General features: G+C 49.5%; 1 protein-coding gene across 1 annotated transcript; it reads right to left on the bottom strand.

The window, feature by feature from the left end:
* Nucleotides 1-10,931: 10,931 nt before the first annotated feature.
* On the bottom strand, nucleotides 10,932-54,713 carry gars1 (glycyl-tRNA synthetase 1). Its single transcript, XM_078231165.1, has 17 exons — nucleotides 54,462-54,713; nucleotides 43,151-43,252; nucleotides 39,381-39,483; nucleotides 37,724-37,865; nucleotides 35,090-35,178; nucleotides 33,706-33,782; nucleotides 32,554-32,699; nucleotides 31,748-31,897; nucleotides 31,402-31,564; nucleotides 30,576-30,740; nucleotides 29,317-29,429; nucleotides 26,101-26,241; nucleotides 21,694-21,779; nucleotides 20,343-20,452; nucleotides 17,005-17,098; nucleotides 15,600-15,790; nucleotides 10,932-11,251 (listed from the first exon to the last, which is right to left on the bottom strand). Exons 1-17 carry the CDS (start codon nucleotides 54,681-54,683, stop codon nucleotides 11,135-11,137), a joined length of 2,211 nt encoding a protein of 736 aa, XP_078087291.1. The 5' UTR covers nucleotides 54,684-54,713; the 3' UTR covers nucleotides 10,932-11,134.
* Between the last annotated feature and the right edge of the window lie 12,930 nt (nucleotides 54,714-67,643).

Here is a 67,643-nt window from a genome sequence, read left to right as displayed (position 1 = left end):
CATTAAATACCTGTCAATATTCTTACATTCCCAGACTCTCTGACAAGAGAACTTTACTTCATCTCAATCTGGTTCAACTAAGAGTTGTGGGTAGAATAGTTCACACTGGGGTCAGAGGTTCCTAGTAATATACAAGTTGGGTGGTTGGAGGGAGTTTAAATTCTGGAAGAATCTGTTCTTGATAATGCAGTGATATGTTGATAATAGTTATCTCTAACTTTGATTGAGGAGGAATCTTTAATACCCGCAAGATGTGAAGAGCTTGATTCAATTTCTTCACCGTGTCAATGTCCTGTCTGGGGTGAAGCGAGTTCTTGTTCACCTCCGTCACTGGCCCTGTAACTGATTGTGTGATTAGCAGATTCCTCTGCTCCAGATATTTTTACTGATGGTTTCGCCAAGTAATCTCTGTATTATGTTCTGAAATGTTCTGTAGTAGACTTCTGACATCAAGATTTTCTTTAGTAAATAAACTGAGTAATTAAATGCACCAGGACTCTGTGTCTGTACTCATTGTAAAACAGAGATCACGAAAGAGCTTATTCAGTGTTTCAGCAGATAGCATTGCTGCCTCACAGCACCAGGGACCCGGATTTGATTCCTAGCTTGGGTCACTGCCTGTGTGGAGTTTGCACGTTCTCCCCGTGTCTGTGTGGGTTTCCTCCGGGTGCTCTGGTTTCCTCAGAGTCCAAAAGACATGCTGGTTAGGTGCATTGGCCGTGCTAAATTCTCCCGCATGTATCCAAACAAGCGTCAAGTGTGTGGCAACTAGGGGATTTTCACAATAACTTCATTGCAGTGTTATTGTAAGCCTACTTGTGACACTAATAAAAACCTTATGCAGGTGACTGTGTAGATTTTGCACGTCTCCCCATAACTGTGTGAGTTTCCTCCAGGTGCTCCAGTTTCCTCCCAGTCCAAAGATGCACAGGTTAGGTGGATTGGCCATGCTAAATGTGCAGAGTTACGGGGATAGGGCGGAGGGGAGGGCCTGAGTAAGATGCATTTCAGTGCAGACTCAATGGGCCAAATGGCCTCTTTCAACTCTGTAGGGATTCTGTGATTAACAGGTGTGAGGGGCTGAATGGCTGCCTCCATAGGAACATGGAATGTGGAAGAGTTTGACACTTCTACCAGTTTTTATGTGAAGCAGTTCCCAACTTCCAAGTAATACAAGAGAGGTTTATGCAATCTATGGTGCATCAGGTTTCTCCCAATCATGAGGCAAAGTTTGAGTGTCCCAGTGTTCCACTTGGAGACTTTCAATCTTCAGGAACAGACAAAAAACGTTCAAGCTATCCAGGGAGAATAAATTACCCAATCTCAGATTTGTCATGGCACAGAAGGAGGCCATTCAGCCCGTCATATCTACACTGGCTCTCAAAATAAGCAAGTCACCTGCTACCACTCCCCTACCTTCACCCCACAACCCTGCACATTCTCCGCTTTCAGATAACCAGTCCAATTCCTTTTTCAATGAACCTGCCTCCACCACACCCTTAGGCAGAGTGTTCCAGACCATAACCACTCAGTGTGAAAAATCTTTTTCTCATGTCCCTGCTGCTTTTGCTGCCAAATACTTTAATCTGTGCCCTCTGGTTCTCAATCCTTTCATGTCTGGGAACAGATTCTCCCAATCTGCTGTTTACACCCCTCATGATTTTGAACACTATCTCATCTATCCTCTGCCTTCTTTACTCCAAGGAAAACAGTCTTAACTTCTCCAATCCAACTTCATAAGAGTCATAGAGTTTTACAGCATGGAAACAGGCCCTGCGGCCCAACTTGTCCATGCTGCCCTGTTTTTACCACTAAGCTTGTCCCAATTCCCCGCATTTGGCCCATATCCCTCTATACCCATGTATCTGTCTAATGCTTTTTAAAAGACAAAATTGTACCCGCCTCTACTACTACCTCTGGCAGCTCGTTCCAGACCCTCATCACCTTCTGTGCGAAAAAATTGCCCCTCTGGACCCTTTTGTACCTCTCCCCTTAACTAGTTTTAGACTCCCCTACCTTTGGGAAAATATGTTGACTATCTACCTTATCTGTGCCCCTCATTATTTTATAGATTTCTATAAGATCACCCCTAAGCCTCCTGCACTCCAGGGAAAAAAGTCCCAGTCTATCCAGCCTCTCCTTATAACTCAATCCATCAAGTCCCGGTAGCATCCTAGTAAATCTTTTCTGCGCTCTTTCTAGTTTAACAATATCCTTTCTATAATAGGGTGACCAGATCGGTACACAGTATTCCAAGTGTGGCCTTACCGATGTCTAGTACAATTTCCACAAGACGTCCCAACTCCTGTATTCAATGTTCTGACCGATGAAACCAAGCATGCCGAATGCCTTCTTCACCACTCTGTCCACCTGTGACTCCACTTTCGAGGCTATGAACATGTACCCCTAGATCTCTTTGTTCTGTAACTCTCCCCAACGCCTTACCACCTTACTATTGAGTAAGTCTTGCCCTGGTTCGATCTACCAAAATGCATCACCTTGCATTTATCAAAATTAAACTCCAATGACTGAAGTTCCTCATACCCCATCATTCTTGTGAACCTTTTCTGCGCTCTTTCCAACGCCTTCCCATCCTTCCTAAAGTGCGGCACCCAGAATGAGACCCACGGTGATCAGCACTGCTGCCTCACAGCGCCAAGGTCCCGGGTTCAATTCCTGGCTTGGGTCACTGTCTGTGCGGAGTTTGCACGTTCTCCCCGTGTCCGTGTGAGTTTCCTCCGGGTGCTCTGGTTTCCTCCCGCAGTCTGAAAGACGTGCTGGATAGGGTGCATTGGCCATGCTAAATTCTCCCTCAGTGTAACCCGAACAGATGCCGGAGTGTGGCGACTGGGGAATTTTCACAGTAACTTCATTGCAGTGTTAATGTAAGCCTACTTGTGACTATAAATAACCTAACTTAAACATAAAAAAATACTGACCTATACAAAGTCAATAGAATCATAGAAACCCTACAGTGCAGAAAGAGGCCATTTGGCCCATCGAGTCTGCACCGACCACAATCCCACCCAGGCCCTACTCCCTTATCCCTACATATTTACCCGCTAATCCCTCTAAACTACGCATCTCAGGACACCAAGTGGCAATTTTAGCATGGTCAATCAACCTAACCTGCACATCTTTGGACTGTGGGAGGAAACCGGAGCACCCGGAGGAAACCCACGCAGACACGGGGAGAACGTGCAGACTGCGCACAGACAGTGCCCAAGCCGGGAATCGAACCCAGGACCCTGGAGCTGTGAAGCAGCAGTGCTAACCACTGTGCTACCGTGCCGCCCCAAATATTGCCTCTTTGCTCTTGTGCTCGATAAAGCCTAGGGAATTCCTCTCGACAACTCCCAAAGATTAATCAAAATGATTAATTGTGAGACATACATAGAACATAGAACATCACAGCGCAGAACAGGCCCTTCGGCCCACGATGTTGCACCGACCAGTTAAAAAAAAAACTGTGACCCTCCAACCTAAACCAATTTCTTTTCGTCCATGAACCTATCTACGGATCTCTTAAACGCCCCCAAACTAGGCGCATTTACTACTGATGCTGGCAGGGCATTCCAATCCCTCACCACCCTCTGGGTAAAGAACCTACCCCTGACATCGGTTCTATAACTACCCCCCCTCAATTTAAAGCCATGCCCCCTCGTGCTGGATTTCTCCATCAGAGGAAAAAGGCTATCACTATCCACCCTATCTAAACCTCTAATCATCTTATATGTTTCAATAAGATCCCCTCTTAGCCGCCGCCTTTCCAGCGAAAACAATCCCAAATCCCTCAGCCTCTCCTCATAGGATCTCCCCTCCATACCAGGCAACATCCTGGTAAACCTCCTCTGCACCCTCTCCAAAGCCTCCACATCCTTCCTGTAATGTGGGGACCAGAACTGCACACAGTACTCCAAGTGCGGCCGCACCAGAGTTGTGTACAGTTGCAACATAACGCTACGACTCCTAAATTCAATCCCCCTACCAATAAACGCCAAGACACCATATGCCTTCTTAACAACCTTATCTACTTGATTCCCAACTTTCAGGGATCTATGCACACATACACCTAGATCCCTCTGCTCCTCCACACTATTCAAAGTCCTCCCGTTAGCCCTATACTCAACACATCTGTTATTCCTACCAAAGTGAATTACCTCACACTTCTCCGCATTAAACTCCATCCGCCACCTCTCGGCCCAACTTTGCAACCTGTCTAAGTCTTCCTGCAAACTACGACACCCTTCCTCACTGTCTACCACACCACCGACTTTGGTGTCATCAGCAAATTTGCTAATCCACCCAACTATACCCTCATCCAGATCATTAATAAATATTACAAACAGCAGTGGCCCCAAAACAGATCCCTGAGGTACACCACTTGTAACCGCACTCCATGATGAATATTTACTATCAACCACCACCCTCTGTTTCCTATCCGCTAGCCAATTCCTGATCCAATTTCCTAGATCACCCCCAATCCCATACATCTGCATTTTCTGCAGAAGCCTACCATGGTGAACCTTATCAAACGCCTTACTAAAATCCATATATACCACGTCCACTGCCTTGCCCCCATCCACCTCCTTGGTCACTTTCTCAAAAAACTCAATAAGGTTAGTAAGGCACGACCTACCTGCCACAAAACCATGCTGACTATCACCTATCAATTCATTACTCTCCAAATAACTATAAATCCTATCCCTTATAATTTTTTCCAACATCTTGCCGACAACAGAAGTGAGACTCACCGGTCTATAATTCCCGGGGAAGTCTCTGTTCCCCTTCTTAAACAATGGGACAACATTCGCTAACCTCCAATCTTCTGGTACTATACCAGAGGCCAATGACGACCTGAAGATCAGAGCCAGAGGCTCTGCAATCACTTCTCTTGCCTCCCAGAGAATCCTTGGATAAATCCCATCCGGACCAGGGGATTTATCTATTTTCAGACCCTCCAGAATATCCTGCACATCCTCCTTATCAACTGTAATACTGTCTATTCTACTCCCTTGCAACCCAGTGTCCTCCTCAGCTATATTCATGTCCCCTTGCGTGAACACCGAAGAGAAATATTGGTTCAATGCTTCACCAATCTCCTCCGGTTCCACACATAACTTCCCTCTGCCATCTATAACTGGCCCTAAACTTGCCCTAACCAACCTTCTGTTCTTGACATACCTATAGAACGCCTTAGGATTCTCTTTAACCCTATCCGCCAAAGTCTTCTCATGTCCCCTTTTAGCCCTTCTAAGCTCGCTCTTCAACTCCCTCTTAGCCAATCTAAAGCTTTCTAGTGCACTACCCGAGTGCTCACGTCTCATCCGAACAAAAGCCTCCTTTTTCTTTTTAACCAACAAAGAAACTTTTTTGGTGCACCACGGTTCCCTAGCCCTACCAATTCCTCCTTGCCTGACAGGGACATACCTATCACAGACTCGCAGTAGCTGCTCCTTGAAAAAACTCCACATGTCGGACGTTCCCAGTCCCTGTAATCTCCTAGTCCGACCTATGTTTCCTAATTCTCTCCTAATAGCCTCATAATTACCCTTCCCCCAGCTAAAACCACTGGCCCGAGGTTCATGCCTATCCCTTTCCATCACTAAGGTGAACGTAACCGAATTGTGGTCACTATCACCAAAATGCACACCAACTTCCAAGTCTAGCACCTGGTCTGGCTCATTTCCCAGCACCAGATCCAATATAGCCTCACCTCTAGTTGGCCTGTCTACATACTGAGTCAAAAAACCTTCCTGCACGCTTTGAACAAAAACTGACCCCTCTAACGAGCTAGAGCTATAACAATTCCAGTCAATATTAGTCAAGTTAAAATCCCCCATAACAATTGCCCTATTACTTTCACTCCTAAGCAGGATTGACTCCGCAATCCTTTCCTCAACCTCTCTAGAACTTTTAGGAGGTCTATAAAAGACTCCCAACAGGGTGACCTCTCCTCTCCTATTTCTAATCTCCGCCCATACTACCTCAACAGATAAGTCCTCATCAAACCTCCTCTCTGACACTGTGATACAATCTCTGACCAATAATGCTACCCCTCCCCCTCTTCTACCTCCTTCCCTACTTCGACTAAAACATTTGAACCCCGGGACCTGCAGCATCCATTCCTGCCCCTGCTCTATCCATGTCTCTGAAATAGCCACAACATCGAAGTCCCAGGTACTGATCCACGCTGCAAGTTCACCCACTTTATTGCGAATACTCCTGGCATTGAAGTATACACATTTCAAACCCTGCTCCACCCCACCTCTGCAATGCCGTGCATTGCAGTCCCCATCCATGCATCCCTCACTTTCAGCCCCACTACTCAGGATCCCTCCCCCCCCCCCCGAATCAGTTTAAACCTCCCTGCATGGCCTTAGCAAATTTACCCCCCAGGATATTGGTCCCCTTCTGATTAAGGTGTAGACCATCCTTCTCATAGAGGTCACACCTTCCCCAGTACGAGCCCCAATTGCTTAAGTACCTGAACCCCTCCCTCCTGCACCATCCCCTCAGCCATGAATTCAAACCTTCCCTCTCCCTATTCCTCTCTAAACTATCCCGTGGTACAGGCAAGAGTCCAGAGATAACCACTCTGTCAGTCTTGGCCTTTAGTTTCCACCCCAACTCCATAAATCCCTGCCTAATATCCCCTTCCCCTATCCTCCCTATGTCGTGTGTCCCCACATGTACAATAACTTGTGGTTTATCTCCCTCCCCCCTAAGAGTCCTGAATACCCTGTCAGACACATCCCGGACCCCAGCCCCTGGTAGGCAACACACCAACCCTGAGTCCCTACCTTTAGTTCCGACCCTCCTATCTGTCCCCTTAATTGTGGAGTCCCCAATCACAAGGCCCAGTCTTTTACAGCCCCTAACCACCTGAGCTTTCTCACTCGGCTCACCCCCAGAGATCTGCTCTCTATGCTCAGTTGATTCCTCCTCAACTGTAGCCTCCAGCACCGAAAACCTATTATGGAGGGGAACCGCCCCAGGGGATTGTCTTCCCGATTGCTTCTTACCCCTCCTCCTGGCATTAACCCAAGCCTCATTTCTAGGAGTTACTATTTCTCTATAACTCCTATCAACTTCCACCTCCGCCTCCCGAATTATGCGGAGTTCCTCTACCTCCCCCTCCAGCTCCTTTACACGCTCCTCCAGAAGCTGCAATCTAATGCACTTCTTACAACTAAAATCTCCTGAAACACTACTGGATTTCCTCACCACATACATCCCACAGGAGATGCAGCATACTGCCTGAACATGGACCCAATGTCCCAGCTACCTTCCCTACATTGTGGTATCAGCATCAGCAAGAAGCTTCTACAACTCCTGCACTGTTTCAATGAAATCCAAACTCGCCACAAGAACCAGGAACGCTTCCCACCAACAACAACCTGCTGCTCAAAAACACCTCCTGAAACCCGACCTGGTCCTAAGCTTATACACAAGGCCCAACCTGTGGAGTTAAAACAGTCTGTCCAGACAGAAACAATCTCAACCCTTCAACTGAATCTCCCTGAAGTTTACACTTGTCTAAAGCAAGCTCCCCAAACCTATAATTGACGTAGTGGACTCTCCAATGAAGTCATTCCAGGGCCTCTCTCACCCAGCACGAGGGGGCATCAAAGTTATTCAATTGCATGGCAAACAGATCAAAAAGCCAATCTCTTCACCTGAGCCTGGTGGTCATTCTTCGTGGTCTTCTTTTTACTATCCCCTGCGCTTGCTTCTAGACCACCAGAACAGAACACAGTGCGAATGACCTTTGAACACTTCTGACTCTTGATTTGCATTCCATTCATTCTATTGATTTTACTAATTGCTGCTCTGCCGTGGCTGGACATCTTTGAACATTGGATCTAAGACTCCCAGGTGTCTCAGCATCATCTTTGGACTTTCAGAAAGCTTTGTGATAAAGTCAAAGAGTCGTACAATGCAAAAAAGGCTCTTCAGCCCATCAAAGTCCCACATAACAGGTTGGCGCGGAAAATTAAAGCATATGGGATTGGGGTTAGCAGACAGGAGACAAAGAGTAGGGATAAGTGGGTTTTTTTCAAAGTGGCAAGTGGTGACAAGTGGGGTTCCACAGATATCCGTGCTTGGGCTCCCAATGATTTGGATGAGGGATCCAAATGTAATAATCCCATGTTTGCTGATGACACAGAACTTTGTGGGAATGAGAGTGGTGAGGAGGATGTTAAGTTACTTCAACGTGATTTAGACAAGTTGAATGGGTGGGCAAATACATGGCAGATGCAGTATAATGTGGATAAATGTGAAGTTATCCTCTTTGGAAAGAGAAACAGAATGGCAGAGTATTGTGTAACTGTAACTCACTCCCGGTATCCTTTATAAAGACCAAAGAACAAAGAAAATTACAGCACAGGAACAGGTCCTTCGGCCCTCCAAGCCTGCACCGACCATGCTGCCTGACTTAACTAAAACTCCCTATGCTTCCGGGGACCATATCCCTCTATTCCCATCTCATTCATGTACTTGTCAAGACGCCCCTTAAAAGTCACCATCGTATCCGCTTCCACTATCTCCCCGGCAACGAGTTCCAGGCACCCACCACTCTCTGTGTAAAAAATCTGCCGCGTACATCTCTTTTAAAACTTGCCCATCGCACCTTAAACCTATGCTCCCTAGTAATTGACTCTTCCACCCTGGGAAAAAGCTTCTGACTATCCACTCTGTCCATGCCTCTCATAATCTTGTAGACTTCTATCAGGTCTCCCCTCAACCTCCATCGCTCCAGTGAGAATAAACCAAGTTTCTCCAACCTCTCCTCATAGCTAATGCCCTCCATACCAGGCAACATCCTGGTAAATCTTTTCTGTACCCTCTCCAAAGCCTCCACATCCTTCTGGTAGTGTGGCGACCAGAATTGAACACTATATTCCAAGTGCGGCCTCACTAAGGTTCTATAAAGCATCAACATGACTTGCCAATTTTTAAACTCAATACCCCGGCCGATGAAGGCAAGCATGCCGTATGCCTTCTTGACTACCTTCTCCACCTGCATTGCCACTTTCAGTGACCTGTGTACCTGTACACCAAGATCCTTTTGCCTATCAATACTCTTATGGGTTCTGCCATTTACTGTATATTTCCCATCTGTAATAGACCTTCCAAAATGCATTACCTCACATTTGTCTGGATTAAACTCCATCTGCCATCTCTCCGCCCAAGTCTCCAACTGATCTATATCCTGTTGTATCCTGCTGTGTCCTCATTGCTATCCGCAAATCCACCAACCTTTGTGTCGTCCGCAAACTTACTACTCAATCCAGTTACATTTTCCTCCAAATCATTCATATATATTACAAACAGCAAAGGTCCCAACACTGATCCCTGAGGAACGCCACTTGTCACAGCCCTCCATTCAGAAACACACCCTTCCACTGCTACCCTCTGTCTTCTTTGACCGAGCCAGTTTTGTATCCACCTTGCCAGCTCACCTCTGATCCCATGCGACTTCACCTTCTGCACCAGTCTGCCATGAGGGACCTTGTCAAAGGCCTTACTGAAGTCCATGTAGACAACATCCACTGCCCTACCCTCATCAATCATCTTCGTCACTTTCTCGAAAAACTCGATCAAGTTCGGGAGACACGACCTCCCCTTCACAAAACCATGTTGCCTCTCACTAATACGTCCACTTATTTCCAAGTGAGAATAAATCCTGTCTCGAAGAATCCTCTCCAATAATTTCCCTACCACTGATGGCATGGGTGGTTTATACTACATATAAACCACCAATACCCTCGATTAGATTCCAGTCTGTAACTCACTCCCGGGTATCTGGTATTCTATATATAAACCACGCAAACCCCTCGATTAGATTCCAGTCTGTAACTCACTCCCGGGTATCCATTATTCTACATATAAACCACCCAAACCCCTCGATTAGATTCCAGTCTGCAACTCACTCCCGGGTATCTGGTATTCTATATATAAACCACGCAAACCCCTCGATTAGATTCCAGTCTGTAACTCACTCCCGGGTATCTGGTATTCTATATATAAACCACCCCGAACCCCTCGATTAGATTCCAGTCTGTAACTCACTCCCGGGTATCCATTATTCTACATATAAATCACCCAAACCCGTCGATTAGATTCCAGTCTGCAACTCACTCCCGGGTATTCATTATTCTACATATAAACCACTCAAATCCCTCGATTAGATTCCAGTCTGTAACTCACTCCCGGGTATCCATTATTCTATATATAAACCACTCAAATCCCTCGATTAGATTCCAGTCTGTAACTCACTCCCGGGTATCCATTATTCTATATATAAATCACCAAACCCCTCGATTAGATTCCAGTCTGTAACTCACTCCCGGGTATCCATTATTCTATATATAAACCACCCTAACTCCTCGATTAGATTCCAGTCTGTAACTCACTCCCAGGTATCCATTATTCTATATATAAACCACTCAAATCCCTCGATTAGATTCCAGTCTGTAATTCACTCCCGGGTATCCATTATTCTATATATAAACCACTCAAATCCCTCGATTAGATTCCAGTCTGTAACTCACTCCCAGGTATCCATTATTCTATATATAAACCATCCCGAACCCCTCGATTATTCATCTTCTCTCATTCTATACTCATAAGTATCAGTTTTAAATTATTAGTTCCATTTAGGAAGGGTTATTGCTGTGATATAATGTGGAGTTCAGGTTGAATGGGAGAATTTTTCCTCAGTCGACTGGTGACCTTGTCTCCAATTCTATGGAAACTTCCTCCCCGGTCATTTACGAAAGAGACAGTAAATTGCTGAGTGCCTGTTAGCAGAGTAATTAACCTGGTCAGTGTTCCTACAGAGTGCACCATCACATTATAATCGAGATGTTCAGTTGTAAAAGCAATTGGAGTCGAGGGTTAGCAGAGCAGAAAAACCACAATCAGCCATTTCACCATCCGGATTTACTGAACAGAATCTGATTAAATTCTTGCATGATCCTGCAGTGAGGGGCTGGCTTTCCACGGGAGGGACAGTCACTGGTTTGTGAACGTGCTTTCAATCAGACCTGTATGACCGATATTCACAGCACGGCTCACAGTGCCCGGCTGTACAGAGGACGGGAGAAGGAGATACAGAGAGGAAACATCAATTTTCTTTCTTGCTTGTTTCCTGCCCTTCGAACAGAGGATACTTGGCCTCGATATCAGCCCAGGTGAGGGAACCGTTGGCTAGATCTCGCACAACCTGCGGCAGTTCCGAAACCTGCAAAGAAAACGTTAAACAATGAATACCTTTAGAAAATGTCTAAACACTAATGTCCTTTAGGGAAGGAAATCTTACACCTTTAGACGGTATGTTTTGTCTGTATAGCGCGCAAGAAACAATACTTTTCACTGTATGCTAATACATGTGACAATAATAAATCAAATCAAATCAAAGTTAAAGATAAAGGAAACGGAGAAAAATATCGAATGAGGGCTAAAGTTCGAGGTGAGAGCTGGTGTGATAGAGACATGTGTTGGAATGTTACCGCCTCCCCAGCTCTGATTCCGGGGAGGGGGAGGCTCGCAGAACGGAAATCTGTTGGCCTCGGGCGGGATTTTACGATCTCACCCGAGCAAGGCCGTAAATTCCCGCCCATGGACTCAAACTCCCGTTCAGAGTCAGAGCCCCAGTGCCAGACTCTGATCAGACTGAAATACTCACTTTTGTAGGGCTTGGGGGGGTTACGTTCAGTGTCTGACAGCCCAGGTCCTGGGAAGCTTAAGCCATAATGACAGATGTGGAAGGTGCTGAGTGGGTCTGAAACCACCAGAGCTCTTGCTGCTAATCACCAAGCTGCTTAGACAGAGGATCAGACCCACAAACATCCTGGTCTGAAGTGGTTCAGCCACTCACTGGGTAAAGGCAGCTCCTACCCTAGTTACAGGATCAGCAGAATACGTTCCTCTCTCAGCAATCCGGAGATTGGGGAGCGAGTGGGTGTGAGGGGGCGGGTGAGAAAATCTGGCATAGAAGCCTCCCCCATCCTCCCTCCCCACCAAAACCCAAACCGTCCAGCAGCCAAAGAAACTGGACAATGGCAGGAAAGCAACAGGACGATGAGAAACAGAGCAGGAAAGATTTCACAGATACCAGGATGGCTACATTAGCTCAGGGGATCTCAGACACCAACAACCCAACTCATCTCCAGGAATGTCGGTGGTACAGTGGTTAGCACAGCTGTCTCACAGCGCCAGGGACCTGGGTACAATTCCGGCCTCGGGTCACTGTCTGTGTGGAGTTTGCACTTTCTCCCCGTGTCTACACCAGCTGCAGTGGGACTGAGTGGCTGAGAATGATTGTGTGAATGGGAGGTTGATCGAGATGACGGGGTTTCCCACACCGTCATGCAAGGAGTCAGCGGGGAAGGCATTCCCGCCGGTACTGGCTGCCCGGCAGCTATCTCACTCTCCACGGAGCACAAACTGATTGTAGACGGGGCTCCTCCCCTCACTCAGGAAGAAGCCCTGCCTCAGAGTCCCGGCTGTCCCAGCAGCGCAGTCACCAGGTTCAAAGTCCCAGAATCCAGGACCAGGTAAGAACCTGGTTTCCTCCAGGTGCTCGGTTTCTTCTCACAGTCCGAAGATGTGCGTGTTAGGTTGATTGGCTGTGCCAAATGTGCCGGGTTATGGAATAGGGTGGAGGGGAGGCCCTGAGTAAGATACTCTTTTGGAGAGTAGGAGGGGAGGGGGCGCGAGGGGAGGGGGCGCGAGGGGAGGGGGCGCGAGGGGAGGGGGCGCGAGGGGAGGGGGCGCGAGGGGAGGGGGCGCGAGGGGAGGGGGCGCGAGGGGAGGGGGCGCGAGGGGAGGGGGCGCGAGGGGAGGGGGCGCGAGGGGAGGGGCCGCGAGGGGAGGGGCCGCGAGGGGAGGGGCCGCGAGGGGAGGGGCCGCGAGGGGAGGGGGGCGGGAGGGGAGGGGGCGGAACGGAGTGAGGAAAGGAATGGGTTCTTGATGGAGAGACTGAACAGGGTGTCTCTTCAGGCCTCCCACCAGCTCCGGAAATGGAGGTTGGGCAAGAAACGGCCTTTTACTGGTCATTAAATACCCACTTCAGGGTCTCAAATGGGGCACGGGCAAGTGGGTTGTTCGGTGCCTCCTCCGCCACATTATAACTCTGCGGATCGACAGGAGTTTTACAGACACCCACCCCCCTCCACAAAGCCACCTGCAGCAGAGTGTAAAACTCAGCCCCATGATCTTGTGTTGCTGTATGAGGCTGAGGGAGAGGTGGGGCAGCGGGAGGAGTCGATATAAAGATTGATTTAGAAAGTAGCAGCAGAGTAAAGGTGACCAGGTCACCCGCTCACCATGGGGAAATATCCAGCTTACGTACTTGCTACTCTGTGTATTACACTTTTATCACCATTAAAGCTGCTGATTCTGACAATATTGATTGCCATGATGTGGAGGTGCCGGCGTTGGACTGGGGTAAACACAGTAAGAAGTCTCACAACACCAGGTTAAAGTCCAACAGGTTTATTTGGTAGCAAAAGCCACTCGCAAAATCCTCAGGTTTCTCTCACCCGATGGAAGGGGCAGCGCTCCGAAAGCTCGTGATTCCAAATAAACCCGTTGGACTTTAACCTTATGTTGTGAGACTTCTTACTGTGCAGAGGATCACAATGTTTTACCGCACAGAAAGAGGCCCTTCAGCCCATCCTGCCTACGGCGGCCATCAAACACCTATCTATCCACTCCTATTTTTCAGCACTTGGTCCGTAGCTTTGTATGCTGTGGCATTTCCAATGCTCATCTAAATGCTTCTTAAATGTTGCGAGGGTGGACGTATTAGTGAGAGGCAACATGGTTTTGTGAAGGGGAGGTCATGTCTCACGAACTTGATCGAGTTTTTCGAGGAAGTGAAGAAGATGATTGATGAGGGTAGGGCAGTGGATGTTGTCTACATGGACTTCAGTAAGGCCTTTGACAAGGTCCCTCATGGCAGACTGGTGCAGAAGGTGAAGTCGCTTGGGATCAGAGGTGAGCTGGCAAGGTGGATACAAAACTGGCTCGGTCAAAGAAGACAGAGGGTAGCAGTGGAAGGATGCGTTTCTGAATGGAGGGCTGTGACAAGTGGTGTTCCTCAGGGATCAGTGCTGGGACCGTTGCTGTTTGTAATATATATAAATGATTTGGAGGAAAATGTAACTGGATTGAGTAGTAAGTTTGCAGACGACACAAAGGTTGGTGGATTTGTGGATAGCGATGAGGACCATCAGAGGATACAGCAGGATGTAGATCAGTTGGAGACTTGGGCGGAGAGATGGCAGATGGAGTTTAATCCGGACAAATGTGACGTAATGCATTTTGGAAGGTCTAATACAGATAGGAAATATACAGTCAATAGCAGAACCCTTAAGTGTATTGATAGGCAAAGGGATCTGGGTGAACAGGTACACAGGTCACTGAAAGTGGCAATGCAGGTGGAGAAGGTAGTCAAGAAGGCATACGGCATGCTTGCCTTCATTGGTCGGGGTTTAAAAATTGGCAAATCATGTTGCAGCTTTATAGAACCTTACTGAGGCCCCACTTTGGAATATAGTGTTCAATTCTGGTCGCCACACTACCAGAAGGATGTGGAGGTTTTGGAGAGGGTACAGAAAAGATTTACCAGGATGTTGCCTGGCATTCGCTATGAGGAGAGGTTGGAGAAACTTGGTTTGTTCTCACTGGAACGACAGAGGTTGAGGGGCGATAGAAGTCTACAAGATTATGAGAGGCATGGACAGAGTGGATAGTCAGAAGCTTTTTCCCAGGGTGGAAGAGTCAATTACTAGGTGGCATAGGTTTAAGGTGCGAGGGGCAAGGTTTAAAAGAGATGTACGAGGCAGATTTTTTACACAGAGTGGTGGGTGCCTGGAACACGTTGCCGGGGGAGGTAGTGGAAGCGGATACGGTAGTGACTTGTAAGGGGGGTCTGGACAAATACATGAATAGGATGGGAATAGAGGGATACGGTCCCCGGAAGGGTAGGGGGTTTTAGTTAAGTCGGGCAGCATGGTCAGTGCAGACTTGGAGGGTCGAAGGGCCTGTTCCTGTGCTGTAATTTTCTTTGTTCTTTGCTCCCGTCTCTACCACCCTTTCAGGCAGCGAGTTCCAGATTCCCACCAGCCTCTGAGTGAAGAACCTTTTCCTCAAATCCCTTCTAAATCTCCTGCCCCTTCCCCCATATCTATTCCCCCTGGTTATTGACCCCTCTACTAAGGGGAAAGTTTCTTCCTATCCACCCTATCTGTGACCCTCATTATTCTGCAGAGCTTGTGTAGTCACCAGCAATGAGCGAACAGTCTCCTCCTCAGCAAAGCTGCTTCCCAGGCTCTGCAGTCAAAGTTTCCCGATATCTGGACACCCTGGCTGTTTTATTAAAGTAGGTGTACGCCCAGCGACGGCGGGAGGGGAATGTGATAAAGAACAAAGTACAAAGAACAATACAGCACAGGAACAGGCCCTTCGTCCCTCCAAGCCCGCACCGCTCCCTGGTCCAAACTAGACCATTCTTTTGTATCCCACCATTCCCACTCCATTCATGTGGCTATCATGTGATCAGAGAACCTGCTCCTTGCACCTACCTCAGCACGGATCTGCCTCATCGAGTCGCGGTCCCTCAGTGTGGCTGTGTGAGGCACCTTGTTCACCGTGTCAAAGTCGATGGTTATGCCAAAAGCCACACCGATCTCATCTGTCCGGGCGTACCGTCTACCAATGGAGCCAGAGGAGTCGTCCACTTTGTGGGAAACCCCGTGCTTAGTGAGGGCTTCAGCTGCAGGGAGGACAGGCAGTGTCATCAGGGAGGGTAACAGACAGCCAGCAAACACAACAGATCCCCGCGACCTCCCTCTCGGCAAAGATCCCTAAAATCTCCCCCTTGGGAAAGATCCCCGCGACCTCCCCCTCGGCAAAGATCCCCAAGATCTCCCCCTTGGGAAAGATCCCCGTGATCTCCCCCTCGGGAAAGATCTCCGTGATCTCCCCCTCGGGAAAGATCCCCGTGATCTCCCCCTCGGGAAAGATCCCCGTGATCTCCCCCTCGGGAAAGATCCCTGTGATCTCCCCCTCGGGAAAGATCCCTGTGATCTCCCCCTCGGGAAAGATCCCCGTGATCTCCCCCTCGGGAAAGATCCCCGTGATCTCCCCCTCGGGAAAGATCCCCGTGATCTCCCCCTCGGGAAAGATCCCCGTGATCTCTCCCCCCTCGGCAACTGATAGTTGCCAGCACCCTTTTTTAAAGGGATATGGTTCGTATGTATCGTAGTAACAGCAGAAATTCTGGGATGCAGAGTGGGGTCTACCATCACATAAGAAATTGGAGCATGGCCCCCCTCAAGCCCACTCCACCACTCAATAAGATCATTGCTGATCTGATGGTGACCTCAACTCCACTCTCCTGTCTGTCTCTCCCATAACCCTCGGCTCCCTGGTCATTCAAAACTCTGTCTGACTCAGCCTTCAATATACTCAGTGTCCCAACCCCCACTGCTGTCTGGGGAAGAGAATTCCAAACACTGACCACCCAGAGAGACAAGGAACTCCTCCTCATCAAACAGAAGACCCCTTATTTTGAAATTGTGCCCCCCCCCAGTTCTAGATTCTCCAATCAGCTTCCATCCTGTCGACTCTCTACAGAATCTTGGATGTCTCAATAAGATCCCCTCTCATTCTTCTAAACTCCAGAGAGCAAAGGCTCAACCTCTCCTCAGAAGACAATCCCTTCCATCCCAGGAATCAGCCCAGTGAACCTTCTCTGAACTGTTTCCAGTGCAGGCAGATCCTCGTTAAATGAGACGACCAAAGGAGTACACAGAGAGCAGGGATTGGTCGACTAACGTCTGTTCCCATCACTGAACAGGTCCAATGTTTACAATGACTTCAGTCAACATGACAGACACAAAAAAAGATCAGCCAGTGATCAAATTGATTCAAATTGAGTCACTCACTAGTTTATCTCAATGAGCTTTTGAATCATCGACTACTCACCGAGCTCTTTCACAAACGGAGCAAACTCCTGGTTCTGACTGAGGGGCAGGACTGAACATTTATAGGGAGCCACTGTCGCCGGGAAGCTGAAGTACTGTTAGGGAGAAACAGAAAGCAGGGTATGAAGACGTGATATCGTACAGACAGGAATGGGGCCGGAATTCAGTGGCGTTCTGATACTTCAGCAACCCCACATTGCCACCCCATTTCTCCGTCAGATTCCCCTCCCAATCCCTCTATTTTCTGGTTAGAATTCTACGTACGTGAGATGTCAGAGTTAATATTTACACACTGTAGTATGGATATCAAAGCACAGAATCATGCAGCTTAGAAGGAAACCATTTTGTCCATCGTATCTCTGCTAGCTCTTTGAAACAACTATCCAGTTAAGCCCACTCCCAGCTCTGTCCTTGCAGTTTATTCATTTCAACTGGTCATATTTCCTTTTGAAAGTTAATGTTGAATCTGTCTCCACCGTCCTTTCTAGCACTGCATCTTAATGCCACACTGTGTAAGAATATTTCATCAGCTCGATTCTTCTACCGGTTACATTAAGCTGTTCATTTTGAGTTGCTCCTATCTTCCCAATCTCTCTTTTACACCTACCACATTCGACTCTATTTCATTCTCAGACTCTGTCCTTGCTGGATCCTTTGTTTCCTCATCTCACCTCCCCCCCCCTTCGAATCATCTAAGCAGTTTCAAAGGGGACACTATGCATCGGACCCAGGCAGCAAACAATCACTGAGGATCTATGAAAGAGCAGTCTGGGTTCTCTGAGTAAATGGCACCACCAGTGAACCCATCCAAACAAAAACAAAACCTGGATGTGAACTTGTGAAAGAAGTACTTGGAAGGGGATGAAAAGTGTGGGACGGATTGGATAGCTCTTTCAAAGAGCCAGCATTGGCACAATGGGCTGAATGGCCTCCTGTGTCACATGATTCTGAGCTCTCCACACCCAACACTGACACTAGATTTTGCAATTTTGTATTTTTGCATGTTATTTCTGCTTTGCTTTGAGTTTAAGCCTTTGGTGAATATTTAAGGATTTTGTATTAAATCTAACAGGGGTCACAGTCTGAGGATTCAGGGTAGACCATTTAGGACGGAGGTGAGGAGACATTTCTTCACCCAAAGAGTGGTGAGTCTGTGGAATTCATTACCACAGGAAGTAGTTGATGCCAAAACATTGAATGTATTCAAGAGGCGGCTGGGTATAGCACTTGGGGTGAATGGGATCAAAGGTTATGGGGGGGAAAGCAGGATTAGGCTATTGAGTTGGATGATCAGCCATGATCGTGATGAATGGTGGAGCAGGCTCGAATGGCCAAATGGCCTCCTCCTGTTCCTATGTTTCTACAGTCCTGTAAGAAGGCTTGAGAAGGAATGGCTTGCTTTGGGAAAGGACTGTACCAGGACTGGGGAGGCTAGAATGGAGCCAGAAACTTGGCTTAAAAGGACTGTGCTTTGAGGACTCGCTGCTACAGCCAGAATGGAATAGTCACTGCTCTATACAGCAGAAGGGCCAAGAACAGAGTGACCTCCCGCAAGGTTACTTAGCGACTTGGTAACATATGTACCAATCTGGGACTGTCATGTGACAGTCCAATTTGGCACTATTGTGCTTTAGAAAAATCTGTCTTTTCTTCTTCTAAGTTATCTTTCTTTTTACTTACTTATCTCTTTTTAGATTATCATAATCATTATTCAATATTCGATAAAACTCTTGTGTTAACACATTACTTGTTACAGTCACTCATTTCTGTTGCAGGCAGTGTATGGTTCCGAGTGAGTCTCCCCACACCTTACAACAGGATAACAGACTGCAATCAGCAAGCAGCAATCAGTAACCTACAGCGAGAGCTGAGAACAGCTTTGTTTCTGGATACTAAACAGCTAAACATTGGATCCCTCACAACAATGCAGCGCTGCACCGTGGATTATGTGGCAGGACAGAAACAGGGGGATTTCCTTAGCCTGGAGAGGAGGTTATCCAGAATGCCTTAACCAATCCACGTCCCTCACTCCCACAGCCAACAGTAAACCAATAGCAATCACTCAATATCCTTATCTCACACATTCATCTGTTCCAACACTCTCTTGGACAGCTTCCTGTTATTCTCATCCTATCCCGGTGGCTGCTGTTCACCAATCGCCCCCTCCTCATTACCCATCACAGCCTCCTATTCCCCCCTACCTGCAACTATTTAAAATTCTCACCCTTGCTCACTCACTCATCTCTCTTTCCTCCGCCCGCCTCTCATCACTCAACTCCGCCCGCCTCTCCCGCTCCACCCGCCTCTCCCGCTCCGCCTGCCTCCCCCGCTGCACCCGCCTCTCCTGCTCCGCCCGCCTCACCCGCCTCTCTTGCTGCACCCGCCTTTCACGCTCCGCCTGCCTCCCCCGCTGCGCCCACCTCTCCCGCTCCACCCGCCTCTCTTGCTGCACCCGCCTCTCCCGCTCCGCCCGCCTCCCCCGCTGCGCCCGCCTCTCTTGCTGCACCCGCCTCTCCCGCTCCGCCCGCCTCCCCCGCTCCACCCGCCTCTCTTGCTGCACCCGCCTCTCCCGCTCCGCCCGCCTCTCTTGCTGCACCCGCCTCTCCCGCTCCACCCGCCTCTCTTGCTGCACCCGCCTCTCCCGCTCCGCCCGCCTCCCCCGCTCCGCCCGCCTCCCCCGCTGCGCCCGCCTCTCCCGCTCCACCCGCCTCTCTTGCTGCACCCGCCTTTCCCGCTCCGCCCGCCGCCCCCGCTGCGCCCGCCTCTCCCGCTCCGCCCGCCGCCCCCGCTGCGCCCGCCTCTCCCGCTCCGCCCGCCTCCCCCGCTCCGCCCGCCTCTCTTGCTGCACCCGCCTCTCCCGCTCCGCCCGCCTCTCCCGCTCCGCCCGCCTCCCCCGCCTCCCCCGCTGCGCCCGCCTCTCCCGCTCCGCCCGCCTCCCCCGCTCCACCCGCCTCTCCCGCTCCGCCCGCCTCTCTTGCTGCACCCGCCTCCCCCACTCCGCCCGCCTCCCCCGCTCCGCCCGCCTCTCTTGCTGCACCCGCCTCTCCCGCTCCGCCCGCCTCCCCCGCCTCCCCCGCTGCGCCCGCCTCTCCCGCTCCGCCCGCCTCTCTTGCTGCACCCGCCTCTCCCGCTCCACCCGCCTCTCCCGCTCCGCCCGCCTCCCCCGCCTCCCCCGCTCCGCCCGCCTCTCCCGCTCCGCCCGCCTCCCCCGCTGCGCCCGCCTCTCCCGCTCCGCCCGCCTCTCTTGCTGCACCCGCCTCCCCCACTCCGCCCGCCTCTGTCCCTTGCTCTCTGACCCTGGCAGACTCAAGATTGTGCAGGGAGAATGTGTGGACTTACTGTTCTCTGCTCGTCCCCTTCCCGGATGTGAAAGGTGTGCTCAAAAACCGAGTACATGATCCTTCCGATGCCAAAGGACGGCTCAATCACACTGGGAGTAATTTCCTCCACTGAAACACCAGGAACAAAAAATAAGATTCATTAGTGAGAGAAGATAGGAAGCCGAGAGAGCTCAAAGAGACCGGGTAAAACCTGCTTCCCACAGACTCCCTCTTAAAATATTCCCCAATGTCCCAGAGCCTCACCAGTCATTTTAGATTCAGCTTCAGAGAAAGTCCCACTCGTGATGCTGTCTCTGAACACAGTCCATTCATCACATTCCCAGCACGGTAGCACAGTGTCTCGCACTGCTGTCTCACAGCGCCAGGGACCCGGGTTCGATTCCCGGCTTGGGTCACTGTCTGTGTGGAGTCTGCACATTCTCCCCATGTCTGTATGGGTTTCCTCCGGGTGCTCCGGTTTCCTCCCACAGTCCAAAGATGTGCGGATTAGATGGATTGGCCATGCTAAATTGCCTTTTAGTGTCAGGGTGACTAGCTAGGGTAAATGCATGGGGATAGGGCCTGGGTGGGATTGTGGATGGTGCAAACTCGATGGGCTGAATGGCTTCCCTCTGTACTGTAAGATTCTATGATATTTGTGGAATCTTGCTCTGCACATAATGACTTGTTACATTTGTCTGAGTGAGCCTCTACACTTTCAAACTAATTGTGCACAAAGTTCCTAACAGAAGTGTGTCTCTCAATCTGCCAGCCCTACGTATGAGGTTTTTACAAATATATGAAAGCTAAGTGACAACACAACAATGAATCATTTTATATGTGTCATTTATCAAGAACAAAGTCATCACTGATCATAATGCTGGGGAGCAGCATCTTGTCATCTTCCCATCTATATATAAGAGTGGGGGTGTACATACATAAATAGGACAAGCTGATAAGGTAGACAGTGACTATAAATGACTATAAATATATCTATGGTAAGACAATCCAGAGTAAAAATCCTTCCATCAAGCTTCTGTGTTCCAGAGTATTTGTAAATGACGGCCTTATTACCGACATTAACATGGTGTTATATCCGGAGCCGACAGTCCAAGGCTGACATCTACTGGAACGTTATTCTGTACTTAGGGTATAACTGATGGGTTTGTGAAGCAGAGAATGGTTTCAGATATTTACAGAGCTACTAAGAGGACGATGAATGATGTGATGCTGTGTTCACGGACACTATTTACAATCAAAGGAATTTACACTATTGCCCGTGAAGGCAGAGATGGTGAGGGTGAAGTGTAGAACAGCGCGAGGGCTAATTCAGAAACAGCAACACAACAGTTCAAGACAAAGCCACTGACCGTGTAAAGTCTTCTGAAACCTTTTCACTCCAACCATGTTCTTGTTCAAAGTGAAACTTTTCCCTTCCGACTCAAAGGTGAACTCCCTGGAAAGAGGGATGAAGGGGGAAAAACCAACATCAGTCTCACACACTCGCAAATAACTTTAACAAACTATCCATTGCAGGATGAGGAATAATGCCCACTGCTATGACTATTTTAAGTTTAGTTTAGTTATTAGTGTCACAAGTAGGCTTACATTAACACTGCAATGAAGTTAGTGTGAAAATCCCCTAGTCGCCACACTCCGGCGCCTGTTCGGGTTACACTGAGGGAGAATTTAGTAGTGTGAACTGTGTTGAATTTGGACTTCAAGCGCCAGAGATACGGGAGCTGAACACTTTCCCTGCTCCATGCTGGGCACAGATATAGAGCTTTTTTTGGGGTAAGTTATCGCAGAGAGAGTGGCAGATGTCTGGAATGCACAGTCTGATTACAATGGCCATTTTCAGAGAAGATCTGGGGCAGGTAAGTGTTTATTTGTTTAATTCATTCCTGGGACGTGGGTGGCGCTGGCAAGACCAGCATTTATTGTCCACCCCTAACACAGGGATCCGTGCTGGGCCCCCTAGTGTTCGTCATTTATATAAATGTGATAGATGACTATGTGGGGGGTAGGATCAGTAAGTTTGCAGATGACACGAAGATTGGCTGGGTGGTTACCAGTGAGGCGGAGTGTCTTGGGCTACAGGAAGATATAGATGAGATGGTCAAATGGGCAGATGGAATTTAACGCTGAAAAGTGCAAGGTGATGCACTTTGGAAGGAGTAATTTGACAAGGAAGTATACTGTGAAAGGTCTGACACTGGGAAGTTGTGAAGAACAAAGGGACCTTGGCATGTTTGTCCCGAGATCTCTGAAGGCGGAAAGGCAGGTGAATAGGATGATGAAAAAGGCACATGGCACACTCGCCTTTATCAATCAGGGTATAGATTACAAGACAGAGAGGTCAAGATGGAGTTGTATAGAATCTATATCAATGATCTGGATGATAATGTGGTAAATTGGATCAGCAAGTTTGCTGATGATACAAAGATTGGAGGTGTAGTGGACAGTGAGGAAGGTTTTCAAAGCTTGCAGAGGGATTTGGACCAACTAGAAAAATGGGCTGAAAAATGGCAAATGGAATTTAACGCAGACAAGTGTGAGATATTGCACTTTGGAAGGACAAACCAAAGAAGAACGTACAGGGTAAATGGTAGGACTCTGAAGAGTGCAGTTGAACAGAGGGATCTGGGAATACAGGTACAGAATTCCCTAAAAGTGACGTCACAGGTGGATAGGGTCGTAAAGAGTGCCTTTGGTACATTGGCCTTTATAAATCGGAGTATCGAGTATAAAAGTTGGAGTGTTATGGTAAGGTTATATAAGGCATTGGTGAGGCCGAATTTGGAGTATTGTGTACAGTTTTGGTCACCTAGTTACAGGAAGGATGTAAATAAGATTGAAAGAGTGCAGAGAAGGTTCACAAGGATGTTGCCGGGACTTGAGAAGCTGAGTTACAGAGAGAGATTGAATAGGTTGGGACTTTATTCCCTGGAGCGTAGAAGATTGAGGGGAGATTTGATAGAGGTGTATAAGATTTTGATGGGTATAGATAGAGTGAATGCAAGCAGGCTTTTTCCGCTGAGGCTAGGGGAGAAAAAAACCAGAGGGCATGGGTTAAGGGTGAAAGGAGAAAAGTTTAAAGGGAATATTAGGGGGGGCTTCTTCACGCAGAGAGTGGTGGGAGTGTGGAATGAGCTGCCGGATAAAGTGGTAAATGCGGGGTCACTTTTAACATTTAAGAAAAACTTGGACGGGTTCATGGATGAGAGGGGTGTGGAGGGATATGGTCCAAGTGCAGGTCAGTGGGACTAGGCATAAAATGATTCGGCACAGACAAGAAGGGCCAAAAGGCCTGTTTCTGAGCTGTAATTTTCTATGGTTCTAACTTTGGTGAGGCCCATGCCGGGCGGCACGGTAGCACAGTGGTTAGCACTGCTGCTTCACAGCTCCAGGGACCTGGGTTCAATTCCCGGCTTGGGTCACTGTCTGTGTGGAGTTTGCACATTCTCCTCGTGTCTGCGTGGGTTTCCTCCGGGTGCTCCGGTTTCTTCCCACAGTCCAAAGATGTGCGAGTTAGGTTGATTGGCCATGCTAAAATTGCCCCTTAGTGTCCTGGGATGCGCAGATTAAAGGGATTAGTGGGTAAATATGTAGGGATATGGGGGTAGGGATTAGGTGGGATTGTGGTCGGTGCAGACTCGATGGGCCGAATGGCCTCTTTCTGTACTGTAGGGTTTCTATGATTCTTCTATGATTCACAGCTGGAGCACTGTGTGCAGTTCTGGTTGCTACATTATAGGAAGGATGTGATTGCACTGGAGGGGGTGCAGAGGAGATTCACCAGGATGTTGCCTGGGATGGAACATTTAAATTAAAAAGGGAGGTTGGATAGGCTTGGGTTGTTTTCTCTGGAGCAGAGAAGACTGAGGGGCAACCTGATTGAGGTGTTCGAGATTATGAGGGGCATGGACAGAGTGGATAGGGAGCAGTCCAAAGATGTGCGGGTTAGGTTGATTGGCCAGGTTAAAAATTGCCCCTTAGAATCCTGGGATGCATAGGTTAGAGGGATTAGCGGGTAAATATGTGGGGGTAGGGCCTGGGTGGGATTGTGGTCGGTGCAGACTCGATGGGCCGAATAGCCTCCTTCTGCACTGTAGGGCTTCTATGATCTATGAGCTGTTCCCCTTAGTTGAAGGGTCAGTTACGAGGGGACACAAGTTAAAAGTGAGGGGCGTGAGGTTTAGTGGGGGATTTGAGGAAAAATATTTTTACTCAGAGGGTAGTGATGGTCTGGAATGCACTGCTTGGGAGGGTGGTGGAGGTGGGATGCCTCTCTGGATGAGCACTTTGCATGTCATAACATTCAGGGCTATGGGCCTGGCAAGTGGGAGTTTGGTCAGGACCTTTCCTGTGTCCTGTGACTCAATGGGCTCTTCTGCACTGTAGGATTCTGTGACTGAGTGGCTTGTTTAACCATTTCAGTAACAACTTGTATTTATGTAGCACCTTTAACATAATAAAACCTCTCCATGCCCTCCACCATGGTGTTACAAAGCAAAATTTGACACAGTATTTAAAGGGATATTAGGACAGATGGCCAAAGGTTGGTTTAGGAAAAAAACTTCTTAAAGGAGGGCAGAGAGAGATGAGAGGTGCAGCAAGGGAATTCCAGAGCTTGGGAAGCTGCAGCTAGACACCAATACCACAGCCATTATAATCAAAGGTGCTCAAGGAGTCAGACTTCGAGAACAGATATCTCAGCGTTGTGGGGCTGAAGGAGATTCCAGAGTTAGGGACGGACAAAGCCCTAGAGGATGTTAAAATCGAGACACTGCTTAAATATGAACCAATGTAAACAGCGAACACGGATTGATGGACAAAAAGGACTTGGTGTGAGAAGAGTCGGCCGCATTGCTGTGGGTCTGGAGTCACATGGACCGAGTAAGAACAGCGGTAAAACCTTCCCTAAAGGCATCAAGGACCCAGATGGGTATTTGTAACAATCTGGTAGTTTAGTGGCCATCATTACGGAGGCTAGCTTCTTATTGCAAATTTATTTAATTAACTGAATTTAAATCCTCGAGCTGCCAAGGGTTGGATTTGAATTCTTGCCTTTAGCTCAGCAGTTGGGTTCCTGATTATCATAGAAACCCTACAGTACAGAAAGAGGCCATTCGGCCCATCGAGTCTGCACCGACCGCAATCCCACCCAGATATCTCTACATATTTTACCCACTAATCCCTCTAACCTATGCATCCCAGGACACTAAGGGGCAATTTTCGCATGGCCAATCAACCTAACCCGCACATCTTTGGACTGTGGGAGGAAACCGGAGCACCTGGGGGAAACCCACGCAGACACGAGGAGAATGTACAAACTCCACACAGACAGTGACCCAAGCCGGGAATCGAACCCAGGTCCCTGGAGGTGTGAAGCAGCAGTGCTAACCACTGTGCCACCGTGCCCCCCTAGTCCTGTCACATTAACAGCTACTTGGGGAGGCAGTGGCAGTTTTCTCTTTTCAACCTTTGTGATGCCAAGACTAAAATCATTCAGCATGGAACTGCAATGAAAGAACGGGATGGTGTTCTACCGAGTGGCCTGGGATGAGACCCTCAGCTCTTCAACTCCTTTCCCTTCTCTTTCTTCCTTATAAACTCTGGGGGGCGAGCGAGAGGATTACAGGTTTCCCACATCCACTCATTCCACGGAGAACCCAAATCTGCCAAGAAACTCCTGGGTGTATTCCGGGTGATACGTCCCCAAACTAACCAAGTCCTGGCCATGCCAGTTCACCGGATGGATCTGGGAAACTTACCCCTTTTCACTCAGCTCCTTCTCCATATCCATGATGTAACATTCGTCACAGACATTCAAGTACTCCATCACAATCTTGGCCTCCTTCTTGAACTCCTTGCCAATGGCCCCCTTGTTGGGTTCAAACTGAACAATGTTGACAGTTTTGTGTACTGAAGTTAAGGATGAGGCAGCGAGAATTCTGAAAGTCTGTCCAATTTGATGAAATATTTAGCCGGTTCCTTCACCTTTCGTCAAAGCTCACTTTTGGTTTTGAGAGAGCTTTTTAAAACAATGAACATCGAGAGGAATTCTGTGCTGGAGAGCTGACTCGTTTCCAACTCGGGTATCGAGATGCAGTTTCATCAGCTACAGAATGAAGATTCCCTCTACACTGCTCCAGTCCAACCACTATTCAAAAAGGGAGGTAGAGAGAAAACAGGGAACTATAGACCAGTGAGCCTAACGTCAGTACTGGGGAAGTTGCTAGAGTCCATTATCAAGGGTTTCATAACAGCTTTTGGAAGGCAGTGGCATAATCAGACAGAGTCAACATGGATTTACAAAAGGGAAATAATGCTTCACAAATCTACTGGAATTCTTTGAGGATGTAATGAGTAGAGTTGACCAGGGAGAACCAGTGGATGTGGTTTATTTAAACTTTCAGAAGGCTTTTGACAAGGTCTTACATAGCAGAATACTATGTAAAGTCAAGCACATGGGGTTGCAGTATTGTCAGGAGATGGATAGAAAGCTGGTTAGCAGATAGGAAGCAAAGAGTTGGAATAAATAGGTCTTCTTCTGATTGACAGGCAGTGACGAATGGGGTTCCCCAGGGATCTGTACTAGGACCCCAATTGTTCACATGATATAATTAGATATAGCTCTTGATGCTAAAGGGATCAAGGGATATGGGGGAAAGATGGTATCAGGATATTGAATTTGATGATCAGTCAACAATCAAAATGAATGGCGGAGCAGGCTTGAAGAGCTAAATGGCCGACTCCTGCTTCTAGTTTCTATGTATGTTCTATGTAAACATTTAGGAGCACCCCCTACGCACAGTATATCACACAATTTCCCCAAATTCAGCCACATGGTTCCTCCGAGTGAGACTGCTGATTTAATCCCAACCCAGAGACAGTTTACAGTGGGCAATGCCCACTAGGAGCTGGACGGACACACCGATTCAATGAAAGGACCTCGCCGCCGACAACCACTGCCAGATTGGCACAGCAGGAGGGTAAATCAACGAATGAGCATCTGACCAATCACATGCATGCACACTCACAGACTGCAGCTCAGAGCGGCAGCATCAAGCACTGGGGAGCAGATGTTCATCCGGCCAGAATACAGGACACCTCAATGATGTTCACTGCTGACTCTGATGCGGAAAGTAATGACCATTTGGGATGAGGGATTGGGAGGGAGGTTGGAAGATGGCTAATTCAGGTGGTGAGGAGGATTATAGACGCGTGCACCTACCTGCACTTTCACCTTTCGTGTACGTTTTGGCTGACACTGAATACTTGGAGGAGAGTGTAAAGTTCAGCTGTTCCTCACAGGGTCAGCAGGGGTTGGGCGGCAGCACCGTCTCCTCGGGTGTTAGAAGATTGTTGGCTCTCATCCCACCCTAGAGACTTGAGTACCAAGTCCAGGCTGACTGTCCTGTCCTGAGGGAATGCTGCACTGGCAGAGGTGCCAACTTTCAGATGATGCAATAAACTACATCTCGAGCGATGTGAAACTCCACTATTTGAGAGGAATTCTCCTCAGTTTCCTGAATAATATTTATTCCTCAAAGAACTGCTCGGAATTAGCCGTTCATTTATTTCATTGCTATTATTGGAAACTTGCTGTATGCAGATTAGCTGCTGAATTTCCTGTAGTGACGATTCTTCAAAAATTACTTCATTGATAGTAAAGCATTTTGGGACAACTTGTGGATGTAGAATCATAGAATCCCTACAGTGCAGAAGGAAACCATTCGGCCCATCGAATCCCACAATCCCCACCCTATCCCCATGTATTTACCCTGCTAATCCCCCTGACACTAGGGTCAATTTAGCATGGACAATCAACCTAACCAGCACATCTTTGGAGTGTGGGAGGAAAGCGGAGCACCCGGAGGAAACCCACGCAGACACGGGAAGACATGCAAACTCCACACAGTCGCCCAAGGCCGGGAATTGAACCCAGCTCCCTGGCACTGTGAGGCAGCAGTGCTAACCACTGTGTCGCCCACTATGTGGATATGAAAGACATTAAAGCTATGCCAGTACTCCAGGGTGCAGGGAAGGCTGGAATCGTACACCAGAACATCCAAATGAGCATTTCCCCATCACACGACCTGAGCCTTTCAGCTTTTACCCACCATCCTACTGTCAGTCACTGCATTGTTCAAATATCATTGGTGAGTGAGGAACAAGGGGAGAGACTGTGATACCCTCCCACAGTCAAAACACGCACCCACACAGTAAGGGAGAGACTCAGAATCTGTATAGTACACAAGGCGGCCACTCGGCCCATTGAATCTGCAACGACTCAATATCTTACCCAGGCCCAGCCCCACCCTATCCCCATTACCCCATGCATTTACCTCGCTAATCCCCTTAACACATTGGGACACTAAGGGGCAGTTTATCATGGCCAATCAAACTAACCTGCACACCTTTAGAGTGTGGGAGGAAATCGGAGCACCCGGAGGAAACCCACACAGACACGGGGAGAACGTGCAAACTCTACACATCCGAGGCTGGAATTGAACCTGGGTCCTTGGTGTTGTGAGGCAGCAGTGCTAACCACTGTGCCGCCCAATCACTGCGATTTCTCTCGCACACACACACACACACACACACGCGCGCAGGCACACGCACACAGGCACACGGGCACACACACGGGCACACACACGGGCACACACACGGGCACACACACGGGCACACACACGGGCACACACACAGGCACACACACAGGCACACACACAGGCACACACACAGGCACACACACAGGCACACACACAGGCACACACACAGGCACACACACAGGCACACACACAGGCACACACACAGGCACACACACAGGCACACACACAGGCACACACACAGGCACACACACAGGCACACACACAGGCACACACACAGGCACACACACAGGCACACACACTGTAATGAGGAGAGGGGCACAGTCACTGCAATCTAACTCCACTGAATCCTCGGTCTGGGAGCACTGCTGTGTAAAGGATATGGGCTCCTTCAAAGCCTTTTCAGCCACTAGAGGTACTTTGGTTGCTCTGGAATGACAGGCGAGGTCATAGCACGATCGATCAGCACAGCCAACTATCTCGATCCAGCCCTGCAGAGAGACAGTGGGGAGAGAGAGAGGCAGAGCGTGAGTGTGTGAATGACAGCACTGTGGGTGTACCTACACAGTAAGAAGTTTAACAACACCAGGTTAAAGTCCAACAGGTTTATTTGGTAGCAAAAGCCACACAAGCTTTCGGAGCTCCAAGCCCCTTCTTCAGGTGAGTGGGAATTCTGTTCACAAACAGAGCATATAAAGACACAAACTCAATTTACATGAATAATGGTTGGAATGCGAATACTTACAACTAATCAAGTCTTTAAGAAACAAAACAATGTGAGTGGAGAGAGCATCAAGACAGGGTAAAAAGATGTGTATTGTCTCCAGACAAGACAGCCAGTGAAACTCTGCAGGTCAAGGCAACTGTGGGGGTTACAAATAGTGTGACATGAACCCAATATCCCGGTTGAGGCCGTCCTCGTGTGTGCGGAACTTGGCTATCAGCACACCACAGGGACTGCAGCGGTTCAAGAAGATGGCTCACTATCATCTCCTCAAAGACAAATAGGGAACAGCAACAGCTTGCTGAACAAAATGCACTGACAGTCATTGAGGGGAAGGGAAGGCTGTTCAGCCCCTCGAGTCTATCCCTTGATTCACTCAGGATAAATGGGGATAAGATGCAGATCTGTCATCTACTGTGTTCTCCAGCCCTCGACAGATTCACCCAAAGAGAAATCTATCGCTCTCAGTCTGGAAACTCAGTCTGAACGACATCCCCGATTGCAGGATTCCAGCCCGGACTGGGGAATGCGGCAGTTAGTCATGGTTACTGTGGTAACGCTACACACTCTGGGAGAGCTCAGGGCACAGGATGGAGGGGGCAAGTGTAATAAAAAGGGTTCTTCAAATTTTTCCACGCATTTCCTTTCAACACTTCAATATTGACAATTGGGGGAAACAGACCGATTGGGGACAGTTGATGCCCAGCAATCAACAAAGGGTTAAACCTTCAGGAGAAGAAGGTGGTGAGGTTAAAAAAACAACAAATGGAACTGTTTAGTTTGTGGAAAGTGAGATGGTTACGGGGCAGTCGTTTAAAGAGACGTCGACACAAATCAAAACCCTCCGCGCTGCCCACCCTCCAGCCTCTCCCTCGAAGGCCCAGCTTTGCTGCACTAACAGGAATGTGCTTACATAGGAGGTTTTGGCCTCAGCGTCCCAGCAGTCGCAGGCGTAGTGCGCCATCTCGTTTTCCATGTGCTGCCGAAAGCGCAGCTTCCCAGGTGACACGCCCACCTTCACCAGGAAGAGGTAAATCCTTCCGATGAAATATCCCAGCACAGAGTTATTGATGATTCCCTGCAGCAGGGGAGACATGGAGCCACCTTTGGTTAGCATGAGAGTGTGAAGGAATCCAACGGGATCATTTCAAAACAAATCCCACTCCTTCCCGAACCCTGTACAATCCTCCCAGAACATTACCCCCTGCGCCACGACATTCCCAGCCCACTCCAGGACATCTTCTGAAGGCCTTCCTGCTCCTCGAGCCTATTCTGCCATTCAGTTAGTTTGTGGCGGATCTGTACCAGATTCCCCATCCTTCTTATCCTACTTGTGAATGAACTAAACCATAGCTTTCCGCACATTCCCATGTCCCTGGGATCCAGGACTGCTGACAGCCGCAACATTTGGATTGGGATTCAGTTCACCGCTCCTCTTAAGAATCTCAGGTCTTTTCTCCCTCAACATTGTGCGGTTGAAGGAAGGAGAATTCATCACTTTTCAATCTATTCCCATCCGATTCGTGTATTTGTCCAGACGCCCCTTAAAAGTCACTACCGTATCCGCTTCCACTACCTCCCCGGCAGCGAGTTCCAGGCACCCACCACCCTCTGTGTAAAAAACTTGCCTCGTACATCTCCTTTAAACCATGCCCCTCGCACCTCAAACCTGTGCCCCCTAATAATTGACTCTTCCACCCAGACCTGAACGCACATGTATGTACAGGCACAAACACTACCTGTGCCACAGCATCACCAAGTCGCTGCTTTCGTGCTGACTGCCCGCTGGTCTGGGCTTGGCCGGAGTACAGCATTATCTGCACATCAGCTACACTGCTGAACCTGGGATGAACCTTCTCATTGGGATCCACAAAATGCTCGATTTCCGCCATCGTGAATTCCCTAAAAAGCAAGGAGGATATTTAGTCACTATTCAGAAAGCGGGGGAGGGGAGGGTGAGGGAGGGAGGGGAGGGCGAGGGAGGGAGGGGAGGGCGATAGAGGAGGTGGGGCGAGGAGGTGGGGGGACTGAGAGATGAAAGTGGGGGTGAAAAGCAACAACCGATGATGAGAAGGAGCCCCTTACCGGACACGGATGAGTCCTGACCGTGGGGAGATTTCATTCCGAAATGAATTTCCTATCTGAGCAGCAGCAAAGGGAAGCTTTCCCTGATTGAATTCCAGCAACCGCTTAAAGTTGAGGAAAATTCCCTGAGCTGTTTCCGGTCTGAGGTATCTGGGAAAATAAAGTGGGTGATTTTAAAATCAGTCTCCACACGGCATCGCTACCAAAAGTAACTCATTGTGTTGGAGGCAGCTGGACCGACATTAACACGCCACCAGTTTCTGATCCAGCTTTCCAAGCTTTGCCTGCAAATATATTCAATACAACATTCAGTCATCTGCAAGAGGCTCGGTGAATGTACAATCCTTACACTGTGGGTATACTGGAGTGTACAGTCCATACACTGTACACAGTGTATACTGGAATGAACAATCCTTAAACTGTACACAGCAGGTATACTGGAATGTACAATCCTTACACTGTACACAGCGAGTATATTGGAATGTACAGTCCTTACACTGTGCACAGCGGGTATATTGGAATGTACAGTCCTTACACTGTACACAGTGGGTATACTGTAATGTACAGTCCTTACACTGTATACAGTGGGTATATTGCATGTACAGTCCTTAGTGTACCGTGAGTATTATATATAAAATACTATATACAGCACAGAGACAGGCCATTCAGCCCAACCAATGCTGGCATTATGCTCCAGTCGAGTCTCCTCCAAATCTATCCACCCAATTCCGCCACAATTCCTTATCCCAAATGTGTTTGATTAGCCTTCCCTTAACTAGATCAGTACTACTGCCATGTATTCTTACCCTGGCATGTTGCCTCCTGGTCCAATAGATGTCTGGAACATCAGATTGAAGGAGATGGGAGGAGACAGATCATTCCCGGTGATTGGGGACTTGACGCTGTAGCTCACAAACAAATCCGCTAACTCTTGTTGGCTGTAATTATCCAGCTAATAAGGACAATAAACAAAATTAATTACCATTTCTCCGTGATACCCATTTGACTGAGGGAGTAATCACGTCCAGAAAGCACTATGGCTAGCGGAAGTGTGGAATTAATTTCCCCGAAAGGCTGTGGTTGCTGTGATAACTGAAGCTTCAATATTGAGATTGGTGGATTTTGGCTGGGTAAGAATAACAGATATGGGGTAAAGTAAGTTAATAGAATTGAGATTAACAGATCGGTCATTGAATGGTACAAGAAATCCGAAGGTGCTGAACGGTCTCCATCTATTCCTAAGGTATGGGAACATACACACTGCTCGTCTTCCAACAGTACCCTGGGACCTGTAGTGTCCAGGTAAACCAACAGAGCAGGGTTAAGTTGCACCCCAGTGCAAGTGTACCCCTTCAAGGTAAGGAACAAAGCAAATTTGGGAAACCTACACTCCAACAATACAGCTTTCAATCAGCCATGATCTTATTGGATGGGAAAGCAAGCACAGGTTTAAGGTGAGAGGGGAGAGATACAAAAGTGTCCAGAGGGGCAATTTTTTCACACAGAGGGCGGTGAGTGTCTGGAACGAGCTGCCAGAGGTAGTAGTAGAGGCGGGTACAATGTTGTCTTTTAAAAAGCATTTAGACAGTTACATGGGTAAGATGGGTATAGAGGGATATGGGCCAAACGCGGGCAATTGGGGCTAGTTTAGGGGTTAAAAAAAAGGGACGGCATGGACAAGTTGGGCCGAAGGGCCTGTTTCCATGCAGTAAACCTCTATGATGCTTTGACAGACTCAAGGGGCCGAGCGGCCATCTCCTGCTCCTAATTTGTACATTCGCACATCCAAACCGTGCTGCGCTGACACTCGATCATGGCATGTGACACTTGGCTGAGATGGTTCACGTGATAGACAAGGGGGAACAGACAGTGCTGAGTGACGTAGGAGTAAAATAACAGGGTGAGGAGTGCCTCAAACAAACGTGAGAGAGTAAGGTGAGAGAAGCAGTTCCTTGTACCTGAGTGATGATGTTTTCCATCTCTGCTTTCTTCTCTGCTGAGCATTTCTTATCAGACATCAGTTTCTGCAAATGAGCTACAATGAAGGTGATTAGGGAAAGTCAAACTTGTGCTGGCAACTTTGCTTTTACACAGACATCGGATCGACAAACAACACGATAGAAATCTGCTGCTCGTGGGTGGTGCAAATGTCTCTATGCCTTCTCTCACAGGTGCATTAGTAGCATGTCCCACTTAGATTGTCTGTACACTAGACGCCAAGATACCAATACAAAGCCTTATGCTGCTTATATTCAGGAATCTGATTTTGAAGCAGGAGAAGGCCATTCGGCCCATCTAGCCTGCTTTGCCATTCATTAAGGTTATAACTGACCTGGTCTCAACCCCACTTTCCTGTCTGCCCTCATAACCCTCGACCTCAATTTGATCTCCCCTCATTCTTCTAAATTCCAGAGAGTATCGGCCTAAACTGTTCAATCTCTCTTCATACGACAAACCCCTCACCTCAGTCTCACAAGATACTGGACTACTCTGGTGTGACCACCTCTGGTAACTACCAAAGGTCCTGATGTAGACCTGATCATCCAGTTGCCTAATCACCACGATCAAAAGCAGCACTGAGCCCCGGCTGACTCTGGTGATGCAGCAACAAATTGCTGGTGGTGTTCACCCTGTCCCAATAAATTTAATCACTATTTCTCAAAATTATGGCCCAGAAGGAAGCCAATTCAGTCTATCGTGCCTGTTCATTGGAATTCAGAAGAATGAGGGGCGATCTTATAGAAACATATAAGATTATGAAGGGAATAGATAAGATAGAAGCAGGGAAGTTGTTTCCACTGGCGGGTGAAACTACAACTAAGGGGCATGGCCTCAAAATAAGGGGAAGCAGATTTAGGACTGAGTTGAGGAGGAACTTCTTCACACAAAGGGTTGTGAATCTGTGGAATTCCCTGCCCAGAGAAGCAGTTGAGGCTACCTCATTGACTGTTTTTAAGGTTTGATTTGATTTGATTTATATTGTCACGTTAGGATACAGTGAAAAATATTGTTCCTTGCACACTATACAGACAAAGCATACCGTACATAGAAAAGGAAACGAGAGAGTGCAGAATGTAGTGTTACAAGGCAAGGATAGGTAGATTTTTGAACAGTAAAGGGATTAAGGGTTATGGTGAGCGGGCAGGTAAGTGGAGCCGCGTCCACGAAAAGATCAGCCATGATCTTATTGAATGGCGGAGCAGGCTCGAGGGGCCAGATGGCCTACTCCTGCTCCTAGTTCTTATGTTCTTATGCTAAGCAGTTCAGAATATACCTACTGTCATTAGGCAAGCCGAGCAATCGTAACCAAATGCAGCCCACAAACAAAATGGAAACCATTACCTTTTAACAGATGGTCAGCACGGAAACACTCGCCATTCTTCAGGTCCTTCACCATGTAGTCAGCAAACTTATCCACGTGTCCCGATGTCCTGCAACACGAGTCACAAAAGCTCAGCACCAGAAAGCTCGTGAAACCACAGGTGGGATCCCCACCCCCACACCATGTATTGCGGTGGCGGAGGTGGCCCCTCACCGGCTGGCGGTGGGATCTTCCCGTTCCACCAATGTCAGCGGGGTTTCCTAGTTCTTTTGTTTCCTCCCTCTGCAGCCAGAGAACCTGCGGCAGGGGTCACCAGCGGCGGCACCAGACAATCCCAATGACGGGAAGGGTCAGAAAATCCCACCCCGTACTTCCCTTCTTAAAATCCACCAGCCTCTGAACCTGTAAAACTACCCCCTCTAGAAAGCAATGAGTCCAATGCAACCCCCGCCCTCACGCTATCATTACACACAGAAGAATCTATTTAAATTATCTTTGCGAGTCAGATTTAAAATACCTGAGCAGAGAGAGTTTTGACGGGGTCACCGCTGACACCATGGATCAGAGCGCCAGCCGTGACTCAGTGCAAGCACTCTAGCCTCCGAGTTTGTGGGTTCAAGTTCCACTCCGGAACCGTGCCCAGAATCTAATCTGACATTCCAGTACATTACTGATGAAAGTGCTGCATTGTCCAAGGCACTTTCCTTTTGGATGAGATGTTAAACTGAGGATCCCACCTGCCATCTCAGGTGGATGTAAAAGATGCCTTGGAGCATATCGAAGAGAAGCAGACACGGAGGGTCCTGTGCCCACCTCCAACTTAATCTGCTCAGCGTCAATTGCAACTGTAGCAACAGCAGGCCCTGCTCACGCCTCATTAACAATAACCATGTTGAAGGTCTGCTCCTCTGCCTGCTCCGAGCTCTCCACATGGTGCAGAACTGATTGAGGCTTCTTTAAATTTTCTTGTTCAGCCTTCGCTTTTCCTCTGCCTTGTTTCGCTAAATGCCCTTTCTTACTGCATCAGTGACAGTGTCCATAAACTTGCAATGATTGGTATAATGCAGCTCTCCATACCCTCCACTGCTTTAACTTTTTTTCTGGGAACTTCTTTCTGTATTTCATAGAATCCCTACAGTGCAGAAGGAGCCCATTCGGCCCATCAAGTCTGTACTGACCACAATCCCACCCAGGCCCTATTGCCGTAACCCCACATTTATCCTGCTAATCCCACTGACACCAGGGTCAATTTTAGCACGGCCAATCAACCTAACCCGCACATCTTTAGACTGTGGAAGGAAACTGGAGCACCCGGAGGAAACCCACGCAGACACGGGGAGAAAGCGAAACACCACACAGACAGTGACTAAGCCAGGATGTGAGGCAGCAGTGCTAACCACTGTTCTACCATGCCACCCCTGTATTTGGTACAGACTGTGGTGTTCAGAGCATGGTTTCAAAATTTGCGGATGATATGAAGATTGGAAACATTGTCAACTGTGATGAGAATAGTCTTGAACTACCAAAGGACAGTTATATTGGTGTAAAAACAGAAAAATGCTGGCAAATTTCAGCAAGTCTGACAGCATCTGTGGAGAGAGAATAGAGCCAACGTTTCGAGTCTAGATGACCCTTCGTTTGAGCTCTGACTTGAGAAAGGATGTGAAGGCATTGGAGAGAATAGAGAGGAGATTCACAAGAATGATTCCAGGGATAAAGTACTGTAGCTGTGAGGATGGACTGGAGAGATTGGGACTGTTTTCCTTGGAGAAATGAAGGCTGAGAGGAGATTTCATAGAGGGATTCAAGATCCTGACGGATATGGACAGGGCAAATAGTGAGAAATTGTTTCCACTCAAGAGAGCATCAGGAACTAGAGGGCACAGATTCAAAATAATGGGCAAAAGGAGTAAAATGTGAGGATATGAGGAAATATCTTTCCACCCAGCGGATAATTGGAGTCTGGAATGGGCTTCCTGAGAGGGTGCTGGAGACAGGTTGGATTGAGATACTCAAAAGGGAACTGGATCGCTATCTGAAAAGAGAGAACGTACAAGGTTACGGGGATAAGGCAGGGGAATGGGACTGGGTAGAATGCTCCTTCAGAGAGCCAGTGTACACTAGATGGGCCGAATGGTCTCTTTCTGCACTGTAAAGATTCTGTGATCACCATCCCCCACCCCCACCCTCACCCCCCTGCCTTGCAACATCATTCCTTCTGTTGTCCAATCTAATTAAGATTGTAGAAGTTGGAACTGTTTCCTTTGAGATGGTTGAGAGGAGATTTGACAGGTATTCTAAATCTTGGGGCGTCTGGACAGAGTAGATAGGGAGATACTGTTCCCACTGGTGAAGGATGGAGAACGAGGGAACACAGATTTTAGGGTAATTGGCAAAAGAAGCAATGGCAACGTTAGGAAAACGTTTTTACTCAGCGAGTGGTTGGGATCTGTAATGTGCTGCCTGATGGTGGGGTAGATGCTGCTTTAGTTCGGACTTACGAAAGGTCGCTGGATAATTATCTAAAGAGAGAAACTGCAGGTCTACCGGGAGAAGAGGGGGGAGTGGGATTAGTGGAGTTGCTCTCGGTCGGCACAGACACAATGGGTTAAAGGCCTCCTTCTGCTTTCTAACCAGTCTATGATTCTACTTACTTCAGGACAGATTCGGGAGTCAGCATCGTGCAGTCAATCTCCAGGATCTGCTCCTCCTGGATAAAGTGCTGCCGCCAGATCTGGAGGATATTGTTCTTCAGAGCACAGCCGACAGGGCCAAAGTCGTACAGTCCACTCACACCTGATCAAAGTACAATTAGATCCCATTTATCCCACTGGATGCAAATTCCCCTCTCACTGCACACCCTGTTTCCTCCCACACGCTCCCCAGAGCTGGGGCTCTGAGATCTCAGCCCCATTGGTGTTGCTCCTGGACAATTGCAGGAGTGATGATGCCACTGGACCAAGTCTTGGACCAGGGACATGATTTCAAGTTATGTAAAGGTAGACTGGATGTTGGGTGGTTCTTTTCCCCAAGTAATAAAACTCTAGAATACAATGCCCAATTTTTTTTATTCATTCGTGGGACATGGGTATCACTGGTTGGCCAGCATTTATTGCCCAACCCTAGTTGCCTTTAGAGGGAAGTTGAGTGTCAACCACATTGCTGTGGCTCTGGAGTCACATGTAGGCCAGACCAGGTAAGGATGGCAGATTTCCTTCCCTAAAGGACATTAGTGAACCCAGATGGGTTTTTCTGACAATCGACAATGGTTTTCATGGTCATCAGTATCATAGAATCATAGAAACCCTACAGTACAGAGAGAGGCCATTCGGCCCATTGAGTCTGCACCGACCACAATCCCACACAGTCCCTACCCCCATATCCCTACATATTTTACCCGCTAATCCCTCTAACCTACGCATCTCAGGACACTAAAGGCAATTTTGAGCGTGGCCAATCAACCTAACCCGCACATCTTTGGACTGTGGGAGGAAACCGGAGCACCCGGAGGAAACCCACGCAGACATGAGGAGAATGTGCAAACTCCACACAGACAGTGACCCGAGCCGGGAATCGAACCCTGGTCCCTGGAGCTGTGAAGCAGCAGTGCTAACCGCTGTGCTACCGTGCCGCCCGGGTCCCTGGAGCTGTGAAGCAGCAGCGCTAACCACTGTACTACCGTGCCGCCCGGGTCCCTGGAGCTGTGAAGCAGCAGCGCTAACCACTGTGCTACCGTGCCGCCCGGGTCCCTGGAGCTGTGAGGCAGCAGCGCTAACCACTGTGCTACCGTGCCGCCCCAAGTAGATTCTTAATTCCAGATTTTTTTTTATTGAATTCAAACTCCGCCATCTGCCGTGGTGGGATTCGAACCCGGGTCCCCAGAACATTAGCTGAGTTTCTGGATTAATAATCTAGCGATAATACCATTAGGCCATCGCCTCGCCGACAATGGTACAATGAATGCTGCCTCCCAGCATTATCTTCAAGAGGGGGCTGGACTGGTTCCTGGCTGTGGCAGAGATGACATTACAGAGAAGGGAAGTGGCTTTATCAAGAACACTTGGTCAATGTGATCTCCTGGACTTGTTTTGATTGCCTGAAGGTTGGGGGGGAGGGGGGGGTGCTGCGCAGACCGATATTTAACAGTCTTTCCCCCTATTGGCCCTCCAGTCTCCCTCTCCCAGGAGGGGGCACTGTAGTGGGGAAAAGGGATGTCGAGTCACCAAAGTCTGACGCAGGTGACCTTTCCCGGCTTATCAGTTGTGCATGTTTGTACAAAATGTCCATTTGCCCCAAACCTGGCCCTCCTACCTCCATAGATTGCAAAAGCCTGGTCGTAGAAGAACCTCCTCTTTAATGTGTCCTCCATCTTTGCTCGGTCAACTACGTCATCCTTGGGCTGCAGAGCCAGCTCCTGTGGGGAAAAGGATAGTGGAGGGCACTTTGTAGGTCAATGAGCATCAAACACACAGACAGGCTCTGAACCAATATCATCTTTCTGAGAACTGATACAAGTGAAAACTGCACCATGGTGAAAGTGTACATGTTGCGATTCACATATACCAAATGCTAGTGTGTACATCCAGTGATTCTCATATACCAGATGCCAGTGAGTGTGTACACACAGTAATTCTCATATACTAAACGGCAATGAGAGTGTACACTCAGTGATTCTCATATACCAAACGGCAGTGAGAGCGTACAAAGAACAAAGAAACTTACAACACAGGAACAGGCCCTTCGGCCCTCCAAGCCTGCACCGACCATGCTGCCTGACTTAATTAAAACCCCCTACCCTTCCGGGTACCGTATCCCTCTATCCCCATCTCATGCATGTATTTGTCAAGACGCCCCTTAAAAGTCACTACCGTATCCGCTTCCACTACCTCCCCCAGCAACGAGTTCCAGGCACCCACCACTCTCTGTGTAAAAAATCTGCCTCATACATCTCTTTTAAAACTTGCCCCTCGCACCTTAAACCTGTGCCCCCTAGTAATTGACTCTTCCACCCTGGGAAAAAGCTTCTGACTATCCACTCTTTCAATGCCCCTCATAATCTTGTAGACTTCTATCCGGTCTCCCCTCAACCTCCGTCGCTCCAGTGAGAACAAACCAAGTTTCTCCAACCTCTCCTCATAGCTAATGCCCTCCATGCCAGGCAACATCCTGGTAAATCTTTTCTGTACCCTCTCCAAAGCCTCCACATCCTTCTGGTAGTGTGGCGACCAGAATTGAACACTATATTCCAAGTGCGACCTCACTAAGGTTCTATAAAGCGTCAACATGACTTGCCAATTTTTAAACTCAATACCCCGGCCGATGAAGGCAAGCATGCCGTATGCCTTCTTGACTACCTTCTCCACCTGCATTGCCACTTTCAGTGGCCTGTGTACCTGTACACCCAGATCCCTTTGCCTATCAATACTCTTAAGGGTTCTGCCATTTACTGTATATTTCCTATCTGTATTAGACCTTCCAAAGTGCATCACCTCACATTTGTCCGGATTAAACTCCATCTGCCATCTCTCCGCCCAAGTCTCCAACTGATCTATATCCTGCTGTATCCTCTGATGGCCCTCATTGCTATCCGCAAATCCACCAACCTTTGTGTCGCCTGCAAACTTACTAATCAATCCAGTTACATTTTCCTCCAAATCATTTATATATATTACAAACAGCAAAGGTCCCAACACTGATCCCTGAGGAACACCACTTGTCACAGCCCTCCATTCAGAAACACACCCTTCCACTGCTATCCTCTATCTTCTTTGACCGAGCCAGTTTTGTATCCACCTTGTCAGCTCACCTTTGATCCCATGCGACTTCACCTGCTGCACCAGTCTGCCATTAGGGACCTTGTCAAAGGCCTTACAGAAGTCCATGTAGACAACATCCACTGCCCTACCCTCATCAATCATCTTCGTCACTTCCCTCAAAAAACTCGATCAAGTTCGCGAGACGTGACCTCCCCTTCACAAACCATGTTGCCTCTCACTAATACGTCCACTTATTTCCAAGTGGGAATAAATCCTGTCTCGAAGAATCCTCTCCAAATAATTTCCCTACCACTGCTGTAAGGCTCACCGGCCTGTAATTACCTGGATCATTCTTGCTACCCTTCTTAAACAAAGGAACAACATTGGCTATTCTCCAATCCTCTGGGACCTCCCCTGTAGCCAGTGAGGATACAAAGATTTCTCTCAAGGCCCCAGCAATTTCCTCCCTTGCCTCTCTCACTATTCTGGGGTATATCCCATCAGGCCCTGGAGACTTGTTTACCTTAATGTTTCTCAAGAACCCCAATACCTCCTCCTTTTTGATCTCAACATGACTCAAACTATCTACACACACTTTCCCAGACTCATCATCCACCAAGTATTTCTCTTTGGTGAATACTGATGCAAAGTACTCATTTAATACCTCGCCCATTTCCTTTGGCTCCACGCACAGATTCCCTCCCTTGTCCTTGAGTGGGCCAACCCTCTCCCTGGCTACCCTCTTGCTCTTTATATATGTGTAAAAAGCCTTGGGATTTTCCTTAATCTTGCTGGCCAAGGCTTTTTCATGACCCCTTTTAACTCTTCTTATTCCTTGCTTAAGTTTCTTTCTACTTTCCTTGTATTCCACACTTGCTTCGTGTGTTCCCAGCCTCCTAGCTTTGACAAATGCTTCCTTTTTCTCTTTGACTAGGCTCACAATATCTCTCGTTATCCAAGGTTCCCAAAACATGCCATACTTATCCTTCATCCTTACAGGAATGTGCCGGTCCTGAATCCCTATCAACTTACACTTGAAAGCCTCCCACATGCCAGATGTTGATTTGCCCTCAAACATCTGCCCCCAATCTACATTCTTCAGTTCCTGCCTAATATTGTTGTAATTAGCCTTCCCCCAATTTAGCACCTTAACTTGAGGACTACACTTATCTTTATCCATCAGTATCTTAAAGCTTACTGAATTGTGGTCACTGTTCCCGAACTGCTCCCCTACTGAAACATCAACCACCTGGCTGGGCTCATTCCCCAATACCAAGTCCAGTATGGCCCCTTCCCTAGTTGGACTATCTACATACTGTTTCAGGAAGCCCTCCTGGATGCTCCTTACAAACTCTTTCCCCATCCACGCCCCTAGCACTAAGTGAGTCCCAGTCAATATGGGGGAAATTAAAATCTCCCACCACAACAACCCTGTTACTTTTACACCTTGCCAAAATCTGCCTACACATCTGTTCCTCAATCTCCCGCTGGCAGTTGGGTGGCCCATAGTAAACCCCCAACATTGTGACTACACCTTTCCTATTCCTGAGCTCTACCCATATTGCCTTGCTGTATGAGCCCTCCGAGGTGTCCTCCCGGAGTACAGCCAGTGATTCTCATATACCAAATGCCAGTGAGTACGTACACCCAGTAATTCGCATACACCAAACAGTAGTGAGTGTACACTCAATGTTTCTCATAGACCACACGGCAGTGAGAGTATACACTCAGTGATTCTCATAAACCAAATGGCAGTGAGAATGTACACTCAATGATTCTCAAACAAATAAGTGCATCACAGGACATCACATTGACACCTCTGATTTTGGGCATTGCCATATAACGTAACAACTTGTCTTTAACATTGGGAAGCCTCTCAAGTCATTACGCAGTTAGAATATCGGCTGCAGAGTTTTAGGTGTGCTGAATTTTACACAGGGTGCGAGGCGGCAAGGGGGTACTTTCAATTAGTTAGCAGGGGAATTACAGAAGTACGGGTGAAGGCTTCAGCAGCCTATCAGCCAAGGCAGGGGTGAAGACAGGTGACGTGGTGGAGATGGAAGTGGATGGTTGCTGTGATGAAAAGGATATTGGGTTGGAAGTTCATCAAAGACGATGAACGGTCCAGAGGGCGTGGCAAGATAAAGCTGGATATGGTCTGTGCAGAAATGGGACCCAATGGTGTCTTCAGATGAAGCTGTGAAGGGGTAGCAAGAGAGGTGGAGAGTAGCATGGTGTGGGAGAGATTTATTACAGGGGTTGTCTCGCTATGGATAGGTATGTAAGAATGGAACTCCTGCCATCCAGGCAGACCGCAGTTCAAACCTTAGTCTCCAGGATCCTCTTCCGAGCTTTAAGCTCTGCTACAGCTTTATTGATGTCCACCTGTGGAGAATCCTCCGCTTTCAACTTCCGAACAAGTTCTCCCTGGAAAGGAACGGCAAAGAGCTGAATGAGAACATGTGAGATGTGCGCAGACCCACAGCTGGAGGCTGCGGATCTCGATAACAATTCTCCCACCTGGCTAGAGGAACAATGTCACTTTACAGAGAGCTAAGACCAGTACACAATGTGTGCAGTTATTGGAAACAGTGACTGATTAAGGTGCTGGATGGGGTGCTGAACAAGTTTACAACTGTGCTTTCGGAGAGGAGGTTGTGAAAATTTCCAGTTAATCTTGGGAATGAGGAGGGCCAAGTGGATCAAGTGTCAGGGGAACATTTACAGGACAGTTATCATTGCTTTGGCTGGCATGGTGGCACAGTGGTTAACACTTGTTAGCTCCACAAGGTGGGTTTATTCATTCCTCTGAATAGACGGAGACAGCACTGATACGAAGTTGAACTTCTTTTAATGAACAGATCTTAAAATTAACATATTACAGAAAGCGAAAAGAAATGGAGAGAGATAGAGATAAAGCCAGTATTGTACTGATTAAAGCAGCACTCAAAACAGACTCTGGACCAAACTAACTAAACATAGAACTCTGACTATGAGATTCGTTGTGTGTTATGAAATTGTGTGGCACATGCTGCAAAAACAACTTGCAGATGTTGTTTATGAAAAACTTTGTTTTGGTTGATGAAAAGGCCTGTTTTTGCTTCATATAAACCCTACAGTGCAGAAGGAGGTCATTCGGCCCATCGAGTCTGCACCGACCACAATCCCACCCAGGCCCTACCCCCATATCCCTACATATTTATCCGCTAACCCCTCTAACCGACACATCTCAAGACGCTAAGGGGCAATTTTAGCATGGCCAATCAACCTAACCCGCACATCTTTGGACTGTGGGAGGAACTGGCTTGCCTGCAGAAGGCAGAGAGTGGCTGTGGAGGGGTCTTTCTCTGCATGGCGGTCAGTGACCAGTGGAGTGCCCCAGGGATCTGTTCTGGGACCCTTGCTGTTTGTCATTTTCATAAATGACCTGGATGAGGAAGTGGAGGGATGGGTTGGTAAGTTTGCTGACGACACCAAGGTAGGTGGTGTTGTGGATAGTTTGGAGGGATGTCAGAAGTTGCAGCGAGACATAGATAGAATGCAAGACTGGGCGGAGAAGTGGCAGATGGACTTCAACCCGGATAAGTGTGTGGTGATCCATTTTGGCAGATCCAATGGGATGAAGCAGCAATATAATATGAAGGGTACCATTCTTAGCAGTGTAGAGGATCAGAAGGACCTTGGGGTCCGGGTCCATAGGACTCTTAAATCGGCCTCGCAGGTGGAGGATGCGGTCAAGAAGGCGTACGGCGTACTGGCCTTCATTAATCGAGGGATTGAGTTTAGGAGTCGGGAGATAATGCTGCAGCTTTATAGGACCCTGGTTAGACCCCACTTGGAGTACTGCGCGCAGTTCTGGTCACCTCATTACAGGAAAGATGTTGAAGCCATTGAAAGGGTGCAGAGGAGATTTACAAGGATGTTGCCTGGATTGGGGGGCATGCCTTATGAGGATAGGTTGAGGGAGCTTGGTCTCTTCTCCCTGGAGAGACGAAGGATGAGAGGTGACCTGATAGAGGTTTACAAGATGTTGAGAGGTCTGGATAGGGTAGACTCTCAGAGGCTATTTCCAAGGGCTGAAATGGTTGCTACGAGAGGACACAGGTTTAAGGTGCTGGGGGGTAGGTACAGAGGAGATGTCAGGGGTAAGTTTTTCACTCAGAGGGTGGTGGGTGAGTGGAATCGGCTGACGTCGGTGGTGGTGGAGGCAAACTCGTTGGGGTCTTTTAAGAGACTTCTGGATGAGTACATGGGATTTAATGGGATTGAGGGCTATAGATAGGCCTAGAGGTGGGGATGTGATCGGCGCAACCTGTGGGCCGAAGGGCCTGTTTGTGCTGTGGCTTTCTATGTTCTATGTTCTATGAAACCGGAGCACCCGGAGGAAACCCACGCAGACACGAGGAGATTGTGCAGACTCCAATGCTTGCATCGTAATTTCAAAGAAAGCAGTCAATTTTTCTAGCTAATCCCAGCATGCCTGCTGAGATTGAAAACGTGGTCAAGTTAGCGTGAAAAGCTTAGCGTTCAAATGTAATTGCATAGGCAGAAATATCTTAAAATGAAGACTTTGCATTAATGAAACAAGGAGGGCTAATCACACATTGGATCCTCAAATCCTTCCTTTGATTCGATATGACCAGATTGAATCAAGTATATGAAACCTCCGTCAAGTGTGGGAATGGTTCGCTTCCCGTTCCTTTTGCAGTCGCATCATGACTGATTTAACCGGAAAAGTGAATCGTGTGGAGGACGGAGAAGATCTGCAGAGAGATTTGGACAGGCTGAGTGAGTGGGCGAGGATATGGCAAATGGAGTATAACGTTGAGAAATGCGAGGTTATACACTTTGGAGGAAATAATAACAAATGGGATTACTATCTCAATGGAAACAAATTAAAACATGCTACCGTGCAAAGGGACCTGGGGGTCCTTGTGCATGAGACGCAAAAGCCCAGTCTGCAGGTACAACAGGTGATCAAGAAGGCAAATGGGATGTTGGCCTATATTGCGAGGGGGATAGAATATAAAAGCAGGGATGTCTTGATGCACCTGTACAGGGCATTGGTGAGGCCGCAGCTGGAATACTGTGTGCAGTATTGGTCCCCTTATATGAGGAAGGATATATTGGCATTGGAGGGAGTGCAGAGAAGGTTCACCAGGTTGATACCGGAGATGAGGGGTTTGGATTATGAGGAGAGGCTGAGGAGATTGGGTTTGTACTCGTTGGAGTTTAGAAGGATGAGGGGGGATCTTATGGAGACTTATAAGATAATGCGGGGGCTGGATAGGGTGGAGGCGGAGAGATTCTTTCCACTTAGTAAGGAAGTTAAAACTAGAGGACACAGCCTCAAAATAAAGGGGGGTCGGTTTAAGACAGAGTTGAGGAGGAACTTCTTCTCCCAGAGGGTGGTGAATCTCTGGAATTCTCTGCCCACTGAGGTGGTGGAGGCTACCTCGCTGAATATGTTTAAAGCGCGGATGGATGGATTCCTGATCGGTAAGGGAATTAAGGGTTATGGGGATCAGGCGGGTAAGTGGTACTGATCCACGTCAGATCAGCCATGATCTTATTGAATGGCGGGGCAGGCTCGAGGGGCTAGATGGCCTACTCCTGCTCCTATTTCTTATGTTCTTATGTTCTCTATTGACATTAAATGGTTACACTTGCATTTAAGCAGTGAGATTATGCATCATTCCAGCAATAACAAAGAGTAACACTAGTCCTTGTACATGGAGCTTCCAATTGAGCCAAGCCAACCAGTCACCCAGCTCCACAAGGTGGAGAGTGGGGATGTTTAAGCTTTTCGACTTCCTTTTTAATGGGTCCAGCCAAATTAGTGCTATTTTCTGCACTGCCGGGTACGTATGTGCAGCCCTCATTCCTAATTAAGGCACAAGTGCCTCCTTGTTCAGCCAGGATGTGGTCGAGTGCCATCCTGTTTCGCAGGGCTACCATTTCAGCGTCCATTTCACCTAGGACTTCAGCAGTGTCACTGGCCACCTTTTCCAGGACAGATGCCACGTTGATGGGACTCCCTTGCCAGTTTTGCAGCTCCATACCAGGGGAATGGGATAGCGAAGAATCGCTCCATTGGTGAAGAATGGAAAAGCCACAGGAGCGGACGGGATTCCAGCGGAGATCTTCAAACTTGGAGAAGAAGAGGTCACCCGTCATCTCCATCAGCTGTTCCTGAATATCTGGGACAGAGAAGAAATCCCAGCTATCCTCAGGGATGCCGTCATCACCACCATCTTCAGCAGACTGTGGGAACTACCGAGGAATCTCTCTACTCTCTATCACCGGATTTAAGGTAATTGCCAAGAAAAGCACGGACGCATGAGGGAGAAGTTTCATTACACAGTGAGTGGTGTTGTTACACAGATCGGGAATGCACTGCCTGAGTGCGCCATCTCAGTCCTTCCAAGGGAATTTGGATCACCATCTGATATGGAAATATTTGCAGGAATGTGGGGAAGGGCACTTCAGAGGGCCAGGAAGACATGATGGGCCGAATGGCCTCCTTCTGTGCTTGCAGCCATTCTCCGATTCTTTTCAGTAAGCATATCATTTGGGGTTAATTCCGTCCAGCTTCGTGAAGCTTTGACAGGCGAGGCTGCATTCACACAGCACCCGGTACTCCACCCTGAGTTTGCCATGGAGAAAAACAAACTGGCTTTTCTGTGACAGCTTTGACACAATCTCAGCACATCCCACAGCTGAATTAAGTATTTTATTTTTGAAGTGCTGGAATACAGGGAATTCAGCAGTAGATTTACACATTGCAGCCCCCACAACCAGCAATTAAATAACAAGATTGATTGTTACGGCAATTTCAGTTAAGGAATAATTTCTGGTCAAGAACTGGGTAGAACACTCCTGAGACCACGTAACAACCCTGCATCTGAAACAACACAGGCAACATTGTGTGACTACCCCAGTGTGTGACCTCCTCGCACTGCCCCAGTGTGTGACCTCCCCGCTCTGCCCCAGGGTGTGACCTCCCCGCACTGCCCCAGTGTGTGACCTCCCCGCGCTGCCCCAGTGTGTGACCTCCCCGCACTGCCCCAGTGTGTGACCTCCCCGCGCTGCCCCAGTGTGTGACCTCCCCGCACTGCCCCAGTGTGTGACCTCCCCGCACTGCCCCAGTGTGTGACCTCCCCGCTCTGCCCCAGGGTATGGCCTCCCCGTGCTGCCCCAGTGTGTGACTTCCCCGCACTGCCCCAGTGTGTGACCTCCCCGCACTGCCCCAGTGTGTGACCTCCCCGCACTGCCCCAGTGTGTGACCTCCCCGCACTGCCCCAGTGTGTGACCTCCCCGCACTGCCCCAGTGTGTGACCTCCCCGCACTGCCCCAGTGTGTGACCTCCCCGCACTGCCCCAGGGTATGGCCTCCCCGCACTGCCCCAGTGTGTGACCTCCCCGCACTGCCCCAGTGTGTGACCTCCCCGCACTGCCCCAGTGTGTGACCTCCCCGCACTGCCCCAGTGTGTGACCTCCCCGCACTGCCCCAGTGTGTGACCTCCCCGCACTGCCCCAGTGTGTGACCTCCCCGCACTGCCCCAGGGTGCGTCCTCCCCGCACTGCCCCAGTGTGCGACCTCCCCGCACTGCCCCAGTGTGTGACCTCCCCGCACTGCCCCAGTGTGTGACCTCCCCGCACTGCCCCAGTGTGTGACCTCCCCGCACTGCCCCAGTGTGTGACCTCCCCGCACTGCCCCAGTGTGTGACCTCCCCGCACTGCCCCAGTGTGTGACCTCCCCGCACTGCCCCAGTGTGCGACCTCCCCGCACTGCCCCAGTGTGTGACCTCCCCGCACTGCCCCAGTGTGTGACCTCCCCGCACTGCCCCAGGGTATGGCCTCCCCGCACTGCCCCAGTGTGTGACCTCCCCGCACTGCCCCAGTGTGTGACCTCCCCGCACTGCCCCAGGGTATGGCCTCCCCGCTCTGCCCCAGTGTGTGACCTCCCCGCACTGCCCCAGTGTGTGACCTCCCCGCACTGCCCCAGTGTGTGACCTCCCCGCACTGCCCCAGTGTGTGACCTCCCCGCACTGCCCCAGTGTGTGACCTCCCCGCACTGCCCCAGGGTGCGTCCTCCCCGCGCTGCCCCAGTGTGCGACCTCCCCGCACTGCCCCAGTGTGTGACCTCCCCGCACTGCCCCAGTGTGTGACCTCCCCGCACTGCCCCAGGGTGCGTCCTCCCCGCGCTGCCCCAGTGTGTGACCTCCCCGCACTGCCCCAGTGTGTGACCTCCCCGCACTGCCCCAGTGCGTGACCTCCCCGCACTGCCCCAGTGTGTGACCTCCCCGCACTGCCCCAGTGTGTGACCTCCCCGCACTGCTCCAGTGTGCGACCTCCCCGCACTGCCCCAGTGTGTGACCTCCCCGCACTGCCCCAGTGTGACCTCCCCGCACTGCCCCAGTGTGTGACCTCCCCGCACTGCCCCAGTGTGTGACCTCCCCGCACTGCCCCAGTGTGTGACCTCCCCGCACTGCCCCAGTGTGTGACCTCCCCGCGCTGCCCCAGTGTGTGACCTCCCCGCACTGCCCCAGTGTGTGACCTCCCCGCACTGCCCCAGTGTGTGACCTCCCCGCACTGCCCCAGTGTGTGACCTCCCCGCACTGCCCCAGGGTGCGTCCTCCCCGCGCTGCCCCAGTGTGTGACCTCCCCGCACTGCCCCAGTGTGTGACCTCCCCGCACTGCCCCAGTGTGTGACCTCCCCGCACTGCCCCAGTGTGTGACCTCCCCGCACTGCCCCAGTGTGTGACCTCCCCGCACTGCCCCAGTGTGTGACCTCCCCGCACTGCCCCAGTGTGTGACCTCCCCGCACTGCTCCAGTGTGCGACCTCCCCGCACTGCCCCAGTGTGTGACCTCCCCGCTCTGCCCCAGTGTGTGACCTCCCCGCACTGCCCCAGTGTGTGACCTCCCCGCACTGCCCCAGTGTGTGACCTCCCCGCACTGCCCCAGTGTGTGACCTCCCCGCACTGCCCCAGTGTGTGACCTCCCCGCACTGCCCCAGTGTGTGACCTCCCCGCACTGCCCCAGTGTGTGACCTCCCCGCACTGCCCCAGTGTGTGACCTCCCCGCACTGCCCCAGTGTGTGACCTCCCCGCACTGCCCCAGTGTGTGACCTCCCCGCACTGCCCCAGTGTGTGACCTCCCCGCACTGCCCCAGTGTGTGACCTCCCCGCACTGCCCCAGTGTGTGACCTCCCCGCACTGCCCCAGTGTGTGACCTCCCCGCACTGCTCCAGTGTGCGACCTCCCCGCACTGCCCCAGTGTGTGACCTCCCCGCTCTGCCCCAGTGTGTGACCTCCCCGCACTGCCCCAGTGTGTGACCTCCCCGCACTGCCCCAGTGTGTGACCTCCCCGCACTGCCCCAGTGTGTGACCTCCCCGCTCTGCCCCAGTGTGTGACCTCCCCGCACTGCCCCAGTTTGTGACCTCCCTGCACTGCTCCTGTTAACAGGCTATTGACGCTCGATTGTGAATGTTGTACATAATTCTTCAGTATGCTGTAACCGGGAACACGAGAGGTATTACTTCATCACTGTAACCGGGAACACGGAGGCGATATTATAGTAACCGGGAACACGAGAGGTATTACAGTACCACTGTAACTGGGAACACAGAGGAGACATTACAGTACGCTGTAACCGGGAGCACGAGAGGTATCACAGCATCACTGTAACCGGGAACACAGAGGCGATATTACAGCATCACTGTAACCGGGAACACAGAGGCGATATTACAGCATCACTGTAACCGGGAACACAGAGGCGATATTACAGCATCACTGTAACCGGGAACACAGAGGCGATATTACAGTACGCTGTAACCGGGAACACAGAGGCGATATTACAGTACGCTGTAACCGGGAACACGAGAGGTATCACAGCATCACTGTAACCGGGAACACAGAGGAGGTGGTGTTACAGCATCACAAAAAACAAATTCTCTGATTATTACCACGTTGCTAGGTGGGAGTTTGCTGTGTTCACACTGCTACGTTTCCAATATGACTCCAATCCCACCCAGGCCCTATCCCGGCGACCATACTTCAAACATACTTTATTGGCTGTAAAAGACTTTAGGTGGGCATGAAAAGCACCGCATCAATTGCAGGCTTTGTTTTTGAATTAAAATCCATCGCAAAAGCAGTAAAGATTGAATGGGAAGAGAAAGTGAAGCTTTAGAAGACGCGCCACTAAAAATGTCCAACCACAAAAGCAATCGTGTGTGATCTCCGAACAGGGAATGCAGTAAAAGCAAAATGCAGTCAGTCAGTGGGCTGGGTGAGACCACAGCTCTCTGCTGAAGAGAGGGAGACGTGGCAAGGGGAGGGAGGAATCCGCAGGCGCAGATTGCAGCAGGCTGGACATGCTGATATTCTACTCTGTCTGAGTGCACTGAGGAACACATATGGCAGCTCTGCAGAACCACAGGCGCTCACAGCTAGCTCTGCACAGCTCAATCTCAGCAATGAAGGAGAAGAGGGTGGAGCAGGGTCTGATTTCAAACAAAAATCTCTCAGCTTCTCACTTAAAACATGGGTAAGGAGATAACTACTTGACAGGGCTTCAATACAGCCGAAATTTAAACTATTACCTCGAGCAATCTCAGACACGTTACTCTGTCAACAATTCGCTGAACGGATTGATTCCAAATATTACCTCAAAATCAGAATGTGCAATAATCACTGCTATTAAGTGCTCAGAGAATCATAGAACAGAATTCCGACGGTGCAGGAGGCCATTCGGCCCACGGGCATGTACCAACAACAATCCCACCCAGGCCCTATCCCTGTAATTCCATGCATTTCCCCAAGCTAGTCCCCCTGAGACTAAGGGGCAATTTAGCATGGGGCCATTCAACCTAACGCGCACATCTTTGGATTGTGGGAAGAAACCGGAGCACCCGGAGGAAACCCACGCAGAACACGGGGAGAACGTGCAGACTCCGCACAGACAGTGACCCAAGCCAGGAATCGAACCCGGGTCCCTGGCGCTGTGAGGCAGCAGTGCTAACCCACTGTGCCACCCCTTAGACTTTGACTCTAAGCAGATGACACTTTCTTTATAAAAGCAAATTACGGCGGATGCTGGAATCTGAAACCAAGAGAGAAAATGCTGGAAAATCTCAGCAGGTCCGGCAGCATCTGTAAGGAGTAAAAAGAGCTGACGTTTCGAGTCCAGATGACCCTTTGTCAAATCACTTGTGGGCAGGGTGAGGCTTTGACAATGGGTCATCTGAACTCGAAACATCAGCTCTTTTCTCTCCTTACAGATGTTGCCAGACCTGCTGAGACTTTCTTTATGCTAAGGGAGATATATTTCTGGACAAGTTTACAAGTGGTAATGGATACTGCAAGCAGTACATTCCTGTCTGAGTCAGCAGGCTGAGGATTCCAGTCCCACTGCAGAGGCATGAGCACAAAGTCCAGGCTGGCTGGGAGAGTGGGCACTGGACCAGAGGGTGGGCACTGGGCCCAGGGGGTGGGCACTGGGCTTGGGAGTGGGCATGGGGAGTGAGGTATGGACACTGGGCCAGAGGGTGGGCACTGGAGATGGGTAGTGCTGAGTGCAGTGCTGAGTGACTGCGGCGATGTTGCAACTGCCATCTTTTGGGGCAGCACAGTGGTTAGCACTGCTCCCTCACAGCGCCAGGGACCCGGATTCGATTCCTGGCTTGGGTCACTGTCTGTGTGGAGTCTGCACATTCTCCCCGTGTCTACGTGGGTTTCCTCCAGGTGTTCCGGTTTCCTCCCACAGTCTGAAAGACATGCTGGTTAGGTGCATTGACCCAAACAGGCGTCGGAGTGTGGCGACTCGGGGATTTTCACAGTAACTGCATTGCAGTGTTAATGTAAGCCTACATGTGACACTAATAAATAAACTTTAAAAATTTTCAGATGAGACATTAAATGTGCCTTCTCAAGTGGACGTGAAACGTTTCAGTGATACCATGACACTATGCAGAGGGCAGGGGAGAGCCAATATTTATCCTTCAATCAACAGATGAATGGGTTATTGTGTACCTGTTTGGGTGGGACATTGCTGTGTACAAATTGGCTGCCACATTCCCAACATTACAATGGGACCACACTTCAAAAATACTTCATTGCCGGTTCAGCTTTATATGTCCTGAGGTCGTCAAAGACACTACAAATAAATGCAAGTGTTTCATGATTCCTTTATATAAAACTGAAGCATTTGCATCTGATTACCGATTGAATAGTGTAAAAAATACACAAGCAGTTATTAATGCACAAGACTGTGTGTTAAGGACTCAGCCATCCAGCATCAAGTGATAAAAGAGTAAATGGCTGATAGGTTCATTTTAGTAAATTAGTTTTTATATCATCACACTTAGCGATCATCATAATTAGATTAACTGATGACTGGGCTGAATGTACATTGTCACCGAGTCACAGAGTCACCCAGAGCACAAGAGGCCATTCAGCCCTTCACATCCCTATCTGCACTCTTTGCGGAAAATCATCAGTCCCATATCCTATTCTGCATACATTCTGCCCTGTTTCAAGTGCCCGCCCAATTCCCTTCCGAAATTATTGATCCCCACCCATCTAGGTCATTATCACTCATGTCAAAATATGATGTGGAGATGCCGGTGTTTGACAGGGGTGGGTACAGTAAGAAGTCTCACAACACCGGGTTAAACAGGTTTATTTGGTAGCACGAGCTTTCGGAGCGCTGCTCCTTCCTCAGGTGAATGGCTTCATTGTACGCAAGTCCACAGATAACCTCATGATGCTCCACTCTCCAGCTTCCACCCCAAGACTCACCTGATGAAGGTGCAGCGCTCCGAAAGCTCGTGTTACCAAATAAATCTGTTGGACTTTAACTTGGTGTTACCATGTCAAAATAGTTCTTCCTCATGTCTGCCAAGCATCGCTTTCCCAAAATCTTAAATCGGTGCCTCTGGCTTTGTATTACCAGCTAATGGGAGCAGAGTTTCCTTCTCCAAATCTGTCACAATCTTGTCCACTCCTCTCAAATCTCACTTTGCTCTCAGCAGAACAAAGCACAGCTTCTCTAAATCTAATTAACCCTCTATCTGAATTCCCCCATCCCTGGGCACCTCTCCCAGTGCCCGCCACCCCAGTGCCCGCCCCCCCAGTGCCTATCCCCCAGTGCCTGCCCCCCCAGTGCCCACACCCCCAGTGCCTATCCCCCAGTGCCCGCCCCCCCCAGTGCCCACCCCCCCGCGCCCACCCCCCCAGCGCCCACCCCCCCAGCGCCCACCCCCCCAGCACCCACCCCCCCAGTGCCTATCCCCCCCAGTGCCCACCCCTCCAGTGCCCACACCCCCAGTGCCTATCCCCCAGTACCCACACCCCCAGTGCCTATCCCCCAGTGCCCGCCCCCCCAATGCCTATCCCCCCAGTGCCCAACCCTCCAGCGCCCACCCTCTAATCCAGTACCCATCTCCAGTGCCCACCCTCTGGCCCAGTATCCATACCTCACTCCCCATGCCCACTCCCAAGCCCAGTGCTCACCCCCCAGTGCCCACCCCCTGGGCCCAGTACCCACCCCTCCAGTACCCATCTCCAGTGCCCACCCCCTGGGCCCAGTGCCCACCCCCTGGGACCTCTCTCCATCCCCGGCCTCTCTTACCTGCTCCCGCACCGCCTGCCTGAGCGGCGCCAGGACCTGCTCCTCCCTGCCCGCGTCTCCCTCCATCCCGGCGGCCATTCGCTGCCACAGCGGCTTCTCTTTCTGCTTCTGGAGGCCCGGGGCTGACACACACACCGCCCGGTACCGGCACCACGCTCCCGGCAACAGCGAGGACCAAGCGGCGGCGGCGGCGCGACTGCGGGCAGCGAACCGGAGGAGCATGAGCCGGGGAACGGGAGAGGGGCAGGGACAGCGCTGCCGCTGGAGGGAGGCTGAACTGCAGCAAAGTGGCTGATGTAATCTGGGAGAGGGGAGAGACAGCGCTGCCGCTGGAGGGAGACTGAACTGCAGCAAAGTGGCTGATGTAATCTGGGAGAGGGGAGAGACAGCGCTGCCGCTGGAGGGAGGCTGAACTGCAGCAAAGTGGCTGATGTAATCTGGGAGAGGGGAGAGACAGCGCTGCCGCTGGAGGGAGGCTGAACTGCAGCAAGGTGGCTGATGTAATCTGGGAGAGGGGAGAGACAGCGCTGCCGCTGGAGGGAGGCTGAACTGCAGCAAGGTGGCTGATGTAATCTGGGAGAGGGGAGAGACAGCGCTGCCGCTGGAGGGAGGCTGAACTGCAGCATGGTGGCTGATGTAATCTGGGAGAGGGGAGAGACAGCGCTGCCGCTGGAGGGAGGCTGAACTGCAGCAAAGTGGCTGATGTAATCTGGGAGAGGGGAGAGACAGCGCTGCCGCTGGAGGGAGGCTGAACTGCAGCAAGGTGGCTGATGTAATCTGGGAGAGGGGAGAGACAGCGCTCCCGCTGGAGGGAGGCTGAACTGCAGAATGGTAGCTGGTGTAATCTGGTACCGGGGTGGGGGTCATGATGTGGGGATGGCGGCGTTGGACTGGGGTAAACACAGTAAGAAGTTTAACAACACCAGGTTAAAGTCCAACAGGTTTATTTGGTAGCAAATGCCACTAGCTTTGGGGACAGCCTGTTCCGAAAGCTAGTGGCATTTGCTACTAAATAAACCTGTTGGACTTTGACCTGGTGTTGTTAGACTCCTTACCGGGGTGGGGGGACAGGGCTGCTACTGGAGGGAGGCTGAACTAAGCAAGGTGGCTGAAGTAACCAAAAGAGAAAATGTTGGAAAATCTCAGCAGGTCTGGCGTTTCGAGTCCAGATGACCCTTTGTCAAAGCTAAAAGGCAGAGAAAGTGGGAGATATTGATACTGCAGGGTGAGGGAATGAAAGATGAGTCCTAGCCACAGAAACCAGGGGAAAAGGCTGCTAATGGCAGTCCACAGAGAGAATAAAGGGCGTGAATGGCTAAACGGCAGAGAAGTTGTAAGCTGTGACAGATGAAGATGTTGGGGGAGGGGAAAATGGGACAGAGGTAGAATGTAGAAAAGGGGAAGCAGGGGGAGAAAAGGGAAGGGAAGGGGGATGAAGTAGAGGAAAAGAGTGGGGGGGGGAAGAAAAATGAAGAAAGACAATAAAGAAATAAAAGGTAGAGAACAGTGAAATATTAAATAAAATAGAATTAAATCAAAGGGGACCGAGGTGGGGTAGAGCAAATCATCTGAAGTTGTTGAATTGGATGTTGAGACCGGAAGGCTGTAAAGTGCCGAGCCGGAAGATGAGATGCTGTTCCTCCAGTTTGCGTTGAGCTTCACTGGAACATGGCAGCAGGCCAAGGACAGACATGTGGGCATGGGAGCAGGATCGTGTGTTAAAATGGCAACCGGAAGGTCAGGATCCTGATTGCGCACAGACCGAAGGTGCTCAGCAAAGCGATCACCCAGTCTACGCTTGGTCTCTCCAATATAAAGACCACATTGGGAGCAGCGAATGCAATAGACCAAATTGACAGAGGTGCAAGTGACATGCTGCTTAACCTGGAATGAATGTTTTGGACCTTGGATGGTGAGCATGGAAGAGGTAAAGGGATCTGCGATTGCATGGGAAGGTGCCATGAGTGATGGGAGAGGTGTTGGGTATCGTGGAGGAGTGGACTAGGTTATCCCGGAAGGAACGGTCTCTGCGGAATGCTGACAGAGGGAGTGAAGGGAAGATGTGTTTGGTGGTGGCATCACGCTGGAGTTGACAAAAATGGCGGAGGATTATGCTTTGCATGCGGAGGCTGATGGGGTGAAATGTGAGAACAAGGGGGACTCTATCCATGTTCTGGGAGGGGAGGGGGTGAGGGTCATGGCGCGGGAGATGGACTGTACGCTGTTGAGGACCCTGTCAACAACTGTAGATGGGAATCCACAGTTGAGGAAAAAGGAGCACATATTAGAAGCACCACTTTGGAAAGTGGCATCATCGGAACAAATGGGACGGAGGCGAAAGAGCTGAAAGGGATGGAGTCCTTACAGGATGTGGGGTGTGAAGAGCTGTAGTCCAGATAGCTGTGGGAGTCAGTGGGCTTGTCATGGATATTGGTAGATAGTCTATTGCCGGAAATGGAGAAAGGACAAGGAAGGGAAGGGAAGTGTCTGAGATGGACCAGGTGAAGGCGATGGAAGGGTGGAAACTGGAAGCGAAGTTGATGAATTTTTTGAGGTCTGGACAAGAGTGTGAACCGGCACCAAAATAGTCATCGATGTACTGGTAAAGGAGTTGTGGGAGGGGACCTGGGAAGGCTTGGAACAAGGAATGGTCCACATACCCCATAAAAAGCCAAGCGTAGCTAGGACTTATGCGGGTACCCATTGCTACTCCTTTGATTTGGAGAAAGTGGGAAGAGTTAAGCGAGAAGTTGTTGAGAGATAGAATGAGTTCAGCCAGGCGGAGGAATGTGGTGGTGGATGGGAATTGTTCAGGCCTCTTTTCAAGAAAGAAGCGAAGAGTTCTCAGGCTGTCCCGGTGTGGGATGGAGGTGTAGAGAGATTGCACATCCATGGTGAATAGGAGGCGGTTAGGGCCTGCGAACTGGAAGCCGTCAATATGACGCAGGGCATCAGAGGAATCCCGGATGTCGGTGGAGAGGGAATCGACCAGGGGAGTGAGGATGGATTCAAGGTAAGAGGAAATAAGTTCAGTGGGGCAGGAGCATGCTGACACAATGGGCCTACCAGGACAGTCGTTTTTGTGGATTTTGGGAAGTAGGTAGAAGTGGTCTGTCCGGGATTGGGAGACTATGAGATGGAAGCTGTGGGGGGAAGGCATCCGGAGGAAATGAGGTCAGTGACGGTGTTGGAAATAATGGCTTGATGTTCAGTGGTGTGGTCATGGTCCAGGGGGTGGTCGGAGGAAGTATCTGAGAGTTGGCGCTCAGCCTCTGCGAGGTAGAGGTCAGTACGCCAGACGACAACAACACCAAAGGATAGACATGCCCACATATCTGTCCTTGGCCTGTTGCAATGTCAGTCATGATGTGGAGATGCCGGCGTTGGACTGGGGTAAACACAGTAAGAAGTTTAACAACACCAGGTTAAAGTCCAACAGGTTTATTTGGTAGCAAAAGCCACACAAGCTTTCGGAGCTCTAAGCCCCTTCTTCACCTGAAGAAGGGGCTTAGAGCTCCGAAAGCTTATGTGGCTTTTGCTACCAAATAAACCTGTTGGACTTTAACCTGGTGTTGTTAAACTTCTTACTGTTGCAATGTTCCAGTGAAGCTCAATGCAAACTGGAGGAACAGCATCTCATCTTCCTACTGGGCACTTTACAGCTTTCCGGCCTCACCATCCAATTCAACAACTTCAGATACCCCAAGGTGGCCGATGTAATCTGGGACCGGAGTGGGGAGACAGCGCTGCCACTGGAGGGAGGCTGAACTGCAGCATGGTGATTGATGTGAACTGGGTTCGGGACGCGGGGGGGGGGGGCGGTGAGGGAGACAGCGCTGCCTGTTTGCCCATTGGAGGCATTAGCCATCCCACAACGTTATACTTCTTCTTTATCCTCCTTGCTAGCCTCTCAAACCCATTCCCCGCAGCCCCTCGCCACCCAATTGTCCCCCATCTCGTGGCCTGCCAGATTGGACCTGGCAATACCCTGGTCTTACCTTAGAGACCAGGCTTCTTATTTGGGGCAGACTGTAGTCTCAGAAGCGGCGACCACTCCCGCCTGGCACTGCAGGAGCAATGGAGCTGTTGACCATCTGATTGGCTGGCAGCTCTCGGGGCTTCACCCTGAGATAGGTGCAGGAGTCTCAACGTAAATGCTCCCAGCATTAAATTGCAGCAAGGCAGCCAGCGGACCCATGGGTGGGCTCACCATCAGTCTTTTCCCTGGGGGAGTGGGGACCATGATGTCCTGTGCAATGGCTGGAACCTTACGACCCGTCCAGTCAGTGGAAGCTTCTGTTCCCACCAAAGTTAATGAAGCTTCGAACGGCTCATCATAGTTTACAGTCTCGCCCCCACCTGAATGGTGCCATAGAATTCTGCCCAACAGGAGATACTCGTCTGATCCCAGGCAATCCTCAGTCTCACTCCCCCACTGATAAATTCACCTCTTCACCATCTGTTCCTTGCTGCAATCCATGAACAAATCAGCAAACACACAGTTCACTTTCCGTCAATGTTTATTTCCAGATGTTAAACTTCTCACATTTTAAGTCATTGAAATAACGTGACGCTCGAAATATAAGAAGCCCGACCTTGCGCTCTCTCGACCGGCGGTTTTTGGTCAGAATTCGCTCTCTTTTGTGTTAAGCCCACTTGCCTTTGTTGTTTAGCCTCTCATGACTTGAGTCTGTGGGTAGTTTGACAAAGATCCCATTTCTCGTGTTCATCCGTTTTGTACCTGTGACAGACGAAGAAATTAGAACATAGAACATAGAACATTACAGCGCAGAACAGGCCCTTCGGCCCACGATGTTGCACCGACCAGTTAAAAAAAAACTGTGACCCTCCAACCTAAACCAATTTCTTTTCGTCCATGAACCTATCTACGGATCTCTTAAACGCCCCCAAACTAGGCGCATTTACTACTGATGCTGGCAGGGCATTCCAATCCCTCACCACCCTCTGGGTAAAGAACCTACCCCTGACATCGGTTCTATAACTACCCCCCCTCAATTTAAAGCCATGCCCCCTCGTGCTGGATTTCTCCATCAGAGGAAAAAGGCTATCACTATCCACCCTATCTAAACCTCTAATCATCTTATATGTTTCAATAAGATCCCCTCTTAGCCGCCGCCTTTCCAGCGAAAACAATCCCAAATCCCTCAGCCTCTCCTCATAGGATCTCCCCTCCATACCAGGCAACATCCTGGTAAACCTCCTCTGCACCCTCTCCAAAGCCTCCACATCCTTCCTGTAATGTGGGGACCAGAACTGCACACAGTACTCCAAGTGCGGCCGCACCAGAGTTGTGTACAGTTGCAACATAACGCTACGACTCCTAAATTCAATCCCCCTACCAATAAACGCCAAGACACCATATGCCTTCTTAACAACCTTATCTACTTGATTCCCAACTTTCAGGGATCTATGCACACATACACCTAGATCCCTCTGCTCCTCCACACTATTCAAAGTCCTCCCGTTAGCCCTATACTCAACACATCTGTTATTCCTACCAAAGTGAATTACCTCACACTTCTCCGCATTAAACTCCATCCGCCACCTCTCGGCCCAACTTTGCAACCTGTCTAAGTCTTCCTGCAGACTACGACACCCTTCCTCACTGTCTACCACACCACCGACTTTGGTGTCATCAGCAAATTTGCTAATCCACCCAACTATACCCTCATCCAGATCATTAATAAATATTACAAACAGCAGTGGCCCCAAAACAGATCCCTGAGGTACACCACTTGTAACCGCACTCCATGATGAATATTTACTATCAACCACCACCCTCTGTTTCCTATCCGCTAGCCAATTCCTGATCCAATTTCCTAGATCACCCCCAATCCCATACATCTGCATTTTCTGCAGAAGCCTACCATGGTGAACCTTATCAAACGCCTTACTAAAATCCATATATACCACGTCCACTGCCTTGCCCCCATCCACCTCCTTGGTCACTTTCTCAAAAAACTCAATAAGGTTAGTAAGGCACGACCTACCTGCCACAAAACCATGCTGACTATCACCTATCAATTCATTACTCTCCAAATAACTATAAATCCTATCCCTTATAATTTTTTCCAACATCTTGCCGACAACAGAAGTGAGACTCACCGGTCTATAATTCCCGGGGAAGTCTCTGTTCCCCTTCTTAAACAATGGGACAACATTCGCTAACCTCCAATCTTCTGGTACTATACCAGAGGCCAACGACGACCTGAAGATCAGAGCCAGAGGCTCTGCAATCACTTCTCTTGCCTCCCAGAGAATCCTTGGATAAATCCCATCCGGACCAGGGGATTTATCTATTTTCAGACCCTCCAGAATATCCTGCACATCCTCCTTATCAACTGTAATACTGTCTATTCTACTCCCTTGCAACCCAGTGTCCTCCTCAGCTATATTCATGTCCCCTTGCGTGAACACCGAAGAGAAATATTGGTTCAATGCTTCACCAATCTCCTCCGGTTCCACACATAACTTCCCTCTGCCATCTATAACTGGCCCTAAACTTGCCCTAACCAACCTTCTGTTCTTGACATACCTATAGAACGCCTTAGGATTCTCTTTAACCCTATCCGCCAAAGTCTTCTCATGTCCCCTTTTAGCCCTTCTAAGCTCGCTCTTCAACTCCCTCTTAGCCAATCTAAAGCTTTCTAGTGCACTACCCGAGTGCTCACGTCTCATCCGAACATAAGCCTCCTTTTTCTTTTTAACCAACAAAGAAACTTTTTTGGTGCACCACGGTTCCCTCGCCCTACCAATTCCTCCTTGCCTGACAGGGACATACCTATCACAGACTCGCAGTAGCTGCTCCTTGAAAAAACTCCACATGTCGGACGTTCCCAGTCCCTGTAATCTCCTAGTCCAACCTATGTTTCCTAATTCTCTCCTAATAGCCTCATAATTACCCTTCCCCCAGCTAAAACCACTGGCCCGAGGTTCATGCCTATCCCTTTCCATCACTAAGGTGAACGTAACCGAATTGTGGTCACTATCACCAAAATGCACACCAACTTCCAAGTCTAGCACCTGGTCTGGCTCATTTCCCAGCACCAGATCCAATATAGCCTCACCTCTAGTTGGCCTGTCTACATACTGAGTCAAAAAACCTTCCTGCACGCTTTGAACAAAAACTGACCCCTCTAACGAGCTAGAGCTATAACAATTCCAGTCAATATTAGTCAAGTTAAAATCCCCCATAACAATTGCCCTATTACTTTCACTCCTAAGCAGGATTGACTCCGCAATCCTTTCCTCAACCTCTCTAGAACTTTTAGGAGGTCTATAAAAGACTCCCAACAGGGTGACCTCTCCTCTCCTATTTCTAATCTCCGCCCATACTACCTCAACAGATAAGTCCTCATCAAACCTCCTCTCTGACACTGTGATACAATCTCTGACCAATAATGCTACCCCTCCCCCTCTTCTACCTCCTTCCCTACTTCGACTAAAACATTTGAACCCCGGGACCTGCAGCATCCATTCCTGCCCCTGCTCTATCCATGTCTCTGAAATAGCCACAACATCGAAGTCCCAGGTACTGATCCACGCTGCAAGTTCACCCACTTTATTGCGAATACTCCTGGCATTGAAGTATACACATTTCAAACCCTGCTCCACCCCACCTCTGCAATGCCGTGCACACAAAATACCGGATTGCAACAAGTACAACATGAGGCATTTTATAGGTTCCCTCATATCGTAAATCCATTTACTCCATAAATACTGAATATAGATTCTGGGTGCAAAACTGATCCCCCCAGATGATTATTACATGAGAACTTCCAAATTCTACTCCCAAAAATACACTTTAAAACTTCCTCTTACTTTTGATGTGGAGTTGCCGGCGTTGGACTGGGGTGGGCACAGTAAAGTAGTCTCAACACCAGGTTAAAGTCCAACAGGTTTATTTGGTAGCACGAGCTTTTGGAGCGCTGCTCACCTGATGAAGGAGCAGCACTCCAAAAGCTCGTGCTACCAAATAAACCTGTTGGACTTTAACCTGGTGTTGTGCGACTACTTACTAAATAATACTTTCATTTAGTGATTTGCATTCTGAAATCCACTCCACCTTTTTTAAAGGACTCTTTAAACAAAGCTTCTGCTCCACTTCTATCAGTGAATCCACTCCAAGTTTTGCACCAACCCCATTAGGATTTCTTTGTCTTCATGGTTTTTCTTTGATTTGATTGATTATTGTCACATGTATTAGTATACAGTGAAAAGTATTGTTTCTTGCGCACTGTACTGACAAAGCATACCGTTCATAGAGAAGGAAAGGAGAGTGTGCAGAATGTAGTGTTACAGTCATAGCTAGGGTGTAGAGGAAGCTCATTACTGACTTACTATTGAAATCAAAACCCATCGAACTGGAGTTGAAAGCAAGTCATCCTCAATCTCAAGGGACTGCCTAAGAAGAAGAAAGGTAAACGGTTCCATTGTTCCTGGAGTTGGACAACCAATAACCATTTTCCCCTTTCCGTCTCTAGCCACTGGTGTTAAGCGTCTATGTGAAGAACTTCAAATCCCCGCCTCCCCCCACCCCACCCCCCAACCCCCCACTTTTCAAGCCTTAACCCTGAGCTCTCAATGTCAGTGGAAAATGTTGAGAAGTTGATTATTCATTCATGGGCGAGACTGTGGCCTAGTGGTCATATCCATGGACAGGAGTTCGAATCCCACCATGGTAACTGGTGAAATTTAAATTCAATTAATAAAGAGAATTAATTTTTTTAAAAACAAATCTGGAATTGAACACTTGTGTCAATGATGAAAACCCTGAAACCATCAAATGTAAAAACACATTAATCCTAATTTCATGTCAGAACAGTTGGTCACCCTGCAGGACATGTTGCCAAGATATAAATTGAAGATAAAGTTTTATAAGTGTCACAAGTAGGCTTACATTAACACTGCAATGAAGTTACTGAAAATCCCCTAGTTGCCACACTCCAGCACCTGTTTGGGTACACTGAGGGGACCTGGGCGAAGCCTGGGTGAGGCCCCTCACTGGATCTCTCCAGACAGCTGAGGCTGACAGGCCCAGGTGTCTGATCTAAGAAGGTAATGAATAGGTCAAGGGAATTTAAAAGTTTATTTATTAGTGTCACAAGTAGACTTACATTAACACTGCAATGAAGTTACTGTGAACATCCCCTGGTCGCCACACTCCGGCGCCTGTTCGGGTACACTGAGGGAGAATTTAGCATGGCCAGTGCACCTAACCAGCACGTCTTTTGGACTGTGGGAGGAAATCGGAGCATCCGGAGAAACCCACGCAGATACAGGGAGAACGTGTGGACTCCACACAGACAAGTCGGGAATCAAACCAGGTCCCTGCCGCTATGAGGGCAGCAGTGCTAACCACCATGCCACCCATCTGGAAATAAACATCGACAGAAAGCAAACTAATTGTGTGTTTGCTGATTTGTTCATGGATCATGGCAAGGAACAAATGGTGACAAGGTGAATTTATCAGATAGAAGCATTAGTGAGAGTGAAAAATGTTTTACAAGGATGCTATCAGAACTGTAAAGTTATTCAATTGGGAAAGAATGAGAATATTGGTTCTCTTTTTTTCTCTTGAAAGGTAGGCTTGAGCCCGGGCTCAGTGACAGCTCCACCATGGGGCTGGAGGAGGGAAGGGCAGAGAGGCCGAGCTCAGTGACAGCTCCACCATGGGGCTGGAGGAGGGAAGGACAGAGAGGCCGAGCTCAGTGACAGCGCCTCCAATGGGCTGGAGGAGGGAAAGACAGAAAGCCCGAGCTCAGTGACAGTGCCACCATGGGTCTGGAGGAGGGAAGGACAGAGAGCCCAGGCTCAGTGACAGTGCCACCACTGGGCTGGAGGACAGAAGGACAGAGAGCCCGGGCTGATGAAGGGGCAATGCTCCGAAAGCTAGTGGCTTGTGCTACCAAATAAACCTGTTGGACTTTAACCTGGTGTTGTGAAACTTCTTACTGTGTTTACCCCAGTCAAACACCAGCATCTCCACATCATGGAGGAGGGAAGGACAGAGAGCCCGGGCTCAGTGACAGCGCCATCATGGGGCTGGAGGAGGGAAGGACAGAGAGCCCGGGCTCAGTGACAGCGCCACCATGGGACTGGAGGAGGGAAGGACAGAGAGCCCGGGCTCAGTGACAGCGCCACTACTGGGCTGGATGAGGGAAAACACAGTAAGAAGTCTCACTTCTCATTTCATCATGAAGGAGCAGCGCTCCGAAAGCTCGTGGCTTTTGCTACCAAATAAACCTGTTGGACTTTAACCCGGTGTTGTGAGACTTCTTACTATGCCCACCCCAGTCCAACGCCGGCATCTCCACATCCTGGATGAGGGAAGGACAGAGAGTCTGGGCTCAGTGACAGCGCCACCATGGGGCTGGAGGAGGGAAAGACAGAGAGCCTGGGCTCAACAACAGCGCCACCATGGGGCTGGAGGAGGGGAAGACAGAGAGCCTGGGCTCAACAACAGCACCACCATGGGGCAGGAGGAGGGAAAGACAGAGAGCCTGGGCTCAGGGACAGCACCACCATGGGGCTGGAGGAGGGAAGGACAGAGAGCCCGGGCTCAGTGACAGCGCCACCATGGGGCTGGAGGAGGGAAAGACAGAGAGCCCGGGCTCAGCGACAGCGCCACCATGGGGCTGGAGGAGGAACATAGGGGCTGGAGGAGGAACATAGAGCCTGGGCTCAGTGACAGCGCCACCATGGGGCTGGAGGAGGGAAAGACAGTGAGCCTGGGCTCAGTGACAACGCCCCCATGGGGCTGGAGGAGGGAAAGACAGTGAGCCCGAGCTCAGTGACAACGCCACTATGAGGCTGGAGGAGGAACAGAGAGCCTGGGCTCAGTGACAACGCCACCACTGGGCTGAAGGATGAAGAGAGACCAAAAGAGAAAATACTGGAAAATCTCAGCAGGTCTGGCAGCATCGGTAAGGAGAGAAAAGGGCTGGTGTTTCGCGTCCAGATGACCCTTTGTCAAAGGTAAAAGGCATAGAAATTGGGTGATATTTATACTGCAGCGTGACAGAATGAAAGATGAGTCATAGCCACAGAAACCACGGGACAAGACTGCTAATGGGTGTCTACAGAGAGAATAAAGGAGCCTGGGCTCAGTGGCAGCGCTACCACTGGACTGGAGGAGGAAGGACAGCGACCCTGGGCTCAGTGATAGCTCCCCCACTGAGTCTCTCTGTCCTTCCCTCCTCCAGCTCCATGGTGGCGCTGTCACTGAGTCCGGGCTCTCTGTCCTTCCCTCCTCCAGCCCAATGGTGGCGCTGTCACTGAGCCCGGACTCTCTGTCCTTCCCTCCTCCAGCCCATTGGTGGCGCTGTCACTGAGCCCGGACTCTCTGTCCTTCCCTCCTCCAGCCCATTGGTGGCACTGTCACTGAGCCTGGGCTCTCTGTCCTTCCCTCCTCCAGCCCATTGGTGGCACTGTCACTGAGCCCGGACTCTCTGTCCTTCCCTCCTCCAGCCCATTGGTGGCACTGTCACTGAGCCTGGGCTCTCTGTCCTTCCCTCCTCCAGCCCATTGGTGGCGCTGTCACTGAGCCCGGGCTCTCTGTCCTTCCCTCCTCCAGCCCATTGGTGGCACTGTCACTGAGCCCGGGCTCTCTGTCCTTCCCTCCTCCAGCCCATTGGTGGCACTGTCACTGAGCCTGGGCTCTCTGTCCTTCCCTCCTCCAGCCCAGCCTCAAAATCCTGAACTGAGGGTTGCCAACCCTCCAGGATTGACCTGGAGTCTCTGGAGATCAAAGTCCAGACATTGCTGTGTGTCACCCTGGAGAAAAATCACCGGGACATTAAAAATATTGTTTTTTTAATAGCCTTTCATTGGAACATTTCTATTTACCAAATATAGAAATATTGAAATTGGGAGGGGGAGGAGGGTAAAAGGACTGTTTGGCTGACAGTTGAGCATTATCCAATTGGGTGATGAATCTCTATCAATTTGGGGGAGGAGGCAGGCTGTCACAAGGATGAATGCCTTGGCTGACTAATAGCTGGAGCGTGGAGCATGTGATCACTCCCTCAGGAACATATTGAGTTATAAGGAGAGGCTGAATAGACTGGGACTTTTTTCTCTGGAGCGTAGGAGGCCTTATAGAGGTCTATAAAATAATGAGGGGCATAGACAAGGTAGATAGTCAATATCTTTTCCAAAGGTAGGGGAGTCTAAAACTAGAGGGCATAGGTTAAAGGTGAGAGGGGAGAGATACAATAGTGTCCAGAGGGACAATGTTTTCACACAGAGGGTGGTGAGTGTCTGGAACAAGCTGCCAGAGGTAGTAGTAGAGGCGGGTACAATTTTATCTTTTAAAAAGCATTTAGATAGTTACATGGGTACGATGGGTATAGAGGGATATGGGCCAAATGCGGGCAATTGGGATTAGTTTAGGGGTTTCAAAAAAAAAGGGTGGCATGGACAAGTTGGGCCGAAGGGCCTGTTTCCATGCTGTAAACCTCTATGACTCTATATTTAATCACAGTTGGCAACCTTACCTGAACTTCCTGAGTATTAATAAACCTAATATTTTTTTAAATCCAATTCAATCAAATCAAGTCCAATTCAGAGTCTCAACAAGTGAGACATTCCCGATCCAAGCTGACAAGACAGGCCTCTCACTTCCTGTCTTGGGCTTGATCTCCATGATCCAAGCTGATTGGAGCAGGCATTGCACCTGCTCCAAGGCTTGATCTCATTTGCATCTTAGCCAAAAGGCCGAGATGCCGCTTTAAAAAATTGCTTCATATGAAGCTAAAATGAAACCTAATGACTTCAACCAAGTACAGCATGTCGATACTACACTTGATCTTAGCCAAAAGACCGAATGAACCTAATTATTGCACCTCTTCTTCACCTGATGAAGGAGCGGCGCTCCGAAAGCTCCTGATTCCAAAGAAACCTGTTGGACTTTAACCTGGTGTTGTGAGACTTCCTACTGATTTTATCATGATGGGTCTTCAAACCCTTCACACTCTTTAATTTAGGAGGTTAGAAGGGAAATAAGATGCAGCCTTTTTTTAACACCAGGTTAATAGAATTCATAGAATCCCTACAGTGCAGAAGGAGGCCACTCGGCCCATCTAGTCTGCACCGACCACAATCCCACCCGGCCACTATCCCGTAGCCCCACGTATTTACCCTGCTAGAATGAGGGGGGAT

Source organism: Mustelus asterias, chromosome 2 (genome assembly GCF_964213995.1).
Source record: "Mustelus asterias chromosome 2, sMusAst1.hap1.1, whole genome shotgun sequence".
NCBI classification, from domain to species: Eukaryota; Metazoa; Chordata; class Chondrichthyes; order Carcharhiniformes; family Triakidae; genus Mustelus; species Mustelus asterias.
This window is presented reverse-complemented; position numbering and strand designations above follow the sequence as displayed.

What these genes read in the sequence shown, in the direction of transcription:
- gars1 (XM_078231165.1), bottom strand. Translation starts at nt 54,683, where the DNA reads ATGCTCCTCCGGTTCGCTGCCCGCAGTCGCGCCGCCGCCGCCGCTTGG. An exon ending in ACTCCCGAATCTGTCCTGAA is followed by an intron (nt 35,179 to 37,723) that starts GTAAGTAGAATC and finishes CTCGTGTTGCAG; the next exon opens with GACATCGGGACACGTGGATA. An exon ending in GTTTCAGAAGACTTTACACG is followed by an intron (nt 20,453 to 21,693) that starts GTCAGTGGCTTT and finishes CTGGTGTTTCAG; the next exon opens with TGGAGGAAATTACTCCCAGT.